This window comes from Solanum pennellii, chromosome 12, assembly GCF_001406875.1.
Source record: "Solanum pennellii chromosome 12, SPENNV200".
Classification (NCBI taxonomy): domain Eukaryota; kingdom Viridiplantae; phylum Streptophyta; class Magnoliopsida; order Solanales; family Solanaceae; genus Solanum; species Solanum pennellii.
The window spans coordinates 15,800,650-15,872,738 of record NC_028648.1 but is presented as its reverse complement, the minus strand read 5'-3'; the positions used below and the strand labels follow the sequence as shown (position 1 = coordinate 15,872,738).

Below are 72,089 nucleotides of genomic sequence, written 5' to 3'. Positions count from 1 at the left end.
TACGTATGATTTCCCATACACGGATCTTGGTTGGGTGTACAGGCCGTGCTATGCCTCCATTGAATGGGTATGGGTATCAGAATTCGGTAAAACCTCCCTAGACTATGAACCCATCAACTCCCATGACCTATGGGGATTGTATTGATCTACTAAACGTAGATAGCAACCGTAGTTCACCCAATTTGACAGTTTTGAGGACTACTTTTGGGGTCCCCCTCAAAGACCGCTTAGGTGGTCTTTGGGGGTCATATCTGGAAGCTTAAACACTATACAAGTACATCTAAATGAAGGTACCATTACTATCAGCTTTATCTCCAAACACTGATTAAAACCTCATGAAACATACTTAGGCACGAAAGCACGTTCTCAAGGCTAACTTCCAAACCTCTTGGACGTTCTTGGATGTTTTACCTCCAACCTCTCCCAAGAACTATATACTTACTCTAATAACTAATATTAGTAATTATATAACCTCATAATCTCATGACACACATGTTAGGATCTATTTTGACGTATTACATTTTTAGGTCCTTACAAATGAGATTTTGAGTCTTCATGGGATTCCTTTGTCCATCATATATGATAGAGGTGCTCAATTCACATATAATTTTTGTAGATATTTTGATAAAGGGTTGGGTACATAAGAAAATCTTTGCACTGTATTTCATCGCCAAATAGATGGTCAAGCGGAGATTACTATCAAAACTCTTGAAGACATGTTAAAAGCTTGTGTGATAGACTTCAAAAAGCATTGGGATGATCAATTGTCGTTGATTGATTTCTCCTAGAATAATAGCTAACATTTGAGTATTTCAATGGCTCCATCTAAAGACCTATATTGTAGGAGATTTAGGCCTCCAGTAGGGTGGTTTGAGGTTGGATAGTCTTCCCTCCACGAGATAATCTATGATGCCCTAGAGAAGGTTCAGGTGATAAGGGATAGGTTGAAAATAGCCTATAGTATACAAAAATCCTATGCCAATAATAGAACAAGATATCTTGAATTCGAAGTAGGTGATATGGTGTATTTGAAGATTTCACCTATGAAAGGGCTAATGAGATTTTGCAAAAAGGGGAAGTTAAGTCCCGATATGTTGGTTCTTATGAGGTCTTGGAAAGAGTCGGAGACGTTCCATATGAATTAAGATTAACTAGTGAACTAGCTTCGATACATCCGGTATTCCATGTTTCTATGCTTAAGAAGTGAATTGTTGATCTCATGTTCATACTTTCTATTTAAGTGGTTGGGGTGGACGAAGACCTCTCTTATAAAGAGGTTCTAGTGGATATCCTTGATAGACAAGTTAAGAAGTTTAGGAACAAAGAGGTGGCCTACATAAAGGTGTTATGTAGAAACCACCTAGTTGAAGGGGCAACACGGGAGGCCGATGCCGACATGAAGTCCTGTTATCCTCATTTGTTTCCTATCTAAGGTTAGTTGTTCCTATTAATAACAAAAATAATAAGTACATTTGAATTTGACTTGTCTTTCAAAAATATGCATAGTTATGGTAAAAGATATAGTGTAAAATGAGTTTTTATGGAAAATGCTCTTTTGCTTGATTTGCACTTATTTGTGTTTTTGGTGTACAGTTACCTTCAGGAAATAGTATTGAGAATGTTTATGTGTTTTAAGAAGTTTTGGCATAAGTGACTTGATAATAATGTTGAGCTCATGTTGATATTTAGAAGGAAATTCTTCATGTTGTGTTGTTGAGCTCCCATATGTGGTAAATATTGATTTGAGTTTCTATATGTAAATGTTATTTGAGTTTAAACTCATGTTTGTTTTGTATTTTTTTGGCTGGGTTGCTAGTCTGGAGTCTATTCTTTCTTTTCAAAGATATTTAGGGTCATTTGGGGACGAATGTTCCTACGGGGGGATAATGTAATACTCTGAAAGTCCAAGACCTAATAATAAATACTCGCATAAGTATCCATGTCTTGAAACAATAATTTAACACCAAAACTAATGTACATAAAAAACTGAGGAAGTTTTGGAGTCAAAACGTTAAGAAACGTCCATGACGTCAGCTGACCAAGGAAAAAGACGTTAGTGTGTCTTTGCATGTTTCATGGGGTTTTAAAAGTAGGAATTCAATGAAATTTGGAATGAAGGTGTTAAACCTGTGTTATAATAGGTTTATTATAAAAACGTCTGGGTACGACTCCCAAAGGACTATATGAATAGTCCTTGAGGAGGAACCTTCCAAACTAACCAAAAAGCTGTCAAGTGACAGTGGCAATCGACGAGTCAAACGACGGTGCGCCGCCTTGTTGACGGGTCATCGATGTCTCTATCATCCCACACTTAGCCATTTTCTAAAAATGGCAAAAAACAAAGTCTCTGAACTTATCAACTAACGTGCAGTACGGGAAGGGGGGCATGGATGCCATTGACTTACCTACTCACCGTCGGTCGAGGTCTCGTAGGTCAGGTCTATTAAGGGTTGTCCAAATTTAAGTAGGGTCATTTTATTAGTTATTTGGTTAGTTTGTTAATTAAGGTTTTAGGTAGTTCTAATTAACTTAATTAAGAAACTATATAAAGACCTACGCCTAATTAAAATAACCCACCACCTTCAATTCCCAAAACTGAAATTCTCTTCCTTCTCTTTACTTTATCTCTTGCAAAAGAAGACTCCATTGAAGACCAAGGTAAAAGTGTTTAAGGATTAAATATTTCTACTTATTTTCATCAATTTTCATGGATAATAAAGGTATGGGAACTTTTCACCTTTGGGATTCCTTTCCCCAAAGGGTTCTTTCAAATTTATTTCCGAGAAGTTGAGAAAAAAAGGATTTCATTATTAACCCAAAATTAATTTTCTAAAATGTATTGTTCTTGATTTATTTTGATTATAATTAATTAATTATGATCTACATTTGTGAATTAGGGTAGTTCTTGATTTTATACCTAGTTTTATGAAAGAGATCATGAATAGTCCCTATTTCCCTAAGCCTAGGTTATGAATTGATGTTTAATTGGTTCGTGATGATTCAATTGGATTAGTTCTAGTGTTAATTACTATATTGTTATGCTGTTAAGACTATTATTGGATTAATATGGTAGTTTGATTGTAAGACGATGAAGGCATGTGAAGGTGTAGTGGTAAGACCTATAATCTTGAATCCTTACTTCAATTGCGTTGTCTTATACTTGATGATGACATTTCAATTGAATTTTCGGTTGTGATTAGATTATATCGGTGGTGGTATGATTAGTATTATTGAAATTTCTTGATTATTAGATTGTGAGATTATGATTAAGGTGTAATGATAAAAGGTTGATTGTGAATCACTTATGTGTCTTACTATGACATGATGATGAAAATGTGTTAACCTCACATATGATGGTTGTTATGAAATGAATTTCTCATGCAATTCAAAATGAAATAATGATTATGATATACAAGGGGTTATTCCTCAATAACCTATACTAAGCTATTATAATAAATAAAGGCTTAAAGACATTTCAAAAAGGGACTTTAGGTTAGAACTGAGTGAACTAGTTATTAGAGAGTGTCCCTTCAAATGTGTGAAGGTAGGTTGACAATGGTTCTCATGAGATACAGATTGCAATGAAATGGTGCATAAAGAGGTTCTCAAGCATGTCTCCTAGTTCTTGAACTATGTTTCCCCCATAGGAATACTATCTAGCGGATCCACCTAGAATGCTACATTAATGTTTTGGTACTACCTTGGCAAGTAATCCACCTTCTTCGGTGTAGGGTTTGATGACATTTTGATTCCACATTTATCTCATGTGCTCTATGTCGGTTAAGGCAATTGTTCTTGAAAGTAAAAAGAATAAATAAAGTGAACTCTAACTAGGATGACTTAAGAGGTTTGATGTAGTCTAAGTACGGGTATGGGACTCTACCTATACATTGCGCTAAGTCATAGGAGAATGATCTTATATTCTTATAAAGTAAATGATATATGTATGTCAAATTTATATGTTGATGATCCTATATGATGTTTGTTTCACTTATAAACATGTTATTGGTCGATATGTCTATATATGATGATTAATACTCATGATTCTATGTTATATAAAGTTACACATTACTTGTGACCCTTTGGTTGGTCTACTTGGTTGAGTGGGGTTATGGGGCTTTACTTGGTCATTGCACTCGTAAGCTTTTTAATGGTTATTACTAGGTGTCCTGCATATGTTGAAATGTCATGAACTCTTATACATGCTTTGTTGTTATAACATGATGTTTGAGGTGCTTTGATTTCACAACCCGAAATCACCCCCAAGAAGTTAGGGAGAACCCTCAGATCATGATCGGGCGTACTAGACCCTTTGGGGTCTTGTACAATACCTTAATTATCATTCATTACATAAGACACTAAAAGTAATACGGAATTAAAACTTTACACGAATAAATTAATAATAGGAAATCTTTCATAAATAAATAAAGAATCTCACCGTCACAAGCCTACTTAAGACATAACATAATATCTTAAATACACAACCCTTTACATTAAAAGAAAATACATAATAAGTATTTAAATGAAGAAACAAAGAAAAGGACTATGCCCTCAAATATATGAGGACATACTTTTCCTTGAGAAAAACGTTCCCAAGCTTCACCTTCTAGTCTTCCAAATGCCTTCAACCTATACTTATACAATATAGAAAAGTATGGGTTAGTACAAAACAATGTACTATGTATGGAATATGCAAAAAAAATGTAAAAAGGGAAATTTTAATAAAATAATATTTCATGCAAAATGAGTAAAACATTCATGATTTAAGAGTTGAAATAGCAAAATTATCATCATTTAACGCATAATAAAAGAATCTAATAATTTTTGAATCATAGAACACATTATATTAACATCCAGAATTATTACAGTGAACAAATTACAGTGAATGGCATAGTCCAAGTCATGTGAACCCTTTTCCTTTGAAGTTTTCTTAACCAAGTTATCCTAAGACTACCAAAGGCAAGACAACAAGGGACCGTCCATACACCCCCTTTAAGGCACACCAAAGCGATCCTTAAGACGAACAACCATAGGCTTACCTCGTTTGGAAATCAAGTACACACTCTTTGTTAAACATGTTCCAAACATTCATTCATAAGGACTTCATGTAAGTACCCTTCCCCAATAGTACTTATAGTTCACAATATGTGCAATTTCAGAGTAGCATCCTATACTACCACTCCTACTTAGTTCTCCTAATGGATGCCCTTGGATTGAGAACTTTACAATAACTTAACAAAAATTACAGTGAATTATGTAAAACAGTATAGTGAACTAAAGAGTCTCCAAATATAGTGAACTTCCAAGTATTGCAATTGAGGAAGTGAGCTCATTTTCGTAGAAGTTTCCTAACTGAGGTTATCCTAAGACTCTCCAAGGTATGAAATGAAGGAAACGTCTAAACACCTCCATTAATACACACCAAGGAGATCCTTTAGACTACCCACCAAGAGCTTACTCCACTAGGGAGAACAATCGACCACTCAATCATAAGACATTGGAAGAAAAACCAACAACGCACCAAAGACTTCCCTTTCGGAATGCGTACTTAGTGCAATGAGTAGTTGGCGTCCCATACCACCACCTACCCTAAGTAGTACACTCTTTTATAAGGTTTGGCACCAAGACTTCCCTTTCAGAAGCACCTACTTAGTGCAATGGATAGATAGTGTGCCATACCACCGCTTACCCTAAGTAGTACGTTCTTTTAGAAGACTTACTTCACTCAATTTTTTTGTGGGCGTTAGTTTAACCGAGATAGACCATGAGAGCTAGACATGGAATCCAAATGTTAACCCCTATCGGATGAGGGATCCTCACATACCTAGAGTGATGTCATTCTCTTAGTTTTTACATGGATTTCCTAATAGCTACACCATTGTGGGCACATAGTTAAGGGATAAGGAGATTACTACTAAGTAACTCATTCTCTACTAACAACGAGTACACATCTTAAGAAGTACATTGGAGTACAACATTTCAACTCACGAAGTGTTACAACCTCTTCTTCATATCCTCTTGGCGCTAGGCATAATTTCCCACGGATTCTAAACATTATAAAGTATATGTTAAGGATAATCAGCGAACACCACATCTCAACTCACCAAGGGAATTCATCCTCCGACATATCTTAGAAATCTCTTATGATGTAGTGTGGTTTCTACTAAGCACTTCATATTAACTCATGAAGAGTGTTCACCCCAAAACTCCCCTTTTGGACTTAACTTTGCTTCGTTCGTTCATTCAAGTGTGAGTGTGTGTATACATGTAAGCACACCTTGCACATAAGCATCATTTCATTTACATTTAACCTCTATACGTGCTTAGACCTTCATTCATCACATCACACACTTTACATGCTTCACAAAATAATATGTCCTTTAGACATAATCCTTAGCATACTTCTCATAACAAGCTTCATAAAATAATTAACAAGAATAACTTCATTTAAGCATACTCTTTAGCCTCCTGCACATAATAGATTCATGAGGTACTTTAATAAGAATAACATTATTATCATCTTACTTCAAATAACAAGCCTTCATTTCTTCATTTACAGTAAACAAGTAATTTCACATTAAGACAATTCAAGTAAACACCGCCACTAAATAGGTGAACCATACCACTCAAGAGCATTTCCAAATTAAAGTTAAATAACATAACCAACTTACCCTTTAATAAATGCGTTCATCACCTATAATCACTTTAATCAATATTTCATCATAATAAAGCCCTTTGGGCAATAGCTAAACCACAATATTAACCACAAGAAACCAAAACACAAAGACTACCAATTAATGTTCATCTAACTCATTTCTTAAGCCAAAATTTGATGGAAATCTTTCACACGATTTCACTGATGTTTTAACCTTAAAACCATCAACTAAAATTAGAAAACATCATTATTATGTCATTCAAAACGTTTTCATGCAAGACCCATATTTAGAGTTTAAAATAGAAGAAATTAGGGTTGAAAACTCTCTTTGAAATCTTTTAGAAAGGGGCTCATTAAATGGAAGAGAGTTCATGGATTGATACCATGCTCACTTAGAAAAAACACCATGATTTTGATGAAGAGACTACAACCAACAACCCTCCTAGTTCCTTCTTAACTTCTAGCTTCCATGTTGACTTGAGATAGTCTTCTAAGGGAGAGGTGTTTTGAGTTTTAGGAAAAGAAGTCTAAAATTAGGTCTTAGGGTTTGAATACATTAATACACCTAATAAACCCTAGAAATATCATCCTAGTTTCCTAAAATACTTGGGGTGAATTTACACAAAACACCCCAAGATGGCAACAGGCGCGAGAACTTTTGCAAGCCCCCATCGACGCCTCTCAACGACGGACCATTGATACGTCGACGTCCCATTGATGAGGGATCGTGGTTTGGGTTTGCAACTCCCAAACCTTCAGGAATTAATGTTCAAACAACGTACTAGGTTGATGATCCATCTCCTTGTCTACTGGCCGTCGTGTGGCACTTAGGATGACACTGTTTTTAGTAGTTTTTGTCTTAGAGTTGGGGTCCTCTTCTAGGTCCTCTCGTGGTTCGTAAATGGAGTCGTACCCAAAATTTAAACCACTAAAAATATTCGTCAATGTCTTAGTAACCTCTCACATCAATTTTGATTAAAACGAACACATAAAACTCACTCAGACACATCAAGACAAACAAGTACTTTCTAAGGCACTCCTTTCGAACGTCATGGACGTTCTTCGACGTTTGACCTCCAAACTTAACCAAACTTCACACACTAATGTAACTCATTTTAACACAAAATTATATCAAAAATAACTAATCAAATATCAGACATTAAAAATTAAAGCATCAACTAAGAAGGAGTAAAAATTCACACTTTCACACACTTCGCAACATTAGCACTTCCACAAAACTTCACAAGTTCAAAATTCACCATTTTATTTCTTTTATGGATGAAATACATTATTCAACATTAAACATACTTAAATACAACATTTTTAGTCACATTGAAACTTTAATTCAAGACAATAATTTTCTTCAAAAATGAGAATTTCTAAAGTGAGCATTCACTGTAATGACTGTTCACCATGCTAATATTTTCAAAAATTCATTCTTTGAGCAATTCATCAAGTTGAGATGATAATATGAAGTATAATAACCATATAAACTAATATAATAGCATATTGAAACCATAATTCATGAAAATGCAATTTTCTCAAAAATTTGGATTTACTTACAGTGAATTCAAAACCTCACTGTGTCACATGTTTAAAATTTCAACAATGCACCTTTCAAGCAACTTTAACAACAAGGCATGACAATATTAGGGACAACACCACACTAAATTAATCCAAAGAGACTTGGTAAGCTTTACTAAGTGCATTGTGAGAGTAGCATCCCATACCACCACTCCCACTTAGTGACCCTTGAGGAATCTCTTGGACTAAGTACACTACATGCAATTTTACTCAACTAATGCTCCCCCACTTAGGGTAAAGTCATCTTCAAGGTCTCATACTTTAAATCACCATTATGCCTCTCACAAGGTAGGGACTCACACCTCCCACAACTCATGCACATAAAGACTAATAATCAAATCTACTAGTCAAGCATAATGCTCTCCTCTTAGGATTCAAGCTTAAACAAAATATCTTAATCACCACCTCATTCAACTCTTAGGCATCACTTAAATCAATATCATGGGACAACAATCCCTTATTAGGCATTCATACCACATTTCCTCCTCAGTGTAAACCTACACCACAACCTCAACTAAATCACAAGAACAACTATTCAAACATTAACCCCACAAGACGTTGACCTCAACTACTACAAAATCAACACATTCTTACAACATTCCTCAAATTTACACCTTAAAGAATTTCTACCATCATTGAACATAATCACAAGATAAATCATATGCTCTTAAAGGCAATTTTTTCAATCATTATAGTTCTTACCATTCATTGAACTACATCACTAGAATCTTTCTCATCACAACACTTCCAATATCATAAATCACACCTAGACATAAATGGCATCACATAATAATTTTAAAAAAATACCTTCATATCTACTCTTCTAGCCAAAAAACCGTCATAGCATCAAAACTCCCCTTTTGTCTCCCTCAAACATTGAAATATCTCCCCTTCCAAGCAATCACACTTAGAAGATCACTGGACAAGGGAAACTAAGAGAGAGAGGCCGTATGGAGTTAAGTTCTATGAAACAATTCAAGAGTAATGAAGTAAGTGAAACTCTATCGTTCCATATCCTCTTGCCCATGGATGTGTTCGGACTCATACCAATGACCAAGATACTACTAGACGTGGCTTGTGAGACTTTTAGACCCGAAACTATTTTCCATAACCTTGTGCTCTAATACCATGTCTGTCAAAACCAAAAAGCACCCCTAGAAGTTAGGGAGAACCCTCAGATTATGACCGGGCGTACTAGACCATTTGAGGTCTAGTGCAAGCCCTTAACTATCGTTAATTACATAAGACATGAGAATTACTGCGGAATAAAAAAAATTCACAAATAAATTAATAAAAGGAAATCTTTCATAAATACTTTGAGAATCTCATCTACAAAAGCCAATATAAGGCACGACGTAATATATTAAGGACCTGCCCCTTTACATTAAAAGAAAATACATAATAAGTCCTTAAATAAAGAAACAAAGAAAAGGACTATGCCCTCGAATATATGAGGACATACTTAGCCTTGACAGAAACTTTCTCAAGCTTCACCTTCTAGTCTTCCAATAGCCTTGAACCTATACTTATAAGGTATAGAAAAGTATAGGGTTAGTACAAAACAATGTACTAAGCAGAGAATATTCCAAAACATAAAAAGGGATATTTTTGTAAAATCACATTTCATGCCAAATAAGTAGAAAATAGAAATAGCTTAAGTAAAGATGGGGTGAGTCCCTTATAAGATCTTCCTTTCTTCTCTTTTCTTCTATTAGTTTCATGATTTAAGAGTCGAAATAGTATAATTATCATCACTTAACATATAATAAAAGAATCTCAAAATTTTTGAATCAAAGAACACATTATAGTAACATCAAGAATTATTAAAGTCAACACATTACAGTGAATGGCATAGTGCAAGTTATGTGAACCCTTTTCCTTTGAAGTTTTCCTAACAAAGTTGTCCTAAGACTCCCTAAAGAAAGAGAAGAAGGGAATGCCCATAAACCCCTTTCAAGGCACACGTAAGCGATCCTTAAGACGACATACCATAGGCTTAACTTGTATGGAAATCCATTCAACACTCTTGGTTAAACATGTGCCAAACATTCATTCTCATGGACTTCATGTGAGTAACGAGAGTAATTTTGGAGTTTGAACATTCAATATTAGAACTATGTTTTCCCTATGCTTTGGAAAAAGGATGTTTCAAACATTTGAGAAATTGCAGCTGTGTCTTTGAAATTATTCAACTTGGAGTATTGTAAGTACAAAGTTAATCTTACCTATTTAATGAAAACATACTTTGGTAACGAATTTTAAATTTTTATAATGTTTACCTAAAACCCCAACTTTTTGTATGTGATAACTGAATATGGGCTTATTAATTTATGGGTTTTGCTAATTTTTAGATTAAATAATGTCTAGAATTGAGTTTAATCATTAATTGTGATTAATTAAAAGAACTTTAGTTTGAAATGCAGTTGTACCTTCGTGTTTTTTATTTCTCATGAGAGAGGTTTTAAAAAAAATTGTTGATTTATGGTCAGAGGTTATTGGGTTGATAAGACTTCAACTCGAGAGAGTGAATCCTAAACTCACTCCAACTTATTCTGCTCGAGCAAATGAATAGACCAAGTGGTAGGTCGGTCTTATTTGCTTGCTTCTTAGTGTTTGAGAGAAATTACCTTGATTCAAGGTAAATTGTTTGAGAGAAAATTTATTCACTCTATTCCTCAGCTTACTCACTAACACTCAAGTGTTTTCTAACAGTCACAGTTACCCGTTTGTGTTTATTCGACTATAATAAAATCATATCCCAAGAACCCATCTACTTATTGTTATTTCTATGTTGATTGTGTTGTAGTTGATAATTGCAAACCAATAACACATTATTTCACATTTGTGTCCCCCTTTTAATTTGAGTTATGTTTTTATTGGATAATGTCTATTCCTATGACTTATTTGATCATATTCATACTGTTCAATTAATTCACAAAAACGTACCACTCTTTGTGGAATTTGATACAAACTCATTTAGTTATGTTATATACTTACTAGGGGTCGTTGGTACTTATAATTGGATGAAGTGTCTTTGATAAGTCTAATCAACCTGCAACATCTGAAATATGCATTTTTGTAGTTCTAGCATACGTGGTGTTACACCCATACACCAAATACATCATATGAAAATTAGAAAAATATAAGGGAAGTAAATGTGTCTCGGTCCTCAGAGCATTAGGATTAACAAACTCTTTGAATCCAGTATATTCATCAACTTGCCACAATTGTGAGAGGTGGAATTGGCCGACCCTACCTTAATGAGATAATGTAGGAACATGTATGTGTTATTACATAGAATGTACTATTTATGATGGAATATGCTTAAAAATGTATGTGATAGTATGACTCATTTAAGTAGGTAAGGCATGACAATCAATTTAACATTTAAATTCATAAAAAAGTTGCATCACATAAATCATAAGATATGTGAAATGCTTTTAAAGTAAGAGACATAAGAATATTTTAAAGAAACATATTCATTTTGTGGGATGTTTCCTCTAACTAATAAAAACATCATGAGAACTATACCATGAAGTACGGTACATGCCCTTACCAAAATAAGGGGATTTCAACATGACAAGGTAGAGTCCATGCACATCCTTTTTTTCTAACGTGGATCAACTATCCTTGTCATATAAGACAATCCTATGGGGGCACATAGTTTGGGACTAGGTTTCTACTAAAGACTACCTTATTAGAGACTCCACCTCAAAGCCTTCTCGAGGTTAATCAATATCACAACATAATAAATAGAAATAAATTATTTAGGGAAAAGGGTCAAAAGTACCCCTCAACTTTGTTTTATTTGTTTACTATGCCCTTGCTGTTAAAATGCTGTTAGTTTTACCCCTGCACTTACTAATTTCATCATATATACCTCTCATTTGACAGAAAGCTCCAAATTAATTTAAATCATCCTAATTAATTAATATATCCCAATTTTCTCTTTTAATGCTGAGCTGACCCGCTAAACAATATGCATTCATACCAAATTAAAAATCCCTAACGCACGACTAATCCCTCTAATCATAACCCAAATTTAGCTTCTACTTGAAGATTTGTTATCTTCATGATCTGATTTTTGCACATGCTAAACTTCTTGATTATCCCTAAAAATCCAAATTCTGCTCAAGTTACTTTGAGGATACACATAAATTTGTCGATATTTTCGTATCAAATGATGATTCTTAAGTCTCAGTCACTTTCTTAAGAAGTTTATTGTTTTTTTATTTAGATTGAAAGATTACAGTACAATTGTTCTTCAATTTTCTTCTTTTCTAGGACACTCTTTATGTGATCATGCGCTTTCTACCCTAAATGTCGGGTTAAAGCTTTTGGAATTTTCCTAGTGCTTTGAAGAAATTAGAAGTATGTACAATAAGTAGTTTTGGTGACTTGGGCTTTGGACTCAAATTCACTAGTAGAGAAATTCTCTGTGGTACAGAGCTAATTGGTTTATCAATATCGGATATGGAATATGAGTATGAAGAAGATCATATTGAACCACCTCAATTCTTCACCTCAATGAAAGCCATCTATAATTAGATTTGATAGTGAGTTATAGGAGGAGAGTTTGAAATTATTTAGCCCTAAAAATGTTATTTTGAGAATGGGGCAAGGGAAATGGGTTAAACAAGTTTGGTCATGAGATTATAGGAGTTGGAGAATCGGGTTCAAAATAGAAAATGAATTTTTTTCAATTCAAATAATTTGGGTCAATTCAGGGCTATCCGTCAAATCAGGGGTATTTATAATGAAATTAGTAACGGTAGGGGTAAAACTAAACTCATTTCATCGGCAAGGATATTGTCAACCAATTAAACAAATTTAAAGGGCATTTTTTGTCCTTTTCCCTAACAAAGACAATGATGAATTCCAATCACCAATATCAAAATGAATCAGCGAATAGCTCCTTAAGATACAATCCAAGTATAGGTTAGGAAACCTTTAAGCATTGTGAATACTTATGTGAAGAACATGTTTCGTAATCCTAATTGTATATGAATAAAATAAAACCTTGTACAAAAGAAACGATATTTTTTCTAAAAGAAACCTATAATCATAAACATTATTTTCATATGATATGCATGGCTTTTCAAATTTACAGTTCAATGGTTTAAGATTTCGTCACTAATAAATTGTATAAAAGTCATGAATAATGCATGAATTCATATGATTTCAACTCAATATCATGTAATGACTTAATTAATTCAGTAAATGATTAAAAAGAAAAAATTGACTATAAATATATTAGAACCCATGGAGAAATAAGAAGAACCCTAATTTTATAAGTTTAATCAAATTGAGGAAATGAAAATCTTTGGGACCCTAGGGAGGAACGGACTCTATGGGTGAATACTCAGGTACATTGATAGTCAATGAACAAAAAAATTGTTAATAGAAGACCTTGGATTGGAACCAATCTTCTTCTTATTACGTATATTGAGATAGAATTTGGATGAATGAATTTGGTTGGTTTTAGAGAATTAAGAGATTGACTGTAAAATGGGTTGATATAGGAATAACAGTCTCATGACCTAGGCGTACCTTGTAGATGTAATATGGTGTATAGAAGCCTAAAGGACTCCATATAGGCCACTTAGATTTCTCACAATGTTTTATAAACGAAAGCGGAAGTCTAAAAGACTTAAATCTTCATAGTCATCTAATATAATGGAATGAAATTTGGCCAAGCATATAGATAATGTCCAAACTAGAAAATACATGAAAGAAGGTGGAAACAATATTATCCGTTCTTCAGGCAGGAGGACTCACCAAAGCTAGGGAATAAATCAAATCACCCACTAGCCACAAATCTGAGCGCCCTGAATATCGAAGACTACCTTTGTTAAAAATATAGGGAAGCGTATGCTTAGTCAATATTGATGTACCAAGTATTATATCCATGCATAAACAATTAAAACATGCTAAAAATGGATATTTCATTTCATTACATGCAATTGACCAAGATAATCATGATATACAAGATTTATAAAACATAAATCACAAATCGTGGTCACTTAAAGCTTACTTCATTTTTAAAACTGTTGAACTCATATGTGGTACTTTTTGAAGACCTTAGTTCAATATTTCTTGTGGGGAATCAGTCTCAACCGACATAGATATCATGTGAGCCATAACATGATCCCAGTGTCTCCCACATCTAATAAGGTTGTCCTCCTTGACCAAGGTAAATACCATAAACTCTAGCTTTAGTGGATCCACTATTTAATCAACCTATGGGGCACATAATAAATGGAATGGCTACTAGAAATTCGGCCTCTACTAATGTGCAAGCTTCTATCTCATGAGATCGATTCTTGAAACCCTATGCCTACTAACGATAGAGTTTTAATCCCATCATCAATATCCACTCAACGTAAAGAAAAAATCGCACGGAATAGTAACTTCATACTTGACTTCATAAAGCATGAAAAGGTTCCCTTGTACAACCAAACCAAGCTAGTTTCATTAATATAGCTCTTGTATTTCCTTCAATTAGATGAGAAAAACTTCCAACCAAAGAATCCTTTATATGTGAGAAAACCTTTCACATCATGCCAATATGTGTTTTTGTGAATATCATTTCTCAAAAGAACAGCATCATTGGTATTTTACCCACAAAGTACCCTTTAAACAATTGCATAGATTTTATAAACATGCATAGGTCCATATTTCACTTCTTCATGTTTTAAAAAAACTTTCAATCATCATCTCTTAGAAAACATGGGTTTAATATGAATTTAATCATATATACATATAGCTTTCAATACATGCTTAGTTTCATAAAACTCTTCCTTGAAGATCAAACTACCACATAATATGATAGATAACTTGAAAAATTGGAGATTACATGGGTTCATGGGAAATCATCATAAAATCATTTTATTTAATAAATACATGTATAAGAGATCATAATTCAATAATTTTAATCAAGAATGAAAGGAATTCATGATAATTGATGTAAATCCTAACTCAATTGGGGAAATCCAACTTTTGAAATAGAGGAATTTGGGAACTCTATGAATGGAAACTATCATATCTTGATTCTTCTATATAACCTTCAATGGAGGAACTGAGACCTTGACTGGAAACACTAGGATGAATCTTCTTCTACTTTATGTTTCAAGAGAGGGAAATATTTAGAGAGGAGATTTGAATTTGTTTTATGAATATGGAGGAATGAAGTAAATGGGTTATTTGAGGATTTAAAAAGCTTTTATAGGGATCTTAAGTAAGGGTAAAACAAAGTAGTATAGGAACTAATTATTTAGAAAAAAACACAACTACCCCTGTAATTAAACTGCTAATAGTGATACACGACCTACTACCTACTGACCGTGGACTAACCAATGATTTACCCTACACACTAGTGTTTCTTTGTAACATCTCATATCTCAAATTAATGAAAATCCTAGTTTCAAAAATCTATTTCCAATACAAACGAAGCCAACCATGGACCGTAGGTAGAACCATAGAGCATAAGTGAGGCACCATCACTAAGGTCCAATGTTTTATTGTCTCAGATCCCATTCAGAGTAAACCTGTACGGTCTGTGGTTGGACCTATTGACCGTTGGTGAGGGTTAGAAACAAATTGGAGGAATTTGGTTGTTTGGTCAACTTCAAATGGTCATATGTTAGCACAAAATATATTGGGATGCCGATGAACTTTTGCATGAAAGATAATTAAATCATCTTTCCACCACCACTGAGTTTTCGAAAATCCCGTTCCCTAGTAAAATTTTATTCTTTTTTTAGTGAAGCCCAATCGGGCATAGCTTGAACTACGACTTCTACCGACAACCTGTTAGTCTTGAATTAGGTGGAACTCGTCTGTTTTAAGTATGTCATTTTGGTATTTAACGGTATGCGTTGGTCTTGTAAACTATACATTTGACGCCTAAACTATGTCCTTTTACTCAGTTCAATCCAAATAACTTAGTCAGACACACCTAGAACCCTCATTTACCTAAAATCATCCATACTTAAAGTAAAAAAAGAGGAAAAAGAGGTGGATATTTCCCATGAAGAATCAGAAGGTTTGCTTTAAGTGTCAACAACGAAATAAAAGAATTTCTTTGCAGATTTTGTGACCAGGTTTGTTGGATTTAACTAGTTGGTTCATTTTATTCACTAGGTTCCTAGAATTTAGTAACCCACTTTATTCTTTATAACATGTCTAGACCTAGGATTTCTGAAACCTTTGATATTTACGGTAATTTCATTGTCGTAATATCCTAAGTCGAAATAATATTTTTTCTTGGAAAGTTTTCTTAGTTACTTGGATAAAATAGAGAACCCTAGTTTTTGTAGATTCTCCTGGTTCTTTAATTATACTTGATTGATAAGTTAAATAGATAATCAAGCTTCGGGTTTCGAATATCACATTATAAATATAAAAAATTTGCATTTTCCATAAGCAGATTAGTATTTTGAGATATTTATATTATTAGTTGCATTTGTGTAATATACATATTAAGTTGGGAGTAGACTTACCCACCGGGTGGACTAGTATTGACTGTACCCTCAAAATCCTAAAACTACATGCCCCATACGGATTATATGTACAACCTCGTATCTTAAGTTAGACCTCAATTTAGATTTCCTAAAGATTCAATGCAACGCATAATTTCAACCCATGAGCCGTAAGGTAACGAATGAACCTTGCGGGTGGTCCATGGTTCGCATCTTCGACCTTTCCCAAAAAAAACCAAGAAATTTTTTGAAGTGCTGACACATGGCCGAACCGATGGTTCATAGGTAATATCACAGACCATGGCCTGTGTTAGTGGACCAACACCCCAACTCAGCGCCTTAGTCGCTACTGACGGGTTGACCAGTACGAACAGTCACTCGATCAAAGCTCCATCGGTCCATTTCACAGGTCACCACTACAACATTGAAGTTAAGGGTGTTTTGGTCTTTTCCTTATTTGTTTTACCTCTATAGTGCTTCATTTAACCCCTAAACGAAGTGGAAATTTTTTGTTTTAGCCTAGATACATAATACAAGTTACCTAACTAAAATCATTCTGCAAAATTAGAATCTTAGAGCGTACATAGAAGGAAGAGGAGACCGAACCCTAGTTCAAGTATGCAACAAGTTTCATCCGGTTCCATCCTTGAAATGGAAAGATTTCTCCATGGAAATTTTCACCAGGTATTTGGATTTCACTAGTGAGATTCTTTCACTCATTAGATTCCTAGTTTTCAATAAGAATCTTGATTACCTTAATGATTATCTAGAACAAGGGTTAGCTAAATGTTAGAATTTTTGTGTTTTAGCTTTTAGAATGATCCCAATAGTATTATCATGAATAGATTATCATTATTGCCCAATTTCCTACATAAACTTAAAACCCTAGGATCTAGTTCTTTTGGTTCATGAATTACACAAGTTATGTAAGTCAATTCAGTTACATATGCAAATGCCTCAGCTTTTGAATGCATTATTATCACTATATTCACGTTGCATTCTCAGTTTGCATGACATGTTTGATCTAGATAGTGTTACCACACTTCTATAATAACATGTTAATTGTTTAATCCAGTGTGAAGCTTAATACCGAGTGGACTAGGGTCAGTAAACCCCAAGTTATATACATTCCTCGTAGGATGTAAGTCCCCTCTGGGCAATTTTTTTAGTAATCACGCCAGCATGCCTCATACCCCTATTACAAGGTTTATTGGGTCCTCTCGATGGGGCATATACATTGAACCCCATATTTATATCATGTGGTTTTATGTTGGTTATTAGAATCTCTCTTATAGTTCAGTTAGATTTTATTGCATTGACCATGTTGTCATTATAGTTCAGTATTTAGTCTCAACATTTTATAAACATTGTCATTGCATTTAGTTTTGTTATAGAGAGAACTTTTAGTATCCTTATTATGTTCAGATCATGTTATTGCTTAGATGCTTTGATTCGTCTACATTATTTTTTAGTTTTACTTTATCACTCATGATAAGTACCTTTTAAATATTAAAGCGTACTCTGTGGTAATATTCTCATGATGTAGGTTAAGGTCTTAGGTAGATAGATGATAGAAAGATCCTTTCCCTATTTTCAGTTCAGCAGCACTAGTGGTTAGTCCTCATTCTTTGAGGACTAGTGACATGATTATCATGCTTGCTTCTAGTTTTTCTATATCTTTTTGGGGCATGTTCCAGTATTTCTAGTAAGTTTAGTTTCTACTTTCAGACTTAGTTAGTTTCAACTTTAGTTTTAGAGTTTGGCTTTTTTATTGTAATTCAAACTCTGTGTTTTCATATATTCAGATCTAGTATGTTGGTGTTCCCATTATTTCAGCTTACATAATGTTTTACGGTTCTGTTATGAATTATCTCACTTCAGTTTATTTAAGTAAGCTTATGATATGCTAGGGTTAGCTTGGGGTCACTTGTGATCCTACGTCAAGTGTGCACGTCCTGGGGATAGACTTAAGGTATGACATACTTGGTATCATAATAATAGGTTTAAGAATCCTAGGATGTCTTAAAAGTAGCACTATCTAGAGTATATTTCATGGGTATAAAGTGTACCACATATAATTCGAGGGAGGCTACAAATATTTTTAGGAAAACAATAATTTACTTGTTACTCTTATCATGCATAAGGTGTTATCTAATTAACTTTTTCTTACTCGTCGTTCTACGATATAGATCATGCCTCCTTGTAGAGCTAATACTAGGATTGCAAATGCAAAGAATGCTAACGTATCTCCTCCATTCTGCGATTACGAAGTTTCAAATGTTGAATTTTTGAATGATGTCCAGTTGTTGGCTCGGAGTGTGACCAACCAGAATTACCAACAAGCTCAAATTCAATCGAATACTAAAGTTGGGTCAGCTTCAACTAGAATTTGTGATTTTATTAATATAAACCTGCTTGAGATTTTAGGATCCCAGACTTGTGAAGATCCCAAAAACTTCATTGATGAGGTCAAGAAGATCTTTGTATTAACTGAGGTTACTGGGAATGATCGGGTCGAGTTGTGTTAATCTAAGCTTAAGGATGTTGCTCATATCTTGTACACTCAATTAAAAGAGAACAAGGGTACAAATGCAGTACCTACAACTTCTATTGCTTTAGTGAAACCATTTTTGAAAGGGTCTACCCAAGCTTAAGAGTTTATGAATTTGAGAGAGGATTCTATGACGGTCAAGAGTATGGACTCAAGTTTACCCAACTCTCAACATATTCCCCTCACATTGTTGCTAATTCATTCTCTCAAATGAATTAATTCATGCATGGGGTATCCGATCTTCTTAAAACAATGTGTAGAAATGTCATGTTACTTGAGGAAGTTAATATCTATAGGCCATAACTCATGCTCAGTAGGATGAAGAAATTAAAATTAGGGAAAATTTATGAGTCCACGATATGGATGTATTTAGGACTCTATTTCGAAAGGTTTAGTGTCCTCAAATATATATTTTGTCTTTAAAATATATAAAACCTTGGTTTCTGGAATTTCGAAATTGGATACAAGGTGTGGACACTATATAGGAAAAAGGAAAAAACAGCTAAAAATGAAAAAATGAAGATTTAAGGATCGTCGAACCTATTTGGCATGTCACAAAAAATAACAATCCTTGCCTTTAGTTCTAGGAGATGTGGCCTTAAGGATAAGGTCAAATTGGCTGAGAAAATGAGCATTCGACATGTCACCGAGTACTTCGCAAGGACGTACTATGTCGCTCAATGATCCAAAACGTCAAGATGGTTTAGGCCAGCACAAGATTACAATGAAGCTACAAAAGCGTGGATTGTCGAGTTCATCAGCGATCCCAACTAACTACACCAAGTGGTCCTTTGTAGCATAATGGTTTGTAGTTGTTAAATAATCATTAGTATTCTTTACTTAGTAATCAAGTATGTATGAATGTATGGAATATTTAGATCATTTTTGAGTCTTAAACAATTTTAAGTTATTAAGTTCCAAGTTAAAAGAGAATTTTGAAAAATTTGAAAATTCAAACGGTTTCATCTCAAATAATTTGGGCTTGGGTCTCTACGATTCCTCATTTTTTTCTTGTATCAAGACTAAAATCTTTATACCCTTTTCAATGCCAACTCATTTTGTATCTTTTCTTTCTTTTCTTTATGTCAATCTAAAACCCCTAATCTTAGGTGTGTGATTCTTTAAATGTGGGTTAGATCATCTTTTTGATATTTCATGTTGATGATGTATTTGTTTTTTACGTGGGATTTATCTGTAACAACCCTAAAAATGAATAAGTTAATGTCAAGAATTCTTGCGATTAGTTCGAAAGGATTGATACGCGTAGAACCAGACCTCAGAACCCTTACTACGGCTAATCCAACTAAGTTGGGGAGTTATTTGATCTTGGAGAGGTTGGAAAAAACCATATAGGGCTCTCGAAAATGCAGATTTAATCGAAGGAGTCTTTACCAGACATAAAAAGGAGAAAATCTTATGTTTGGAGGGTCTAGAGGAATAATGGTATTTTACCAGACTAAGGGTAATACTGTAATAATCCTAAATATATAAATAATTAATTATTTAATAAGATGGAGGGGTAATTTTGGGAAAGAGAGCCAAAATTGAGCTCTTGAAGTGAAGTCTTGCTCCACCTGGGTTCGAACCTAGGTGTAAGAAATGATTGAAATTGTTTATATTTAAATTGGTAAATTAATTTAATTAATTAATATTTATTAGCTGTTTAAGAAAAAGGAAAATGGCATTTTTATTATTAATTATTAAAGTATAAAGGAGAGTCCTAAATTGACTATGTCATTATCTAAGCCTAAAAACCTTCACAGGTATCACTCTCTCATGATCTCTCTCTCACGTTTAACCATCTCTTTCACATTTTTCTCTGCCTAAACAACTAGATGAACAGAAATTATATTGAGAGTTCTTCACACATGAAAAACTCACATGAAATTTTAAGAAAAATAAAGTAACAAAAAAAACGTTAAGGCAAAGAGAAGTTGTCCGTCGAGTGGTGTGGACGTTGAGGAAGCTTGGACTGATTTTGGAGAGGGTTTTTAGCAGCAAGTGAAACATTTGAACATCAACTAAGGTACGGGTTTCTTCTCTCTTGGTCCTTTTCCCAAAAGACCCCTTAAGATTCAAGATATTTATTCCGAAAACTAGGATTTTTCCCCGTTGCATGTCCCTGTCACTAGATCCCATTGAATCATAGGATGGGTATGATTGATGGTACAAAGTAGGGATGAAATGCATATTCGTGATGTTTATATTTAAGTATTCATGTTCTAAATTTTGTGAATATTAATTATGTTGTTCGAAATCATGTGAAAAAGTGATGTGTGTGTGCAACATGTGGTACTCAAGTTAGTCACTTTTGGAGATGTGTAATGGCATGTTAATCCTTTTTTATGTGCTAAAGTTGTCCACAATGTGATGTTTATATGGGGTGTGAGTTTACTAACTTTTAGTGAAAAGGCTTGACTAATGTAACTACCAAACTACACCTAAAATAACACTAGATGTTTTGTTAAATGCCCCAAGGAAACTAACATGAAAAGGTGATGAAAGGAAGCTAAAGTTGGGATTATACTTCAAGCTTGGAGTACTCTAGTTTCGGTTAAAAATAAGGCTAAGTATCTGGCTTTTTAAAATGAAAATTAAATAGGTGAGGTCAAAGGGGATTGAAGCCAAGACCTCACATATGAAGGATGCTAAAAACGCAAAGGGGGGAAAATGGCTTAAGGGGGGAATCGAACCCGGGTGGCTACAGTGATTCGCGAAAACAAATGAAAATGGGGCTGCGAGGAATCGAAGTCGGCTACTGGCTTGGTAAGGAGAGAACAAATAATTTAATATATAAATGGGAGGCATGGCAATCGAACCCACCACCTCCTGGCAGCGAGTGAAAGAAGAGAAAAAATAAAGGAAAATGTGACGCGTGGGTATCGAACCCACGACCTCAAGGATGGAAAGGAGAAGGCGAATTAAAAAAGAAAAATGAGGTGAGGTTGTGGGGGCTCGATTTCATAACCTCACTACCAAACCCCTAGTCTAGGAAGTTTTAATTAAAATTTTAAATAATTAAGCTGTGGAGGTTCGAACCCACAACTTCTCAATGCCCAGTGAAAAAATAATAATAAAGAACAAAATGAAAGTGGTGTGGGGGTTTGATCTCACAACCTCTTGGTTTGGGAGAAAAAGGGAAATGAGATGTTAATGAAAAATGAAAAGGGGTTGTGGGAATTTGAACCGACAACCCTTCGGCCAAAATAAGTGGAAAACCAAGTAGAAAATTAAAGATACAATGTTGATGTTGGGGTTCAATCTAGATTCCCAATGTCATGGTGATTAAAAATAAAATCAATGAAAATTGTAAATACTATCCAAGTGATTCGAACTTGGGTTTCCTTGCCAAAACTTCCGTATTGATACATAAGTCATACGTGAACAAAATATCCAAGAACAACGCCACCTACTAAAATCAAAATCAAGATCATGGTATATATACAAGATACATAAGTCTTGTACTACATAATCTTAGGAATATATAAATCACTTAACGAACTATGAATGAAGCCTCATGGCTTGAGTGTATAGACTCATAAGTCTAGCATACGTTTAAAAGGAGTGAACCTAAGATGTACGTAATAAAATAATGTACCCCTAGAAGGGTTAAGTACAAGTGTAAAACGCATTGAATGGCAAAGTGCATTGGCATACGATGAAATGATTACTATGTAATGAAATGATGGAACCCTAGAAGGGTCAAGTAAAAGTGTGAAACAGACAAATAGTCATGTGCATGGACTTATGATGAAATGAACATTCGTTTAAACAAGGGTGAGTAATTATGAAGAGAAAATGTGCTAATGTTAATGAATGTGGTGAGAACATGATATGAGGCTAATGTAAAATATGAGAACAATATAAAATGAGCCTAAGTAAATGTTACCAAAACGTACTCACCTATGAGAGTGTAAGTTAATGAAGAGACCAATCTCTATGAACACTCTAATGGAGATATTGAGCTTAACACACTAAATACAAATGAAGAGATGAAAAATCATCTAATGAGGTATGATGTCCCCATACTAGAAGCCAACTTCCGTGATGTATTAGTTGAATGAAATGGAGCTTCATACTGAGCACCGATAAACTAGATATGAGTAGTGATGACTTCTTTCGGGAAGTGAGGAGGTTCACGTAACTCTCATGAGATGAGACTGTCCGGCATGCCGGGTATGGGTCTCCTTATATATCCTAGTCTTAAAACCTATACGGCCAATATAGGGATCTGGCAGAGTTCAGTTCCCACGTACGCTAGCATGTTTTGGGTCACTTTGTTCGGTGATTCCACCTTTTTTCGGTGTGGGGTTTCATGACACTGGATTTCATGATGCTCAAATTTTATGTGCTGTGTGCAAATGTGAAACGTATGATGATATATGCTTTTCTCATGTCATAACTTTCCTATTCCAAATCTTGAAAGGTCACTGACTTTCCTACTCCAAATTTGGGGAGCTCATTGACATTCCTGATTCAAATTTGGGAACATTCCTAATCTATATTTGGCAAGTCCACTGACTTGACTTCCAAAAATTATGTTGTTAGGAAAGAGATATTATTTCTCATGCATGTCCTTGGTGTGTTCTTGAATATACCCATACTTAGTACAAGTGTGTTCTAACCCTATGCAAACTCTACTATTTTAGGTGCACGAACAAGTGGACGATAGAGATACCGGATCATCGCTGCAGTCATCCGGAATTGGTAGGTACTCATGCTTTCGCGAATGCTGTTGTTTTATATTCTAGCTTAGTTTTAGAGGTGAGATAGAGGAGCATGTTCCACTATAGTTTCTTTCTTGTTTTTTTATTCGGACTTTGTATTGGTGCCATTTTGGCAATTATACACTTAATAGGAATTGAACTATTTCTTTCAATTGCTTATCGCATAATTTTAGATGATTGATGGTGAACAATTACGTATTAATGAGAATGTTTTTATAAATATGTTAAGAAACAAAAAGTTTAAAATTTTCTTGTAAAATTAACCTATGTAAAGTAAGAATGACGTAAGTAGGTTTGTCTCTGACCTCTGTGAGGTCAACGACGACGGTCTCGTCTAGGGTATAGATTCCAGTCGTGACATTCTCTTAGTAGTTTTGTATGAAATTATTGGGTTTGAAGTTGCAGATATAATTTCAGCTCTGTGTTTTCTTCATTCTTTAGAGAGAGGTCATAAAAACAATAAAAATTAGTTTATGGGTCGACCTGAAGTTCAGCTCGGGAGAGTGAACCTTAGTCCTTTTTCACACACTCAACTTGCAAGAGTAAATTAAATCTAAGGGGTATCTCAAGCTTCAATTAACAATGGGGGATTTAGAAATCTAAATTTATTGCTAACAAAAGTAAAAATAATAAGATAAACTAATGGGAGACGAATTTCTTGCGATGACATACGAATACGAGATAGACTAAACTCTTGGCTATATGGTGTTAAAGAAATTTTTATTCACCATCAAACTCATGGAATGTTAAAAATGTGATATTGGACTACTTCTATAGAAGTCTTGGTCTGGAAAACAAGAATGACTCACCAACTATTCCCATGAGATATTTAACTACTTCCCTATGTTATAGCAACACAGCGCATCGATAATTTGGCTAGACATAATGATGCGACTTAGAAAAATCACATTTTTACCACACTGTTGATCTAGCTGGATCTAGTGACCAGAAAAATCATGGAATTTGGAACAACAAATAAAGACAAATACCGGGATACCTCGCCTCATAAGGGTGGAAAACAAGCTGAGACACTCTCACTCATTCTCCAAATTGTTGAGGGTCATGAAAAGGTGTTGAATACGATAAGAAAAAGTGTCTCAAAGATAAATGAGATAATTTCTTCCCAATTAATATAAATACAAGTACTAGAGATATAAATGGGTCATATGATGTCATATCTCCACACCACATATAAAGATTAAAAAGGAAAGATGTACCCCGATTATAAATAAGGCACTTCTTGGGAGTCAACCCAACCCATCATCTCTTTCAAATAATATGATAGAATAATTGTTTGTTGATTATATATTTTAAGATGAGAGAAGTGTTGAAAGTACATATTAGGGAGTTGGAAATTCAGTTTGCGAATCGCGAAGATGATTTGCCATCTCCCTATTGTCCTCCATTCAGACATCAACATCAAAGAGGTCTTGTAAAACATAGTAAGGTAAGTGATATATCTATAAATCATTGAATCATTCAGCGACAGAGACTACCATCACAAAATGTATGTGAACATGCGATTTACAATTGTCAAAAGTCTCAGAATTTGAAATTCTTCTATTTTCCTCACAATTCAACATCACAAACTCACACAAAGGTAGTATATGTCCTTATTTTTGCCTTTTATAAGTATTTTGGTAGTTGATTTGTGCTCGGAGTTGGATTACATTACCGTCTAGCTTTTCAATCGCATTTTTATCGGCATATATGGTTGGTTTTTAAATCTATAACTTACATTAAAAATTTGTGTATTATTTTGCTATAATTTTAGTATGTTGAAGTGTTTTAGGAATATATAATAGGAATATATTGTCTTAATGCCGATGTTAAGTGGAAAATCTCTTCTATATTGCTTTGATTATCAAATGCTCATTATGCCTGATTAAGGGAATTATATTTTATTGGGTTATCTTCTTGTTAGTAAGATGGATCAGTTGAAGTCGAAGTAGCTCATGTTTGTGCTAAATGACATATATTTGTTAGGATAGAGTGGGTGACATCTTTCTTAAGTTAAATTGTCGTCTAATGGAAAACTCTTGCTAAAACATGAGAACTCTGTGTATTTTCTGGTGATGGGTGCTATGTGCCTAATCCAAATATTACTATTTCATGATTTTATATTGTTTTGAGGGGTTGCGGGGTTTAAATCGAGAAGACAGGTTGGAGATAGACAAGTTCAGCCACTAGGCGATCAAGATCAAGCTCACCAAACTACTCGGTGATTCCCCTAGTAATCCTATATTACATTTAATTTCATACTCTATGTGTTATTGGTTTGTATAACTTTTGGTGAGAATCCTTTAGTCACCTAAAGTACTCGGCGACTCAACAATAATACACTCATCACCCTTTGTTTACACTCATGTACCCTTTGTGAACTATAACTTTCGGTGAACCATACCTAATTCATCGTTTATTCACCGAAAGGTCTTTCCATCATAAACTAGCTATATATCTTAAGATACTCCCTTTGGTGAGCCCAATATAGCTCGCCAAAGAGTATCGAGGAGTTAGTTTGTAATAGATTTTCGGAGTGTTTGATTGATTTTATCCTAATTTCTCCATATAGTTTGAATATATGGCTAAATCAAAATTTTCAGGAAGAAGATCGTCACCCCAATGGAAAACAAGATGGATTATAATAAATGAGAATGTTGTTTCATCGAGAAGAAGAGTTTTCAACCTTTCAAAAATTTATGGGAAGGGTATAGGCAATTACAAGACTCTTGACTTATGAGACGCAAGCATAGGCATTGATGGCTTATACAAAAATGACCCTTACAAAACTTAAACTGACATTTTAAGTTTTCATAGGGATGATCTCTCAATAGCACACAGTGCTGAGCAGCAAACTAAAAAGCTAAATGATCTATCCATTATAAAAAATTATCAATCTACCACTACTAGTCTTCTAGTACAAGGGAAGCCAATAGTGTTGTCACCTCCAGTAAGAGGTCCTCCGACAAAGTAAAATAGAATATTTAAGGCTGAGGGGCTAAAACCAACACTTGAGGAAGATTATTAGCCCATATATATAGCATTATTGATAGGTGCATAGAGATAATGGTTTTCTCGAAGAACAACAAGTTCAAAATCTTCATAAAACCCCGTGGTTTATATGTTCAAAACTAGATAAAAGAGTTTTATAGTGCATTGGTACCTCATAGGAAGAGGCTACTAGCATCTTTTAAAGCTATTGACTATATTATTGTCAGAGGAAAGAAGGTAGATTGTGACAGTGTTGCTATCAACAAAGTCTTGGGAAGGAACACTACGATCATAGATCACTGCCAGACCTTGATCAAAACAGAGAACTGCATATTATGACATGTTTTTAAGCCCTGCTAATCTCAGATTATAATCTGAAGTGGTTAAAGGATGGAGCTCCAATTGAAAACAAATATCTTAACGTAGATTCCACATACTCCTTATGGTTTATAAACCACACAATCATGCCCATGAATCGATCCTTTGCTTTTCTACAGCAACATGTATAGGGTGCATCATTGAGAAAACTAGCATTAATTTTTGGATGATCTTTTTTTAGAGATCCATTCGCATGCAAAGTAGAGACGAAACTCTTTCCGTTTGTTAATATTGATCACTTAGCTATTCAAAAAAGATGGGGTACCTAGAGATGCAAAGAACTATATGGATGTTATTCCCACCTCATCCACCGATATCTAGAATATTTAAGAGGAGTATCTAAATGATCAGGAAGAGAAGAGGAAAAAAGAAGTTGTAGCGACTAGATCCATACTTGTAGAGACATCATTGCACACTCTTGCCCAAGGCCTTTAGGTACATCTGTATTAACTGGCACTACTGCTGACATTCCAATTTGTTCTACTCTTTCACCGTCTCCCGACCTATTTTGTTGCTACTATGTACTAGTCGCAACTCACCCTTGCTTCCCTTCTTGGGATGTGATAACTGGCTATTTTTGTTGATCATCGGACTGCCAGTCTAGAGGCCTCTATCGCAGGCATGATTCTGACTACCTAAGTTGATGCAGTGAAACCTTCAAACATTACCATTAATACCCTAGCAGTCAATATCGAGGTGTGTGAGCACAATAAAGAGGCCATAAAAGAGGTGATGTCTTAAAAAGTTGCCATTGAAGAGAGAAGAAAAGATGTTGACTATTTGAAGTCCACCAATATATACATTGTCTTTGGAACAGTGGAGATTCTACATGTGCCCAAAATGCCTTAGACTACCACCAAACCTGAGGATAGACCAAAGAAGGCAGCCGAACATGACTTAGAAGTAGAAATTGATGAAGAGATGTTTGAGGAGACCGAGGAAGCTATGGATAAGGATCTGACTACGACTGAGGAAATAATGATATACATTGTGGTGTAGTCATTCCCTCGCAAAGGCACCTATTGCTATCACTACTAGAGAAGTCACTTTTGAGGTTACTCTAGGCATTGATGCCCATCTAAGAGCACTACACATGGCACTGAGGTGCCAATTGATGGAGACACTACATAGACATATTATTTCCTTACCTCGCTCACTATCTTTCTTTAGCTTACATTCTGGATAATTTAATTATTTTCATTTGACGACAAATTGCTTTTCGTTCGTTCTTGATTGAGGCTCACCTTTTGTTTAATGATAGATAACTAGTGTTTTCTATATATATTTGTGTTGTTATGCCTTAAATTGTGTTTTATATTGATTTTGTCAGATGTGTAATATTATGGCTCCACTTTTTGTTTAAATTGCAACTACTTTGACTCGTTTGAAAAAAAATTCTTTCTACCACCTCTTTCATGTACTTGATTATGGATGTCATTAAGAAGATTTGAGTCCCGATTTTATCAATATTGATGACTTAAATATTTCTTACAATCGAACAAACACTAATGTAAGGCTACAACGAGGCCAAATGAAGTTCCATAGACAATATGCGTTCTCGTTGAATCTCGTTGTGATTAGCCGATTTCTAAATTTAGTTTCTTGCAATAAACATTGTACCCCTGCAAAAGTATAGAGTATCTTTCTACTTTAGTGAAAATGACTTGTGTGGTGACCTTACTGTAAACCATTGATGGTGATACCTAGAATTTCCCCGTTTGTCAGATCGACTACGTGATGTGAATTCATACTATGATCTTAGGCACCGTTGTAAGATGGTGAACCAATTTGACATAAACCTATTTTTTGGCTTATCTTGTGAGTGTGGGAATGGTGTTTTAATACCCCTTGAACCTGACCTTTCTTTTGATGAAACATGTAGAAAATATTACCTTTCTTAATCCTCTAGCCATAGTCCTCTTTATTTGTGGTTGATTGAATAGACAACTAATGTCTTTTGTATTAGAATGCAAAAATAGTCTCAATTAACCCATGGTGTTGAGAAAAATGGAACCCCTCCATATAAAAAGGAGAGAGAAATAGGAAAAGAGAAATAGAGAAAGTCTTGGAATAAAGTTTTGTAAATAGAAAGAGAAATGAGGTTTTCCGAACAACCATGGAAAGTGAATAACTAGATGACGAAGGAGCATAAAAGAAAATGAGTAAGGAAGGAAATATGATGTGCTATGAGCACCATATCTCATATGGATAAAATTGACTAAGACTAAATGACCATAATTATGAATTCAAAGCATTTACAATCCTAAATATATATTTTGATCTTGAGTGAGCTGAAACAAAAGTTGATTGGAAAATACGGGCAAACCTATAGGTTAATTCATGCATTCTGTTAATCTTTGTGGGTGTGAGCAATGAAATCTATTCTAAAGCTTTAAATTGTGTACCATAGTGTGTGAATATGGAATAATTCTAAATGTGAGTTCATTTGGTCACTTTGGTTAAGACTGAACTTGTATTTGAAGCAACTATTGTGAGCTGGAAAATCTTTGATAATGATGTGTCACAACTTTATTCTTTGAATGCTCATTTGATCCTTGCATGAGTATGTTGAGTTTTATGTGCATTCATTATTGATACTTCTGTAGCATTGTTTGGGATATCCTTTTTGAAATACTGAACTTAATTTTTACTTAAGGAGAAGCAAAAGTTTAAGTTGGGGTGATGATGAGTCAACAATTTGGACTCATTTAAGGGATCTGTTTTGATATGTTTAGTATCCTGAAATGCACGTTTTGTCTAAAATTGATTAAAACCATAAGTTTCAGGTATTTTGAAATTAGAAACAAGGCATGCGCACTATATAGAAAAAAAGGAACAAAATCAAGAGAAAGAATGAATAAATGATGATTTGAGGATCACCGAACCCATTTGCGTGTTTCCAAAAGATCCAAACCTCACATTTTGTTCTAGTACGAAGATATCTGAAGGAAAGAATCAAATCAGCAAAGAAAAAGATCATTCAAAGTGTCTTATAGCAATTCCGTGAAGTAGTACATGTCTCACAATGATTTAAATGACATATATGTTATAGGTCGGCACAGACAACAATGAAACCACTAAAGGGCGAATCGCTAGTTGATAAGCTATCCCGACTAACTCTGTTGTGTGATTCTTTATAGTACATTTTTTTGAAAACTATATATATACTAATTAGCATTTTTAACATAGCAGTAAAGTTCTTATGATTGGATCAAATAATTAGAGGATTTTTTAGTTTTAAAATTTTTTATGGTTTGAGTGCATTGTTTGAAGAGCGTTTTGACAAAGTTGAAGATTCAAAGGGTATCATCGCTAAGAATATGGGTTGGGTCTCTCGGATTCTTCACTTTTTATTTTTATCAAGACGAAACTACATATAGTCATGTGAATGCAACTCATTTTTGCATATTTTCCTTGTTTTTTTAAATTCTAGCTAAAAACCCCTACTCATGGGGTATAATTTTGTGAATATGGGATAGATTAACAGTTGGGTTTTGCTTGTCGATGATGTATGTGTTGTTTAACTATGATTTCGCTTCATAGTTGTGTACGAAGTTAATGTTTTTTTAGGTTAAATACAATTTCACCTCTATGTTTTTGGCATGCTGGAGAGAGAGGTCGTAAAAACAAGAATACTTAGTTTATTGTCGATGGTATTAGTTTGACATGAGTTTCAACTTGAGAGATTGAATCCATGTACTTTTTCACCATATATCTAGAGAATGAGTTGGTTAAGGCGAAATATGTGCTTAATGCGACAAATGGGTGTATGAAAAGAACCCATTTGATTCGGGGTAAGTTCCTCATGAGAGAATATACCCAACTATAATTTATCCTAGTCACATATTTTCAATAAATTAATTGTACAAAGCCTGTGTCCAATAGTTTAGTCTATCCTATATTTATATAACATCCCAAGAATCCTTTCTCCAATTAGTCTCTCTTATTATTTTTACTGTTTTTAGCTATAAAGTATAGATTGCTAAACCCCCATTTTTAATTGACGCTTGTGTCACCCCTTATATTTAGTATGTTTGTATTCGATAATATTTTTTTTCTATTAATGCTTGTAATTGAGTGGGGGTATTCTACCGTAATTTCATTTTATTTTTATGTTAATTAGACTTCACTTATGTTGTGATTTGTATGGTCTACTTATGGTGGTAGTACTATGTGAATTAATGTGGCCTTGTCGTTATTTCTTTATGCAATATGATGATCATGTCCTTGTTGGAACTATTTGAAGTGTGATGATGATTTCTGTAGTTTATATTATGTTAAATAAGAGCATATCTATATATATGTGAAGTAATGTGAATGTATGTGTTAATTCTATGTATGTTAGGAGATCATGTAGACTATGACTATATGCTTGTATGTGTAGTATTAGGGTTGATACATGTTTCTTCCTACCTTAATATATGAGTCTCTAATGGTTATATTGATGATGATACGGTAGTGTAAAGGATGAGTTAATGATGATAATGGGTTTTCCTAAAGGAATTCAGAATGACATGTAATATGTGTTGAAGTGAAGTATGTTGTTTCTTGTCTTGGTTGACTTGTGTCCCTTAGTTGATGCATGTATGAATATGAATATAAGATTTCTTGATTTAGAATGCTAATGCCTCTTAGTCTTGAATGTATGAATTACATGTTACCTTGATTGATTTTAAGTTGGTCTTTTAGGTGAAACCTTGAACCTAGTGGTAAGGTTATGAATGTTGTAGTCAAAAATCATAATGGTATCCTTCAAGTAAAGGAATGATAGACATAAGGTTAATTGGATGGAACGGCATCATATTGATCCTTAGGAAAGTCATAATGAGCTTAATTTCTCCATTGTGAGGTAGCCCTAGTGGACCTTTCTTTGGTTGGGTAAATGCAATTAAGTTATGAGCTTGATATGGAACCCTTTTATGTGAACCTTAAGTGTAAATTACTGTATGAGAACGAAGTCTAGCACCGAGTGGGTATAGGAAAGTAAGTAATTATAGTTAAAGAATGAGATTAGATTATAAAGCATGCCCTTCATATTCCTTAACAATGTGCCTACATGGTATGTGTCTAAGTTCTACCAATGGCAAGTAAATCACCCTCATCAGAGTAGGTTAGAACTCTGAATTACATGCTTTGCTACCATGATCTATGTCGTTTATTTACTATTCTCATCATATGAGATACCTACTAGAATTAGAGAAGTTCTATGCAGTTTAGGTGGTGGTATGGGACGCTATCTAGACATTGCACAATAGGATTTTAAGGTGTTAGTGAGAGTCCTTACGTTTTGTCCAAGACCATTACTTGAATGTCCTTTATATGATGAATGTCTCTTAATGAACTAATTTCTTGAGTTAAGAAAGTATGTTTAAATGAATAAGTAATTATCTAGGGTGATTAAGGGTTGTCTAGTTAAGGTGTGAAGGGGGCATATGAATGTTCACTTCTTATCTTACCTAGATAAGTTTTAAGAATGACTCTAGTTAGGGAAGTTGGTTGTTTTTGTGGACATGATCCAAACTTAGGTATTTTTAAGGATTACTTATTTAAACTTGAAGTTGTCAATCATGGACGTTATATTCTTGATTTACTTAAGTAGGTCTTTTGATAACCTTTGTAGGGGAGAGTGTCATATTATATGTACACTAATGTATTCAGTGAGAATGATTATGTGTTAGGTAGTCTATAGAATCTCTTAAGCGTGTGTGTAAGGTATTTTATGGGTGGCCGCTTCACAACTTACTCAGGTGAATGTTAGAATCACCTTTGGTAGGAGTATCTCATGTTCATGCAATTGATATATTTGTAAGTTTGTGTATCTCATGATAGGTGGTCTTGAGGATCATCTAGGTGTGCCTAGAGATGATGTATGGGTGGTCTCTTTTTGTCTTACTTATGTGAGTATTAAGATAGATTTTAGTGAGGGGATTATATTGTAGAAGGTGTTTGAAGCAAAGTTGAAAAACTTCACTGTAATAATGAAGAAGTTCACTGTACAGTGAAGTAGTTCACTAGAAATTGTTCCTAAAAATGTAACTATTTGCTTAAATGATTTCTTATGTGTTTCTAAGCTGTAAAATGTTGTTCTCATGATTATAGTATGATGTTATAATTGAAATTCATGAAAATCATGTTATTTACTAAATATCTCTTTTTCATGGTCATTGCATGACTTCTATAATTAGTGCATCGTGTGTGCTAACCCCTTCTTTTTCCTGTTTGACTAAAGTGTATGCAATTTGAAGTCTTGATGTGCCATGGAGGATAGATAGGTTTCTAAGGATTGAAGATGAAGTATTGGTGAGTCCTCATCGGTTAGAGGACGATATCCACATGTGTTCCTTTATGTCTTCGTATTTATTTTATTTTTTTGCATGGACTTAAGTCCAAAGTATTGTAAACTCTAATGTTTAGATTGTTTCTTGAGATGTAATAAAGTTTTAATGTTTTAAATGAAACTCTTCCGATTGTGTAATTATTATGAAATGAGTTCTTAGTGTGTGAAGAAAGTTTTTAATTCTTACTCATTTTAGTATGTTTATTATGCAATGAATTGTACGGGTAGCTTCGATGAGACTTCTTGAAGTCTCATTTTCAGTGTGACGACACAAGGATGCTTTAACTTCTACGGTGTACTTGTAGGTCGTGACAGCGAAAACCTGAGGATCTTGGTGAATATTTGGCCAATAGTACCCACACTGCAAAATCTAGTGGGCAGTCCGGATACCACTATGATGCCCACCCATAGGTGAGGAGTGGCATGTCTCCAAAACACTTAGCATCTCCACTTCCAACACGCAACGGTAAATAAGCCCATCAGTACAAGTCCGATATTAGTAAGGATTATTCCAAAAGAACTTTTTCATATCATGCATGAACTTCTTCCTCTGATTGAAGGACAAGTCTGATGGGACTATATAACTAGCCATAGAATATGCCAAATCGGTGAATCTTCGAATCAAATCATTCGATCCGCCCAATAAATGCTCATCAGGAAGGTATCATCGATTTCAGCCTTCTCACCCCACTCTCGCATGACTTCATCCTTCAATCTGGACAACTGATCGGCAACTTGATTTTCAGTCCCTTGTGCAATAGTAGCAACCATCAAGGATCTTTTGTTCATTCACAGTGTATTTCTTTTGTTCTTCATTTAGGGCCTAACTTGCATAGTAGTTGGATGAAGGATTTTATCCCTTCATTGTCCCAATACCACACCAAGAGCAACCCCACTAGCATCACACATCAACTCAAATGGCTTACTCCAATCTGGGGAAAATATTATGGGCGTAGTCACAAATTTATCCTTCAACTCTCCAAACGCCTTCAAAGAAGATTCATCCAAATAGAATTTACATTCCTTCTCATGTAATTTGCACGGAGGATGTGCTAATTTTGAGAAATCTTTCATAAACCTCCGGCGGAAGCCCGCATGTCCCAGAAAACTTCTCACACCTTTTACAGAGATAAGTGGAGGAGGTCTCACTATAACTTTAACAATCGCTCAATCAAACTCTAGCCTCTTCTCCGAGATGTGATGGCCCAGTACTATACCTTCTTTCACCATAAAGTGATAGTTTTCAAAATTTAGCACTAGATTGCAATCTTCACTTCTTTTGAGAGTCTCGGCCAAGTGACTCAAACACCTATCAAAGGAGTCGCCAACCTCTAAAAATTCATTCATAAACACCTTAATAGTGTCCTCCTCCATATTGGAGAATAGAGACATCATACATCTCTGGAAAGTGGTCGGTGCAATACATAACCAAAAAGGCATCCTCTTGAATGATAACGTCCCATAAGGGCAAGTAAAGGTGGTCTTCTCTTGATCCTCCGGGGTAATAGAGATTTGATTGTAACCCGAATAGCCATCAAGAAAACAATACCATCCGTTTCCTGCGAGTCTATCTAACATCTGGTCCATGAAGGGCATCGGGAAATGGTCCTTCTCTGTCCACGCATTCAGTTTTCGGTAATCCATACAAACTCTTCATCCAGTGAGGGGCCTCGTTGGAACAAGCTTGTTCCTCTCATTGGGCACTACTGTGATTACCCCCTTTTTGGGCACACACTCAATATGGCATACCCAACTACTATCTGCAATAGGATATATGAATCCCGCATCCAACCACTTAGTAATATCTTTCTTCACTACTTCTTGCATAGGTGGATTCAACCGCCTCTCATGCTCAATACTTTGATTGTGATCGAGCATGAGTTTGATTTTGTGTGAACAAATACCAGGAGGGATCCCAATAATTTCCCCAATAGTCCAACTAATGGCTCGTTTGAACATCTTTAACACTTTTACCAAACAATCTACTTGGTGCACATTCAAATCTGATGCAATGATTACCGAAAAAGTGTCGTCTCTTCCCAAGAATACATATATGAGATGAGGTGGTAGAGACTTAAGCTCTAGTTTTGGACCCTACTTAATAGATAGTCTCGCGGGTGGAGACTCGTAATTCTTCATGTCTAACTTTAATTTCTTTGTTTTTGAACGATATTCACCTCATTCAAGTGCCGCAACAAAATACCCATACTCTTCAATACCATCACTCTCAAACTTCATTATCACTGCCACTAGTGCCTCAACACAAAGGCACTCCTCGATTTGTACCTCAGACGTACTCTCAACCCTGTAGGATATAGAAGATACCGTTTTGAGCTCACCATTGCGCTTTATGGACCTACAAACGTTTAAAGTTGCTTCTTCATTGTTTAACCTAAACTTCATCTGCCATTTTTCCATAGCAACCAAGGCGGGACCACTAGCAAGGAACAACCTCCCAATGATAATAGGCACCTCCAAATCCACCTCAAATTTATGAATCACAAAATCAGTCGGAAATATAAACGACTCCACCTTCATGAGCACATCATGGAGTATCCTAATGATCCTCTTCCCTATTCGATCGGCCATCATAAACCACAATTCAGTGGGCTTTGAGTGACCTAAACACAATTTCTTATAAATGGAGAGAGGCATGAGATTTATGCTTGCACTGAGATCACATAGTGATTTAGCAAAGTATAATAAGTCGATGGTACATGGAATAGTCAAAGCGCTCAGACCTTTTTTCTTCTACACAAGAGACCTTGTAGCAATAGCACTATAATGCTGCATTCGGTCATCATCCTCAAAACTTACTAGTCTGTTCTTTGTAACCATATCCTTCATAAACTAGGTATAACTGGGTATTTACTCCAAAGTTTCTATCAAAGGGACATTGACGGAATGTTGTTTCAACATAGTGTAAAACGCCGGTATTTACCATCCTTTATTTTCTTCAACAATCTTTGAGGGAATGGTGGTGGTGTTCTAGGAATGGGGATCACTTGTTGGGGTACCTCTTCTTCTTTCACCATTTTTTCCCACCAATTCACCACTAGTTTCCACTACCTCTTGATCATTTCTCTTCGTATATTCTACCACAGATTGCATAGGTGTATCAATAGTTTGCTTACCTCCCCGAGTAGTGACTGTCATGCAATGACCATCATTTTTAGGATTTTGAATGGTATTTCAATTAAAACTGCCCGGTTGTTTTGGGTTCACAGTAGTGGACAATTGGGCAATTTATAACTCAAGATACTTAATCGAGACCGCATGTGCATCAACCTTTTGCCCAATAGTAACCAAATTATCTCTCAATTCCTTGGCCTGCTCATCACTAGAATCAAACCTTCTCATCATCTTCTGCAATATATCTTCAACTCGCGCCATACTACCTCCACCATCCCTAAGAGCAACTTCACAATTTTGAGGTAGAATCATAGGGCCCACTTATATCATTTCTGCTACCGTAGTTACCCCTATTTAAGTTGTTTTCGCGGTTGTAATTTCCATCTCTAACGTACTGGCCCTCTCTATTGTAATTGCCGTAGTTCCGACCTTGATGCCAATTGTCCCGATTAGAGCGTTGGGCGTTCGTCCCTCGTCTGATCATTCAGTGCATAAGTATCCTCTTCATAATAGTATTAATCCGCTGGCGGTGGTTGTTTTGTCAAGTAATGTCACACCCGGAGAGCATCCCCAGATGTGACCGGCAGTGTCGTCCTCTCTGAGCACTCACACAAGCCCTTAGCATTCATCATAAAATGTGATCATTAAAAAAATGCGAAAAATTAAAATTTTTATATTCTACTTGAAGTATACTTAGACTTCATACTTATTATTCATAGACCATACCATATTCGAAGAAATGGACTCACGTATATAAAACCATCTAAAAGTGAAAATTTTGACTTAGCCTATACATAATCACTATGCCATATATGCAAAGAATCCAAAGGAAAATGATGGAAATAGGATATTCCTAATATCTACTAAAGTCTTGATAAGCTGGAATATAATTCGTAGCGTCTCAAACATGAGGACTTACACAGACATGAACAAAGAGTTCCATTCTTCCTCAAATCGACCTCCTTAAACAGCAATGGACAGAACCTACAGTTGTAGTAATATAAATTAATGGGGTTAGTATGCCACGTGTACTAAGTATGGGTATATGCACATATTATGTAAAGACTTTCATGGGAAAGGACCATTTATCATATATTTAGAAAACATGTTAAGTCATATGAATGTCTTCAATGCACATACCATATAATATACACAATTTATGGATTCCATAAACATAAATCTTGATAGTATGCAAAGACATATTATTATAGAGTCATATTAACTTTTTATATTCAATAGATCACGTAACATAACAAAACACTTACCAATGATCCCATTCCCAACCTACAAGTTCAATGGTCATTTGAAGCCCCATATACCCACACAACCAAGTAGATAAGATAGGATAGAGTAAAGCTTTGCTTCATATAACTTTTAACATAAGTAGTCATCACTTCATTTAACAATATAACCCAATAACATTTTCATCACAAAGACCAACATCATATAAGAGTAACATCATGTATGATAAACATCACACATTTCATGTTACCATATTACATAAGAAAAATCTCCTAGGATTTCCCTTAGAGTCAACTTGTGAAATGTCTACGTAGAGTCCCATACCCCTACCTCTACTAAGTAGACTCCTCAAGTCACCCTCGTCAACGTTCATTTACTAGTCTTAAATTTTACATGATGGAACATTCACCTTAACCGACATAGACCATGTGAGCTAAACATGGAATCTAGTGTCATAAAACCCTAACCGAAGGAAGGTGGTCTAGCTGCCAAAGTAGAACCTAGCATGACATAACTTTCTAGGTGGATCCACTAGCTAGTATCATATGGTGGAAACATAGTTCAAGAACTAGGAGATGTATTAGATACTCATAGTTCCACATTAAATGGTAACCTAAATCTCATGAGAGTCACTGTGGACCTACCTTCAAACTAGGGAAGGGACACCCCTCATATCTAGTTCATCGGTGCTTAGCGTAAGTCCGTTTCTTGAATAACCTTTAAGTTGTATTTTTATCATAAACTTATCATAGGTCATAGGATATTAACTCCTTTTATAAGCATGATCAAGGGCTCTTTAGGATCAAATGAGAATTTCCTTTCATCGCAACCCCTCGTATGTGAGATTAACGCAACATAGTCATCTTGTGTAAATCGTACAAGACAATTATCATAACTTGCATTATCGTGTTCTTTTCATGATCTCACAAATAACATGTTCATATCCCATCATATCCATATAGCAACATCATACATAATATCACAACATATCATAATAATTTATAGGCTAACATAAGTATTGTATAGTAATCACAACATTAGAAGACTTACCTCTAGATTAGAAGAACCTTATTAAAGAACTTACGTTCATCTTAAAACATTCATAACCATAACATAGTGAAATACTCAATATCATAATTAAAAACAACTTTTTAAATCATATAGAAGATAAATGCATAATATATGGTAAAGGATAAGGGTCATTTAAGAGTTCATTCTACTCATAGTTCCAATCCCAACGTTTTCATATTGTCAAATAGTAAAAACAATCATATGAAACCATCAAAAAAATATGAACATGGTTCACACGAAATTCAAAAATAAATAACAACATACTAATCAAATCGTGTGGAATAGACCATAGAAAAAACCCTAGTATTTGAAGTGCTTGAAAACATGTCGTTGATAGGACTTCTTGGGAAAAGGAATCCCAAGAGTGAAAAACCCATACATTATAGATGATGAATCCACGAAAATTGGATGAAAAACTTGAGGTCTTGGTCTTCTTCCTTAATCTCTTCTTGTTCTTCAATGGAGTTTGGAGAAAAGAAAGCGTTCTTGAGAGAATGAAAGGAATTTTGTTTGATCTGGTTTGGGAAGTGTAAAAGTGGTCTAATACTGATATAATATAAATATATAGTCGTCCTATGAATTACCCAAAAGAGCCTCCACATAAATGTCTGTTTTTAAGAAGTTAAATTACCAAAAATACGACTTTAATGATTCTAGGAAGTAGCTGCGTGTCGCGGGGAAAAATCACGTCATTTTTATTGAATTTTGAGTTTAGGCAGTGAGCTGAGTGTAAGACTCGTGTCGCGAGGTTGCCTCTCAAATCTTGAGGCAGAACACCTCGCATCAGGCGCGCGTGGCACGCCATGCCTCCACTTCTGTCTGCTCGCAGGCTACAAGGCAGCTTGCCCACCCATGTTTGGGTCCTTCCAAAGGAACCTTAGGGTGGTCTTTGGGGTGTTGTTAATTGACGTTTGGACCCTTTGGATTACATGCTACCTATCAAATATAACTTTATAAGTTTTGGACTTCATTTGATACTTCGAAACCTTCAATAAACATAGGGATGTCAACTAGTTGAAATTAGATTTTGGATGTCAAGGTCGTTCTTAGTCATTTTGGCTCTAACCTTTTCCAAATGAGTTTATTACATTAATATAGGTATGGAAATATAATTTTAAACATTATTTAATGGATTAAGGTCTTGTCTAAGTCAGGGCATTTCCGGAGTGTTACAAGTAATTCACCGCATTTACCTTCTCTTCACCTCTAATGACATGTTGCAATGCCAACCCAAGCTCAGTTCTCATTTGAGCCATAACTTCACAAATCTCATTTGTGGCCGGATTTTTTGTAGCTTGCACTGAAAAGGTGTTTATCCCAGCATCCGAATTTCTAGTACTCCAAGGCATTGTTGCGATAGATTTTCTCCTACTTCTCTGCGATCTCCGCATATGTGAAGTCACCATAAGAACCACAAGCAATATTATCAAGCACTGCCTTATTATTATCATCTTGTGTTTGATAGAAGTAGTCTTTTAATGAATTATCATCAATGCGGTGGTTTGGGATTCCTTTCACGTAAGCAGTAAATATGTTGCAAGAGCTACTTACCGACTCCCCAGGTAGTGCCACAATGTTGTTCACTCTATTTTTATGGTTGAGATTTTTCGAAATCAAAAGTACCGTGCTAGGAACACATCCCTCAACTGATCGCAAGTATAGATAGAATTATAAGGCAACTCAGTAAACCATATTGCGGACTCTCCGGTCAATAAAATAGGGAACATTCTTAACCCAATGAAGTTCATGTCTACTAATGGCCTTCCCACACAACTCTTGCACACCGACCTCAATTTTTCTATTTGAGCATGGGGATCCTCAGATTATAGCCCTAAAAACAAACTCCACGCGGTGAGAATCTCGTTAAGACTACTAGTTACCTCGAAAGTGTGCCATTGCAGTAGATGAGGTAGGACAAGAGCCCCATCAGAATTAGTTATATTGGTGTTGCCCCTATAGAACTCTTGATGACGTGGGATGGTAGGTTGCATCCTCAAATAATCATCTGCCAGATTATCCGCAACCACTTGATTGTGAGCATCCACTAGTGGTGGGAGCTGGCAATTGATCCCATCACCTAGATTAGTTGTGTTTTGCGGATTATTTATTCTTCAAAGTGTATGGTTCACTTCAGCATCGAATGGAAGTATTGGTTCTCCTCAATATGTAGGACCTTACATAATCTTTAATAGGGTTGGTAAAGTGTCATATGAGTCATAGATTACAGTAAAACATGTAACAGTGCATCTAGTGTTCTCCATTTAGCTTTTGAAGAAGTGTGTGGGTGATCCACCTTCTATTGTACCCTTAGAAACTTTGGTTGTGAAGAATAGTCTCACTTATGAATAGGTGCAAGTTGAAATACTTATTAAAAAATTTGAAGGTTGAGCAAAGAACAAGTTTCTTTAGTCAAGGTTTTGTGGAGGAGACAGTTTGTCGAGTGAGCTACTTGGGAAGCAGAATCGGCCATGAAGGCCAAATATCCTCACCTTTTTCCTTCCAATTCCATTCAACCTTGAGGTAATAGTTTCTATTCAGTTTTTCAGTCGTTCATTCGTAATTAAGTCTTAGTATTACGTCCTTTAGCTTTTACTTGCATTTTCAGCGTATCTACATATTCTTTGATCCTATTTCTGTCTTAAATCAGCTCCCAGTGCTTAGCTATAATGTCTGCAGCTCTATCCCATCATTCAACTAGTTTAGTCTTTATTCGAGGATAAATGTTCCATACGGGGAGATAAAGTAACACCCCTTATCCGAAATCTGATAACAATGCAATTATCAAGAAGTTGCAAGTGCATCCCATAGTTTCCACGCACTGACTGTAGCGTGATCCACGGCCCGTGCTGGTGGTTGTCGTTCACATATGCAACCTTCCTCAAACCCACCAAAAAATTTTGAAGTATTGAACCATGACCGGACACGGACCGTAGGTGAGGTCATACATGGTGGCCCATGTCCGTTAATCAACATACAAATTCAGCCCCACAATCGCGACTGATGGTTCGCCAGAATGGACTGTCAGTTCATCGACAGTCCGTCGGTCCCATCCGTTGATGACTTAGACAACTATTAAGTCGTGATTCTTTTGGTCTTTTCCTTATGTGTTGGAACCCTTAATTGCATCGTTAAACACCTCGACTACGTTGTGTTGATTAGTTTTAGCCTAGAAACATACCTATAACTTATCTAAGTCATATCATACATCCAAACATAGAAATCTAGAGCGTATAGAGAAGAAAGAGGTTCCCAAACCTTAGTTCAAGAATTCAACAAGTTTCTTCGAGCTCCAACCCTGAAATCGAGTGATATAAACATGGAATTTATTACCCGATTTCATGCATAAACTCTGAACCCTGTTTATATAGTTCTTATAGTTCTTGAATTATACATGCTAGGTCAGTTAATTAGGAAACATAAAAAGATGACTCTACCAGTTATCACTATATTTATGTTGCATCTCCTTTTTAATTTCATTTTTGAGTTATCTAGTGTTATAGATATCACATCCGGGGAGAACCCTATAGATATAACCGGCGTCGTCATCCTCGGAGAGGACTAAGACTAGCCTCTTAGAATTTATAATTACATTCATAGGTTAAAAATGCAGAAAATTTAAAAGTTTTCCTTTTATATTACTTCATGTGGTTAACATAGACCTCTCGTAGAGAGTTTATTTAGACCCTTTGTATAAGAAGATTACATAGTCTTCTACTTTAATGGAACATATATATAAGATACACAATAGTCATAAAGGGATGTCTCATATTAAACCATCTAAACGGAATAGAAAAATATGGGCATAGCCCTTACAAAAATATATAACCACTTAGGTCTTACAAAATTTTCTTGAAACAACAAGAGTGAAATGATTGTCTTTAGACTATAACAATAAAACACAGCTACAGTGAGAAAAAGCATCATTTTCGAAACATGAGGGCACACAGACACTTTGATTAATGATCCAAGCCTTCTTGAAAATTGGGACGAACCCTTCTTTCATGACTAGGGAGCACCCTCTTGAAGTAAAATGGCGTACTTGACCTATCAGAGGTCTTACACAAGCCCATAGTTATCATTCATCACATCGACAAAGCAAATTTAGCAGAAAATTGTAAAACTTTTCATAGCACCTCATTTGTTAGAAACTTTATGTCTTATACATATAAAATATAAGTAATAATACATAGATAGACTCTAAGATATTTGCCATATAAGACTCAAAAACATTAGAACACGCTAGGGACACGACCCTTAAGACATAATACAAAACTATATAATATTCAAAGACTTTACAATAAATAAACATTAGGACATCCTTGGACTTATGGATTCCTTTCCTTGAGCTCGGGAAACACCTATAAAGCTCTTCATTATTCAAGACATACTTTAAGAATCCATAACCTACATTTTTTATAAAAAGTAGAGAAGAATGGGATTAGCACAAGAATGTACTAAGTATGGCAACCATGCAAAAACAAGCATTTAAAAGGGACATTTTTCTTGAAAATCATATTTCATTCCTTTTTGAGTAAATCCTTATGAAACCATTAAACAATAGCATCATTTTCATACTTAATAGAAACACAACAAAAGGCAAAACATCATAAAAAGAACATATTTAATTTAAGTCAATTTGAGGACAGTTTACAGTGAGATCATTACTCTTTACAGTGAATTATTTCTTTTAATTCATTAGTCTCCAAACTAATCCATTAGGGATTCTTTGTGCAATGCATCACCTTAGGACCACAAGGAAAATCATAAATATAATCTACATAAGACAACACATACCATTATAGAAGTATAATACGACATAGACATAGTTAACTCAAGACCTTCATCATATAGTCAAAAAGATCAACATCATGCATAAAGACTCATATCATGCACATCTTCATAACAAGTAGACAAATACTACAATATCATGCATAAGGAACACATACATATTGGGATGTATTAGATCACCTTCCTAGAACTTCCTAAGGATCTACTTGTGCAATGTCTAGATGGGTTTATTACTTCCACCTATCCTAAGTAACCTCCCATAAGTCATTCTATTTAGGGTCCTAGTCATTTAACTTCCATTGTCTATTTTACTTTACAGAAACTATAACCTTAACCGACATAGACCATGTGATTCTAAGCATGGAATCCGATGTCATAGAACCCCACACTGATAGGAGGATGTCTACCGGCCAAGGTAGAACTAAATGTGACATATCTTTCTAGGTGGATAGACTAGCTAGTATTCTATTGTGGCAACATAGTTATGGAACTTGTACTTATCCACTAATTAAAACTATATTTATGCCCATTGAGGCATTGTGGCTATACACCTCATGAGATTTATGGTGTCCTGCCTTCCTTCCGTGGGATGTGACACACACTCATATTCAAGTTCACTCGGTGCTAAGCTAAGTTCCCTTCATTGAAAACCATTATTATATTTTTACTTTATAGATCATAGGTTTAGGAGAGTAATCCTCTCATATGCTAAACTCATAGGTCATAGATTGAAGTTCATCAATCTAAATCATGTAAAGAATCCATTCACATGAACATAGCATATGTAAAGCATCATCTAGTTTACGTACACATGAATACACCATTCAAGGCCCCTATATTGACTAGATCCTCATACATGTGTGTGTGTATACATATATGTGAGAAAACCTTTCACATTACACATTAAGTCACACAAGTTCATATACATATTTATATATATAGAAACCAAAATTAGAACTATCCTATAAAGGTACACATGTGCAATGCATAGGCAAAGGCCTATACCCTTGCCCATACTAGTACACCTATCAAGTCATCCTAGTAAGGAATACATAACATACTTCACATACATATACTTTACATGCATAGTAGTAGACATTAGTGAATATAAGAACAACCTTTCATTTAGACACCATGACCTATACTACTTGTAACATGCATGCGAGTGAGTGTGTGTGTACATTGGTCAATATGATCACATAATGTCTATAAACAACATATCGAGGCATCCACCCTCTTAGACCATAATATACCTTACAGCAAAAACCACCTAACACACAATAGCTTAGGAGACAAGACATTATCATATTACACTTAAGACTCCTAACTTGTGCTATTTATGCATTCACATAGGGGTACATAGGTAAGGGATTATTAATCTTCATTAATCATCAATGGAAGCACATACACTTTACCCTAACAAGGATATACACATTATTACACAATGGCCATACAACATAAATCACAATTAATATAGGAAAGTAGGCATAACATTTAAATAGTATCATTATAAGCTCATGCTCATATGTTCATCAATTTGCCTTCATGGAAATGGTCAACACATACATATATTGACAATAAAGTAAATACCACCACCATGAGTGTACCATACCACACAATACCATGCAAGGCTTCATTAACATTTCTATAAAGAAATAGAGAAGTAGAATAGTAGAGGGAATAAGCATTCTTTCCAATTTCTCACCGTTTGATCATTATTGATCTGTATGCCTTATTCACCAATAAAACATATATATGGAAGTATATAAATTTACTTTAAACATATAATAAACAATGCACAAGTCGCTACAAGATTATACTATAACATAACACAACACATCAACAAAGTAGGAAAGTAGAATAACATAGATAATTAGCTAATTTCCCTTGCATTGATTTTATATGATATTTGATGCATATAATAAGTATAAGGAAGTATTTAAACCTTAATTTAACCATATTTAAATCATAATTACATACCTTGAAGTTTAAGGTTACATCATAGGCATTTAGGCTAATCGATTTTGCTAGAGTATAGAAGACTTTACCAATACTATGAACTCTCTAAGGCTTTGATTATCATCCATATTTTATCAACAATCCACTCATTAGTCAGTAGCTAATTAGGTAACAAATCAAGACGAAATCATGCTTCATCTAATCAAAATTCTAGATCCATCACACACTTAGCTTTTTGACTTCATAGCCTAAAGGAATCTAGATCAATTCATCCAAGCCTTTCTTACTTTGATAATTACTGATTTATAACTAAAAAATTCATCTATTATATCACCCTAAAACAGTATCTACATCAGTTCATACATAATCACAACTCTACACAACCGATCTCATAATCGACTTCAACGCAACGTACATAAACATGGGCTATTCATGTTCAAATCTTCGTACATTGATACTCATGGATCCTTCAACATCAATTAAACATAAATACATGTAAATAACAGCATATAAAATCACATTAACATAATAAAATCATAATTCAATCGATAGCAATTCAAGATCACAAAGCCCATGCAAGGCTAAATCATTTTTGTGAAGGAGCATCGGTTCATCATGCAATTGGAGTAAAATTCACATTAAAACCAATATATTAACTTCAATTAAACACGTTTCAATCGTTCAAAACCTTTTTGGAAAGAACCCATGGCAGATTGAAGAAGAAGGACTTTAGTCATATTTTTCTCTTTTGAAATCTTTGAGAATGACTCTATAGATGAAAAGATAACTAGAGATGAAGATCGATATACCTTTGTCTAGTTGAGAATCTATAAAACATGATTATTCATCCATAGAAAAACCAGCTCCAAGCAGTTGTTGAGCTTCACCAACAATTGAGGTTTGAAGGGAAATATTTTTGGAGGGAAAGGTTTCAATCGCGTGAGAGGATTCTAGAATGGGGTGATCACGTTTTTGATGACTTAAATACACCAAAAATTACATAAATAAACCAATAATAATCAGGTTAGGACATGGGGTGAATTTCCCATTCACCCCCTTAATGAAACAGACGCAAGCTGCCAGTTGCAGGCCAGCATCGACGATGGCAATGACCGGGCGTCGAGACCATCACGGGTCGTTCCTTGACCCCGTCTCCTGACACTTAGCGAAAATTGTCTTAATACCTGACCAAGGCATGTAATCCTTGACGACACTTGTTCGGCGGGCCGTTAGTGTACCAACCATCCGTCGTTGGGTACGTCAATGGACACTGCCCAGGCAGTGTGTTTGGCAGCTTTAGGAGTAGGGTTGTACTCTACAGGTAATGCTATACTCCAATCTTCCTCCCAGCTTCCTTTCTATTCTCACTCTCATCCAACTAATTAATGCAATTGGAGTAGAATCGCGGTCCTTGTTTTGGGGCCTCTTGTGGGGCCCTTTAGAAGTTGTACCCAAACATTTCCAATGTGATTACGAACCTTAACAAGTTATACACCTTCAACATAACTTTCATCAAAAACAATCACCTATAATACGTCTAAAGAGTCAAAGCCCCATCATGACACACGTTGAACATCTTAAGGGTTATCTTTTGAACGCCTTGGACGTTCTTGTTTTTTTGACCTCCAAACTTATGAAAACTTCATATACTATAATTTAAAATAATTATAAACCATTTAAATACTTGTTATACTCATTTCATACAATTTAAGCATTAATAGACACATGGGCACATAAGCGACTAGTCGTCGAACGTTTTGGTCGTCCACATTTTTGAACCTTAGAACATAATGAAACACCCATAAACACATATATCCACACAATAGGCATTTAGGTGACTTAGTCGTCGAACGTCTTAGTCATCCCTTGACGTTCGACTTCCAATACCTCTAATAGTTTAGCTACAGCCTATATACTATATTTTAAGCATATTTAGTACATTAGAACTTTAAGAAAAACATGTTAATCTCTAGAAACCTTATCTCATTTTCGGGATCTTACAATATCCCTCACTTTGGAACATTCGTCCTCGAATGACACTCAGAGATCTTTAATCACAACAAGGACTTCAATGCATATTAGAGCAGTTCATCATATTAATAACACCATCAAATTATTTTAGAACTCAATGCAAACAAGAAAGAAAAACAATTACTCACTCACACTTTAATGCATCAAACACAAAGCTTCTTCTCATGTTCACAGGAGAACATCCTTCTCCTTATCATAATAGTATCATTACATCTTAAATCATTACAAGAAAATCTTTAAAAGCTACTCATAGGAAAATCATAACCCATACTCAGTGTTACATAACCACTCATACTTCAATGCACATAAACTTGAGTTAGCTAAATCACAAAGATCTTCATTAGTTAGACCTAGTGCCATAAAGGTCATACTCAATCATACCATACTTAGTGGTGTCCATGGAGGAATGTCCTTCTCCTCAACACACTTACATGTATCATGAGTTTTACACAAGAGGAACTACAAGGTCAATTTCCTCTGAAAATTAGAAATTCTCAACTTGTAACCAAGACATGCTACTCATGATTCCTTCCTAGTGAAATCTATATGGTATGTCACACCAAGTACATCACAACAAATTGGAAGCCATTTCATGAAAATTCAATCACTAACATAGTACTCACCTTTACGGTAAGCATAATTAAGAAGAATTACACAATTCATAGGCACACACAGGAGCACTTAGCTAAACATACTTTCACCTTTCAAGAATGGGCCTAAAATTTGGGATGCCAAATCATAAACGTCATATAATTTTCAAGAGACTCAACATAATTCATTTGAAAGAGACTCAACTTTTCATTTTAAGGCTAAACAATTTGCCTTACAAGTGAATATTACCAAGTTCCTTGTATTATCTCATGAAGTAAAATGCATAACTAGCATATCAAGATGTAATTCAACATGAGAATACATGGACTTTATCAAAAATTTCTTTCATGCTCTTTGGAAAATTCACAATGTCTCCAAGATGATGTCAATCAATTCATACCAAACATATAAGGTCATGAAATTCATACTTTATGCAAGACTCTTATTAATGAACAAGCTTACTAAAATTTCAATAGATTCAAGCTAAAGTAAGAAAATAAGGTCAATGGTAGAAAATAACTACAACCTTACCATTCAATCACTATCCTCCACTTAGGATAAACCAATTAAGAGCAACTTAACCCAACCTATAGAGTATCTTAACTTCACAACCTTCATTTTCATCACTTAAAGTGATTACTACTTCAGAGGGAATTTTTCATTAATTCAATTTAGTAACCCTAAGGCATTATAAACCTTATAATTTTAGGCAAATCATCCTCAACCATCAATTTTGATCATACTATTCAATTCACATAAGGTCTTCCTACAATGAAATAGACACTAAGGTCATACATTATTTGAGGAAAAAAACAAGGAGGTTCATAACACAATAAGATGTTTAGAAATAACTCTACAACTCATCATGTCATAAGACTCACATTCTTTATTTCCAAATGATATAACTCCTTTTCACATTAATTAGCATCTTCATATACATCAATTCTATACATATTTCAACAACATCAAACCAAAGGACAATTTAGTTTGTTCTCTAAACATGTTAAAATAAGTTGCCTAGTCTTTGTAGTGATCATGCTTCCAAATATGCAGAAATGCAACATTTAGACATTTGATTGAGTAAGCCTGGAAATATAAGATACAAACCTTTACCAACTCATCCTTCATAAACATACATACTATCTTTACAACTAGGATAAAGTATCTACAAGGGACTCCAATTTACACTAGAAATTATCAAGTATCTATATATAAAAAAGGAGACAATGCACACTTTCAATCACATACATTCATAGGATAACATGCTTTTATAGGTAGTTATTAAACATTCAAAGTTCAAATACTAGTATTTGGCTACCATCATACAAAGCCATATAGGAGTACAACAATCTAAGAAAATTCACTTTCACCACCATAACTTCTAGAATGATTTACCTATATCATGACATACATTATTCGACATATCTTAATTATTTCACATAGATTTCATATATTGCCATAATTGGCACCACATCATCAAATAAGAGATATTTCATACATAGTAAGGTAAGATAACCAATCATAATCCCATAGAGTTAACATGTGCAATGATCAAGTAAAGCCCCATAACCCTACTTAGACATGTAACCTAACAGGAACTAGAATTAGAACCATACTCCACTCATCTATTACCTTCATGCATGCATAACTCCTTATCTTTAGCACACTAGGCTATTTACATGTTTAAAAGCATAGAAATCATCACATAAGGACATTTACATTTATCATCATACACATACATAATACTAAAATCCTAAGGTCTCCATCAAGGAAAACTAGTGAAAGACATAGGTAGAGGCTCATACCCCTACCTAAGTCTAGTTAACCCTTCAAGTCGCAGTAGTTAATTTATACATAATCAAATAAGGACATGTCTCCCCTTCACACATACTCATTCAAACCATAAAACAAAGATAAGCATTTTAAACTCACCTTTACTCCCTAAAGCATTGAACAATCTCATCCAAGAGACCACATCTAAAAGACCACCGGACAAGAAAACATATAAGATATCTTATATATTTAAGTTCTATCGAACGACATGTGAATGATGAAGAAGGGAAACTCTATCATCCTCTAGCCTCTCGTACAATTTGATGTGTCGCGACTCACTACCAATGATACAAGACTCTACTAAACGTGGCAATATGAGACCTCGTGGACCCTAAACCACTTTTAAAAACCTTGTACTCTGATACCATGTTTGTCAACCCCAGGGATCACCCCCTAGAAGTAACATGGCATACTTGACCTCTCGGAGGTCTTATACAAGCCCATAGTGATCATTCATCGCATCGACATAGTAAATTTTGCGGAAAATTTAAAACTTTTTATTGCGTCTCATATAATAGAAACTTTACTTCAAATATATATTAAATACGCTAGGGACACGACTCTTAAGACATAATGCAAAACTATGGATTATTTAAAGACTTTACAACAAAAACACATTAGGACATCCTTGGACTTAAGGACTGCTTTCCTTGATCTTGGGAATCACCTATCAAGCTCTTCATCATTCAGTACATACTTTAAGCATCCATAACCTACACTTTGTAAAAAAAGTACAGAAGAATGGGATTAGCACAAGAATGTCCTAGTATGGCAACCATGCAAAAACATTCATTTAAAAGGGACATTTTTCTTAAAATTCCTATTTCATGCCTTTTTGAGTAAATCCTTATCAAACCTTTAAACAATAGCATATACATCATTTTCATACTTCATAGAACCGCAACAAAAGGCCAAACATCATTGAAAAGCACATATATAATTTAAGTCCAATTTAAGGTCACTTTATATTGAGCTCATTCCTCTTTACAGTGAACTATGTCTTTTAATTCATTACACTCCCAAGAAGTCATTCAGGGATACTTAGTGCAATGTATCACCTTAGGACCACAAGGAAAATCGTACATATCATCTACATAAGACAACACATACCATCATAGAAGTATAATAGCACATAGACATAGTTAAGTCAAGACCTTCATCATCTAGTCAACAAGATCAACATCATGCATAAAGACTTATATCATGCACATCTGCATAACAAGTAGACAAATACTACAATGTCATGTATAGGGAACACATATATAGTGACATTCATTAGAACACCTTCCTAGAACTTCCTAAGGAGATACTTGTGCAATGACAGGATGGTTTCATTACGTCCACCTATCCTATGTAACCTCCCATAAGTCATGCTATTTAGGGTCCAGTTCATTTAACTTTCATTGTCCATTTTACTTTAGGGAAACTATAACCTTAACCGACATAGACTATGTGATGCTAAACATGGAATCCGGTGTTATAGAACACAACATCGAAAGGAGGTGGTCTACCGGCCAAAGTAGAAATAAATGTGACATGGCTTTCTAGGTGGATCCACTAGCTAGTGTCCTATGGTGGAAACATATTTATGGAACTTGGAGGTATATGTGAAAACCTTCTTTATGCCAACATTAGGCATTGTAGTTATTCACTTATGGAAACCCTATTTATGTCCATTGAGGCATTGTGGTTATCCATCTCATGAGATTTATGATGACCTACCTTCCTACCATGGGAATGGACACACACTCATATTCACGTTTACTCGGTGTTAAGCTAATTTCCCTTCATAGAAAACCTTTATTATATTTTTACTATATAAATCATAGGTTTAGGAGAGTCATCCCCTCTTATGCTCAACTCATAGATCTTAGATGGAAGTTCATCAAGCTAAATCATGTAAAGAATCCATTTACATGAACATAGCATATGTAAAGAATTATCTAGTTTAGGGAACACATGAATACACCATTCAAGACCCCTCTCTTTACTAGATCCTCATACATGTGTGTGTGTATACATATTTTTGAGCAAACCTTTGACATAACATATGAAGTCACACAAGTTCATACATACATATGCATACATATAGAAAAAAAAACTAGAACTATCCTATCAAGGTATACATGTGCAATACGTAGGCAAATTCCCATACCCTTGCCCATACTAATACACCGATAAAGTCATCATAGTAAGGAATAGATAACATACTTCACATACATATACGTTACATGGATAGTAGTAGACATTAGTGAATATGAGAACAAATTTTCATTTAGACACCATAACCTATACTACTTGTAACATGCATGCGAGTGAGTGTGTGTGTACATTGGTCAACACGATCACATAATGGCTATCAAAAACATATCGAGGCAACAACCCTCTTAGACCATAATATACCTTCAAGCGTAGACCACAGAAAACACAATAGCGTAGGACACAAGACAATTTCATATTACACTTAAGGCCCCTAACTTGTGCTATTCATACATTTCAATAGGGGTACATATGTCACAATCGGGGAGCACCTCCTAGAAGTAACCTGGTGTACTTGACCTCTCGGAGGTCTTATACGATACCATAGTTATCATTTATCACATAATATAGTAAATTTAGCGGACAATTTAAAACTTTTCATAGCACCTCATATGCTAGAAACTTTACTTGATATACATATATAAAATAAGTCACAATACATATATAAACTCTAATTCTCTTTTCCATCTAAGATTCAACAACATGAGAATACATTTGGGACAGGACCCTTCAGACGTACAAAACCATACAATGTTAAAAGACTTTACAATAAATGCATATTAGGACATCCTTGGACATAGGGATTCCTTTCCTTGCACTTGGGAATCACCTGTCAAGCTCTTCATCATTCAAAACATCCTTTAAGCATCCATAACCTACACTTTGTGTAAAAAAAAGAGGAGAATGGGATTAGCACAAGAATGTACTAAGTATGGCAACTATGCAAAAACATGCATTTAAAAGGGACATTTTCTTTGAAAGCATAATTCATGCCTTTTTGAGTAAATCATCATAAAACCTTTATCAATAGCATATATATAATTTTTATACTTCATAGAAACAGAGTCAAAGGCCAAACATCATAGAAAAGTACTTATAGAATTTAAGTCCAATTAGAGGTCACTTTACACTGAGTTCATTCTACTTAACAGTGAAACTCTCCCTTTTAATTCATTAGTCTCCAAAGTAATCCATTAAGGATACATGGTGTTATGTATCACCTTAGGATCACAAGGAAAATCATACATATCATCTACATAAGACAACACATACCATCATAGAAGTATAATACAACATAGACATAGATAAGACTCATATCATGCACATCTTTCTAACAATTAGACAAATATTACAGTGTCATGGATAAGGAACACATACCTAGTGACTTGCATTAGAACAACTTCCTAGACTTCCTAAGGATCTACTTGTGCAATGTCTAGATGGGTTCATTACTTCCACCTATCCTAAGTAACCTCCCTTATGTCATTCTATTTAGGGTTCTAGTCATTTGACTTCCATTTTCCATTTTACTTTAGGGAAACTATAGCCTTAACAAACATAGACTATGTGATTCTAAACATGGAATCGGGTGTCATAGAACCAACACCGAAAGAAGGTGGTCTACCGGCCAAAGTAGAACAAAATATGACATAGCTTTCTAGATGGATCCACTAGATAGTATCCAGTGGTAGAAACATAGTTATGGAACTTGGAGGTACATGTGAAAACCCTCTTTATGCCAAGATTAGGCATTGTAGTTATTCACTTATGGAAACACTATTTATTCCCATTGAGGCATTGTGGTTATCCACCTCATGAGATTTATGGTGACCTACCTTCCTACCATGGTAAGGTACATACCCTCATATTCAAGTTCATTCAATGCAAAGCTAAGTTCCCTTCATTAAGAACCTTTATTATATTTTTACTTTATAAATCATAGGTTTAGGAGAGTCATCCCCTCATATGCTTAACTCATAGGTCATATATGGAAGTTCATCAACCCAAATCATGTAAAGAATCCATTCACAAGAACATAGCATGTGTAAAGATCATCTAGTTTAGGGTACTCATGAATGCACCATTCAAGTCCATCTCTTGAATATATCTTCATACATTTGTGTGTTTATACATTTATGTGATAAAATCTTTTACATAACACATTAAGTCACTTAAGTTCATACATACAAATTCATACATATAGAAACAAAATCTAGAACTATCCTATTAAGGTATACATGTGCAATGCATAGGAAAAGTCTCATACCCTTGCCCATACTAGTACACCTATCAAGTAATCCTAGATAGGAATACATAAGATACTTCACATATATATACTTTACATGCATAGTAGTAGACACTAGTGAATATGAGAACAACCTTTCATTTAGGCACCATAACCTATACTACTTTTAATATGCATGTGAGTGAGTGTGTGTGTACATTGGTCAACATGATCACATAATGGATATCAAAAAAATATTGGGGCAACCACCCTCTTAGGCCATAATATACCTTCAAGCATAAACCACACAACACGCAACAACATAGGAGACAAGCCAACATCATAATACACTTAAGACTCCTAACTTGTGTTATTCATGCCTTTACATAGGGGTGTATAGGTAAGGGGTTATTAACCATTTTTTAACTTATAAATGACAGAACCTATACTTTACCCTAACATGGATATACACACTTACACATAGCCATACGACCTAAATCACTACTAGAATAGGAAAGTAGGCATAAGTTTCACATAATATCATTATAAGTACATGCTCATATATTCATAAATTTAATTTCATGGACATGGTCAAGACATATATAGATTTAAAATAAGGTAAACACCGCCACCATAAATGGACCATACCACACATTGCTATAGAAGGCTTCATCAACTTCAATACTGTACGGAAAGTAGAAGAGATAAGCATTCTTATCAATTTCTCAACCATTGATCATCATTGATCAATACACCGTGTTCATCAACAATTCATATATAGGGAAGTATCTAAATTTACTTTTATCATAGAAAAAACCATGTGCAAGTTTCTACAATATTATACTATAACATAATACAACACATCAACATACTAGAAACGTAGAATTACATAAATCATTTGCTGATTTTCCTTGCATTGATTTTAAATCATATTTCATACATATTATAACCATAAGGAAGTATCTAAAACTGCATTTAACCATATTGAATTTATAATTACATACCTTAAAGATTAAGGTTACAACATAGGCATTTAGGCTTATCGATTTGCTAGAAACATAGGCTATTCATTTTCAAATCTTCATACATTTATCCTCATGGATACTTCCATATCAATTCAACATAAAATGATGTAAACAGAAACAATCACTTCATAATAGAATGATAAATCAATCGATAGAAATTCAAGATCACAAAGCCCATGAAGGATAAATCGTGTTAGTGAAGGAGCATGGGTTCATCATACAATTGGAGTAAAATTCAAGTTAAAACCACTGTATTAACTTCAATTAATCATGATTCAATCATTCAAAATATTTTTTTTTAAAGAACCCATGTTATATTGAAGAAGAAGGACTTTGATCACATTTTTTCTCTTTTGAAATAATTGAGAATGGCTCTCTAGATGAAAACATAACAAGAGAAGAAGATAACCATACCTTTGTCTAGTTTAAAACCTCTAAAACTTGATGATTCACCCATAGAAAACCCTGCTCCAAAAAGTTCTTGAGATTCACAAACAATGGAGCTTTGAAGGGAAATATTTTTGGAGGGAAATGTTTCAATCGTGTGAGAGGATTCTTTAATGGCTTGATCACGTTTTTGATTTCTTATATACACAAAAAATTACTCAAATAAGCCAATAATAATCAGGTTAGTACGTGGGGTGAATTTTGCATTCACCCCTTAAATGAAACAGACGCAGGCTACCAGTTGCAGGCCACCTTCGACGATGGCAATGACGGTGCGTCGCGGCCATGACGGGCTTTGACTGGCATCCGTCGCCTGACACTTAGCAAATATTGGATTAAGACCTGTCCAAGGAATGCATCCATCGATGATACCTGCTCGACGGGCCGTTGGTGGACCAACGATCCGTCGTTGGGTCCGTCAATGGACACTACCTAGGCAGTGTTTTAGGCAGCTTTGGGTCCTTCTTTTGGGGCCTCTTGTTGGGCCCTTTAGAAGTCGTACCCGGACGATTCCAATGTGATTAAGAACCTTAACAATGTATACACCTTCAACATAAATTTCATCCAATACAAACACCTATAAGACGTCCAAACTGTCCAACCCCCATCATTACATACGATGAACGTCTTAGGGGCTATCTTCCGAACGCCTTGGACGTTCCTTGGCGTTTGACATCCAAAAATCACGAAACTTAATATAAGAACATTAAACATCATTTTAAACCATGTCAAGACTTATTAGACTTATTTCATACAGATTTAAGCATGGATGCATACATGAGGCACATAAGTGACTAATCATCAAACCTCTTGAACGTCCCTTGACGTTCGACTTCCAGATCACTTCAACTTTGCAGACTAACTCTATATCATATAATAATTCATTTTAGGATCTTAGAACCTTAAGAAGAATACGATAGACTCTACACACCCGATCTAATTTTGGGGTCTTACAATATCCCCCACTTGGGAAAATTTGTCCTCGAATGACACTTAGGGCTCTTTAATCACAACAAGGACTTCAATGCATCATAGAGCATTTCATAACATTAATATCATCAAGTAATTTTAGAACTCAATGCACACAAGCAAGCAAAACCTTTACTCACTCACTCTTTAATGCATCAAACACAAAGGCTCCTATCATGTTCATAGCAGGAACACCCTTCTCCTAGTCATAAGATGATCAATACAGCTTAATTCATTAAGAAATCAACTTTGCAACAATTCTTTAAGTCACACATAGGATGATTTCAACAACATATAAGAAGAATTTTAGGCATTCATACTTAAATTCACGTAGACTCGAGTTAATTGAATCAACAAAGATCTTCATTAGTTAGACGTAGTGCCATAAAGGTCATACTAAATCATATCATACTTAGTGGTGTCCATGGAGGAATGTCCTTCTCCTCAACACACTTACATGTATCATGAGTTTCAAACCTTAGCAAGTACAAGTTCAATTTCCTCTTAAAATGAGAAATTCTCAACTTTTAACCAAGACATGCTTATGATTCCTTCATAGTGAAGTCTAAATGGTAAGTCACACCAAGTACATCACAACAAATAGGAAGCCATTTCACGAAAATTCAGTCTCTAAAATAGTACTCACCTTTACGATAAGCATAATTTGAGAAGAATCAAAAAAATTATAGGCAGACACATGAGCACTTAGCTAAACATACTTTCACTTTTCAAGAATGACCCTACAATTATGCATTCTAAATCATAAAAGTCACATAGTTTTCAAGAGACTCATCATAATTCATTTGAAAGAGACTCATTCTTTTGTTATAAGGCTAAACATTACACCTCTCAAGTGACTAAAACAAGTTTCTTGTCTTACCTCATGAAGTCAACTTCACAATTAGCACATTAAAATGCAAGTCAACATGAGCAACATGGACTTTATAAAAAATTTCCTTTCATTCTCATTGAAAAATTCACCATGTCTCCAAGATGATATCAATCAATTTATACCAATCATATAAAGGTCATACAATTCACACTTTATGCAAGACTATATTCATGAACAAGCTTACTAAGAATTAATTATTTTCCAATTCAAGTAAGAATAGAAGGACAAGGTAGACAATTTCTACAACCTCGCTACTCAATCACCATCCACCACTTAGGGTAAACCCAATTAAGAGCAACTTAACCAACCTATAGAGGATCCTAACTACACAACCTTCATTTTCATCACTTAAAGTGATTACTACTTTAGAGGGAATTTTCATTATTTCAATTTAGCAAAACTAAGGCATTCTAAACTTTGTAATTTTAGGCAGATCATCCTCAACCATCAATTTTGATCATACTATTCAATTCACATAGGGTTTTCCTACAATGCAATAGACACTAATGTCATACATTATTTGAGGAAAACAACAAGGAGGTTCATAACACAATAAGAAGTTTAGGAATAACTCTACGACTCATCATGTCATAAGATTCTCATTATTTATTTGAAATAGAAAAACTCCTTTATAAAATTCATTATTAAGTCCATATACATCAATTCTATACACATTTCAGCAAACATCCAATCAAAGATCAGTTTAATTAATTTTTCAAAAATCATACAGTAAGCTAATTAGATTTACAGTGAGCATACTTTCAAATTTAAAAAATGCAACATTTAGGCAATTGATGAGAAAATCTTGACTATATGAGATACAAAACTTTACCAAAACAAGCATACTATCATCTTACCTAGGATCAAGTCTATACAAATGACTCCAATCCATACTAGGCAACTTATCAAGGACCACATGTATACAAAAGGACACAATGCACACTTTTAACCACATACATTCTTATGGTAGCATGCTTCCATAGGTAGTTATTAAACATTCCAAGTTCAAATCCTAGTATAAGGCTACCATCATGCAAAACCATTTAGAAACACATCATTTCAAAAGAACTCATATTATCCTTAATAACTTATAACATACTTCAACTATATCATGATACATATTTTTCAACATAACATGCTATTTCACATAGTTTTCATTTATAGCCATAGTTGGCATCACATCATGAAAACATGCCAAAAATCACCTTCCCACATACTCATTCAAATCATAACACCAACATAAGAATTTAAACTCACCTTTTCTCCCTCAAGCATAGAGATAATCTCATCCAAGCAGTCACATCTAAAAGACCAACGGACAAGAAAATATAAGAGAGAGACGTTATAGAGTTAAGTTTTATGGCACGATATGAGAATGATGAAGAAGGGAAACTGTATAGTCCTATAGCCTCTCGTTCTATTTGATGTGTCGCGACTCATCACCAATGATACAACACTCTACTACACGTGGCGATATGAGACTTCTTGGACCATAAACAACTTTAAAAAACCTTGTGCTCTGATACCACATTTGTCACGACATGGGAGCAACCCCCAGAAGTAATATGACGTACTTGACCTCTCTGAGGTCTTATACGAGCCCATAATTATCATTTATTTCATCGACATAGTAAATTTAGTAGAAAATTTAAAACGTTTCATAGCACCTCATATGCTAGAAACTTTACTTCATATACATATAAAATATAAGTCATAATACATACATAGACTCTAATTCTCTTTGACATCTTAGACTCAAAAGCATTCGAATACGTTAGGGACCTATCCCTTAAGACATAATGCAAAACTATTCAATATTTAAAGACTTTACAATAAATACACATTAGGATATCCTTGTACTTAAGGATTCCTTTCCTTGAGCTTGGGAATCACCTATAAAGATCTTCATCATTCAAGACATCCTTTAATCATCTATAACCTATACTTATTGTATTAAGTGGAGGAGAATGCGATTAGCAAAAGAATTTACTAAGTATTGCAACCGTGCAGAAACATGCATTTAAATGGACATTTTCTTTGAAATCATAATTTATGCCTTTTTGAGTAAATCATCATAAAACCTTTATCAATAGAATATATATAATTTTCATGCTTTATAGAAACGCAGTAAAAGGCCAAATATCATAGAAAAGTACTTATAGAATTTAAGTCCAATTTGAGGTCACTTTATAGTGAGCTCATTTTGCTTTACAGTGAAACTCTCCCTTTTGATTCTATAGTATCCCAAGTAGTCCTTTAATGATACTTGATACAATGTATCACCTTAGGATCACAATGAAAATCATATATATCATCTACATAAGAAAACACATACCATCATAGAAGTATAATACAACATAGACCTAGTTAAGTCAAGACCTTCATCATATAGTCAACAAGATCAACATCACGCATAAACACTCATATCATGCACATCTTTCTAACAAGTAGACAAATACTACAATGTCATGCATAAGGAACACATACATAGTGACATGCATTAGAAAACCTTCCTAGAACATCCTAAGGAGCTATTTGTGCAATGTTTAGATGGGTTCATTACTTCCGCCTATCCGAAGTAACCTCCCTTAAGTCATTCTATTTACGGTCATAGTCATTTGACTTCAAGTGTCCATTTTACTTTAGGGAAACTATAGTCTTAACCGGCATAAACCATGTGACGCTAAACATTGAATCCGGTGTCATAGAACCCAACACCGAAAGAAGGTGGTCTACTGGCCAAAGTAGAACCAAATGTGACATAGATTTGTAGGTGGATCCACTAGCTAGTATCCTATGGTTGCAACATAGTTATGGAACTTTGAGGTACAGGTGAATGCCCTCTTTATGCTAATATTAGGAATTGTAGTTACTCTCTTATTTAAACCCTATTTATACCCATTGAGGCACTGTGGTTATCCACCTCATGAGATTTATGGTGACCTACCTTCCTACCATGGGAAGGGACAGACACTCATATTCAATCTCACTCGGTGCTTAACTAAGTTCCCTTCATTCAAAACCTTTATTGTATTTTTAATTTATAAATCATATGTTTAAGAGGGTCATCCCTTCATATTCTTAACTCATAGGTCATAGATGGAAGTTCATCAACCCAAATCATGTAAAAAAATCATTCACATGAACATAGCATATGTAAAGCATCATTTAGTTTAGGGTACACATGAATACACCATTCAAGGACCCTCTCTTGACAATATCTTTATACATGGGTGTGTGTATACATATATGTGAGCAAACCTTTCACATAACACATTAATTCATACAAGTTCATACATACATATTCATACATATAGAAACCAAAACTAGAAGTATCCAATCAAGGTACGCATGTCTAATGCATTGGCAAAGTCCTATAACCTTGCCCATACTAGTACACCTATGAAGTCAACCTAGTAAAGAATACATATCATACTTCACATACATATACTTTACATCCATAGGAGTAAACATTAGTGAATATGAGAACAACCTTTACTTTAGGCACTATGACCTATACTGCTTGTAATATGCATGTGAGTGAGTGTGTGTGTACATTTGTCTACATGATCACATAATGTCTATCAAAACATATTGAGGTATCCACCCTCTTAGGACATAATATACCTTCAAGAGCCACACAACACATAATAGCAAAGGAGACAAGTTAACTTCATATTACACTTAAGACTCCTAAATTGTGCTATTCATGCATTTACTTAGGGGTACATAGGTATGGGGTTATTAACCATTTTTAACTCATCAATGGCAGAACCTAAAATTTACCTAATATGGATATAAACATGCTTACGCAATAGCCATACGACCTAAATCATAACTAGAATAGGAAAGTAGGCATAAGCTTCACATAGTATCATCATAAGTACATGCTCATATATTCATCAATTTGCCTTCATGGCCATGGTCAACACATATATAGATTGACAATAAAGTAAACACTTCCACAATAAGTGGACCAAACCACACAACGCCAGACAAGGCTTCATCAACTTCAATACTATACGGGAAGTAGAAAAGATAAGCATTCTTACCAATTTCTCACCCTTTGATCATCATTGATCAATACACCTTGTTAATTAACAATTAATATATAGGAAATTATCTAAATGTACTTTAATCATAGAAGAAACCATGTACAAGCCGCTATAACATTATACTATAACATAATACAACACATCAACATACTAGGAAAGTAGAATAACATAGATCATTATCTAATTTCCCTTGCATTGATTTTAGATCATATTTCATACATAATATAAGTCTAAGTCAGTATATAAACCTTCATTTCGCCTTATTGATATCATAAATACATACCCTCAATATTAAGGTTACAACATAGGCATTTAAGCTTATCGATTTTGCTAGAGTACAGAAGACTTCACCAATTCTATGAACTCTCTAAGGCTTTTATTATCATTCATATTTTATAATTAATACAATTATTAGTCAGTAGCTAATTATATAAGAAAAAAAGACGAAATCATGCTTCATCTAATCACTATTCGATATCCATTACACACTTAGCTATTTGACTTCATAGCTTATAGGAATCTAGATCAAGTCATGAAAGACTTACTTAATTTGATCATTAAGGATTTATACCTACAAAATTCATCCATTATATAACCCTAAAACAGTAGCTACAGCAGTTAATACATAATCAAAACTATACACAACCGATCTCACAATCGACTTCAAGGCAACATATAGAAATATAGGCTATTAATGTTCAAATCTTCATACATTGATCCTCATGGATTCTTAAACATAAAGTCATGTAAATAACGTCATATACAATCACTTCAACGTAATAGAAGCATAATTCAATCGATAGCAATTCAGATCACAAAGCCCATGCAAGGCTAAGTCGTTTGGGTGAAGGAGCATGGGTTCATCATGAAATTGAAGTAAACTTCACGTTAAAACAACTGTATTAACTTCAATTAATCATGATTCAATCGTTGAAAAACTTTTTGGAAAGAAACCATGGCAGATTGAAGAAGAAGGCTTTTCGTCATATTTTTCTATTTCGAAATCTTTTAGAATGGCTCTCTAGATGAAAAGATAACTAGAGATGAAGATCACCATACCTTTGTCTAGTTTAAAAATTCTAAACCTTTATAATTCATCCAAACAAAACCCAGCTCCAAGTATTTCTTTAGCGTCACCAGCAATAGAGGTTTGAAGGGAAACATTTTTGGAGGGAAAGGTTTCAGTCTTGTGAGAGGATACTAGAATGGGGTTATCACGTTTTTGATGACTTATATACACTCAAAATTACATAAATAAATCCATAATAATCAGTTTAGGACGTAGGGTGAATTTCCCATTCACCCCTTTAATGAAACAAACGCAGGCTGCCAGTTGCAGGCAACCTTTGACGATGGCAATGACGGGGCGTCGAGGCCATGATGGGCCGTGCCTGGCCTCCGTCGCCTGACACTAAGCCAAAATTGGCTTAATACCTGACCAATTCATGTTCCCCTCAACGAGACATTCTCGACGTGTCGTTGGTTGACCAACGATCCGTCGTTGGGTCCGTCGATGGACACTGCCCAGGCAGTGTCTTAGGCAACTTTGAGTCCTTATTTTGAGGCCTCCTGTGGGGCCCTTTAGAATTCGTTCCCGAATGTTTCAAACGTGATTACGAACCATAAAAAGTTATACACCTTCACCATAAACATCATCCAAAATATACACCTATAAGACGTCCAGACAGTCCAACCCCCATCATGACACACGTTGAACATCTTAAGGACTATCTTTTGAACGCCTTGGACGTTTTTTGTCGTTTCACCTCAAAACTTGTCGAAACATCATATAATTCATTTAAAATTATTATAAACCATTTAAATACATGTTAAACTCATTTAATACAATTTAAGAATGCATAGACACATGAGACACATAAGCGACTAGTCATTGAATGTTTTGGTCTTCCCTTGACATTCGACTTCCAAATCACTTTAAACATTATACACTGCCTATAAACAATAAAATAAGACATTTTAGAAGATTATTAATTAACGAAACACATAAAACCACATATTAGGCATCTAGGTGACTCAGTCGTCGAACGTCTTAGTCGTCCCATTAACGTTCGACTTCCAATACCTCTAATATTTTAGCTACTGGCTATGTACTATATTTTAAGCTTATTTAGGAATTTATAACTTTAAGTAAAACATGTTAGGCTCTAGACATCTTATTTCATTTTCAGGGTCTTACGGCTTCAACGATCGAAACCTAAAATGTTAGGGAAAGAGGGAGAAATAGGGGTTAGCAAATATCTTGTAGTAAGTATGGAAACATATGCACACAAAATATAGAAATCATTCTAAAAAGGTACATTTGTTCAAAAGCACGCAAAGTCACTTTGGAAAGCCTTGTGCACAATTAATAACCAATACAAGCCGATAAGCACATAATCCTTAAGCCCAGATTATGTACAAAACAGGACGAATATCATCAACTCTAGTCAAGTCAACATGCATATCAACATATTTGAGCACATAATCAAGACAACTCCGACATCAAGTTGTAACATTTACAAGCATGTATAAGAGTTCATAACATCAAAAACATATGCAACACCCTTCCTCATAAAACCACATAAAGTCCAAAAGAAAACCAAACAAGGACCACAAGCAATATCTAACTTTACATACAATAACATAAAGAGTAGCCATCATCACATTTAACAATACAGACCAACAACATGTTGATAAGTGAAAGCAATATCATATAGTATCATCAACATGTATGATGTACATATGAATATCATTTACATTATACGCACATAAGAACATAAGAACGTCCTTCTAACAAGGTTAACTAAGACAATGTGTTGGTAGAGTCCCATACCCCCACCTAGACTAACTCAAACCCCTCAAGTACTCCTAGTTAGAGTTCACTTTATTACTTCATTTTACTTTTGAGAACATCTTGCCTTAACCAACATAGACCACATGAGATAATGTGGAATCCGGTGTTATGGAACGGTACAGCGAAAGAAGGTGGAATACTTGCCAAGGTATTACAAAAACATGAACATAGCATCGATGTGGATACACAAGCTAGTATTCATATGGTGTCTACATAGTTCAAGAACTAGGATATTTAGTTGGGACCCTCTTTTTGCTCCATGCATTATAGGGTTCTAATATCATGAGTACAATACTGAACTACTTTCCCTATGTGTGAAGGGACACTTCTTACTACCATTTCACTCGGTGCTCGGCTAAAGTTCCTTTTGAAATGTCTTCCATCAATAATCGTAACTTAGTTTAGGTCATAGGAGACTACTCCTAATATAGTCATAGTCTTTAGCTCAATAGAAATTGCATGAAAACTTCCTATCATTAGAACCCTAACAATGTGAGATTAACACTTTAACATCATCAACATAAAGTAAGGCACATAGGTACTTCATAACAAACCTTATATAATTACACCATAACGTAATATAACAATATACATAATCAAGACAATTCAATTGTATCATCATATCAACACCTACTTTAATCAAGCATAATGTACACTTCAATTGAACTCCATCACCAATTACAAGCCACGATAATTGAAGTAAAAGTTTGAGATCACAAAGACATACTCAATCTCCTTCACAAGCCACCTTACAAGGTTTTACCATCAACCATACAATTCAACCCAACAATGGGTGTTGTATCGTAACACAATATTATTTAAAACAATAATGAAGTCAATTGCATCACGACAACTCAATTAAACACTAGTGCATAACCTAGGCTTAGGGACTTGGGTCAATTTTATGATCTACTTTATATACGAAGTTAAATCATCAAGAACTAGATACATCGTAATTTAAGCATTATATTCCAAAAAAACCATAAACAATACAATTTAGAAGACCAAATTTGTAATTAAAAGAAACCTACATGCAACTCATCTTTTTTAAATCAATTTAGGAAGAACCCTTTAGGAAAAGGAATCCCTAAGGTGAACAGTTCCCATACCTTGGTATTTCATGAAGATTGATGGAATAAATTTAAACTCTTTATTACCTAATGACCTTGACCTAGTTCTCCAATAGAGTTCGTCATTTTGGGACAGAGAAAGAAGAGAGAAGGAAGAGCAATTGTGCTTTGGGATTAGGATGTGTTGGGTTTATTTAATTAGACTTATGTTTTATATGGGTACTTAACCAAATTAATTTGACCTCTCTTAGACCCTAATTAACCAAAAAACATACTAACTAATTAAATGAGATAACTTAAAACTCAAGAAATTGCAGGTCTGACCTACGAGACTACGACCTACGTTCTGTAGGTCAGTCAATGACCATGCCCCCCCCCACCATACTGTCCACGGTGGTTTTTGTCAAAGACTAGCCAAATTGTATATTTTTCCAAATTGTCTAAGTATCCAACGACGGAGGCATCAATGTCCCGTCGTCTCACCTATGCCCTGTCGATGGCAAGCATACGTGGAAACTACCTGAACTGCCCCATTTGGCAGGTTTGGGTCAAAATTAAAAGGTCCTCCTCAAGGACCCTTTGGTTTGTCCATGGGGAGTCCTAGCTGGACGTTTAAACCCTAAACCATATCTAATATTTGTTAGACACCCTTAAAAAATTTCATCAAATTACGACTTCTAAAACCTCGTCAAGTATGCTAAGGCATACTAGTACCGTTTGCACTAGTCTCCGGACGTCATGGACGTTCCTTGACATTTTAACTCTAAAACTTCCCAAATGACTTTTATACACTATTATTGACCTTTAAAAATTGTTAAAAAATCTTTGATACACTTGTTAGACTCTAGATTAGGTTTTAGACTTTCAGAGTGTTACATTATCCCCCCGCCCTATCAACAACATTCGTCTCCGAATGAACTAAAATCTTTAGAATTAAAGGATAGACTCAATATTAGCAGCCCAACCAACAATATATACACTCAACACGAGTTACCACTTAGACATGACATTTAAACATAGCAATTCAAAACTTCAATTACTACACATAAGAACTCAAAACCACAACATGAGGAATTTTCCTTCTCACCGCAACATGGGCTCAATATATCATCAAAGAGTCAATGATCCAACAATTTGATCTATCAACATGCTAAACATCACTTAATAAAGGAAAAAAATATGACAAGTACAGAATAACTACAAAAACAAGAAAAAGACCATTTTTTCATAAATTTCATTTTAGCAAAAACCTTTTAACATAATATGCATATCCTTTAAAAACATGTAAATTAAAATCACTCATTATTTTCATTATCAATAGGAACAACTAACCTTAGTTATCAATGCTTCATGTAGGCCTCAGCCTCCCATATTGCTCCCTCTACTAGGTGGTTTCTCCATACAACTTTTACGCATGACACCTCTTTGTTCCTCGATTTCTTCACTTTTCGATCAAGAGTTTCACCCTGAACCTCTTTATAGGAGAGGTTCTCATCCACACTAAGACCTTCAAAAGGAAGAATGGCCTCAGGGTCACTAATGCACTTTTTAAGCATGGATACATTTACAGCCAGGTGAAACGAAGCTAGCTCACTAGGTAATCTCAACTCATAAGAAACTTTACAAAACCATTGAAAATTTTCATTGGGACCCACATGAAAAGGGCTTAACTTCACTTTCTTGCCATATTTCATCACCCCTTTCATGGGTGAAATTTTCAAATACACCTTATCACCTTCTTCAAATTCTAATTCCCTCCTCATATTGTCGGCATAAGATTCTGGGTAGAGGTTGTTTGCAATCGGTTTCATATGAAATGAACTTTCTCCTAGGTCTTATAGATCAATTTGGGATCAACAAGTGAGGATTTGCCAACTTCAAACCATCCCATCAATGATCTATATCTCCTACCATACAAAGCTTTGAAAAGAGCCATGGATATTGACAAATGGTAAATATTGTTATAAGTGAACTTAACCAAAGGCAAGTGCTAATCCCAACTTCTCTTGAAGTCAATGACACAAGTTCTATGAATATACTCAATACTTTGCATAGTATGCTCTGCTTATACATCTGTTTGGGGATAAAAAATGGTGCTTCACTTCACTTTTGTACCCAATCCTCTTTGGAACAACCTCCAAAATCTAGATGTGGATTGTGTTCCCCTATCCAATTTGATGGATAACGGAGTACCATGAAGAGTCACAATCACATCTATATATATATTTGCATAATCCTCCACCGAGTAAGTAGACTTAACAAGAATAAAATGAGCATATTCGGTCAATCTATTCACAACCATCCATATAGAGTCTTATTCCCTTCGAGTCCGAGGCAAACCCACTATAAATTCCATATTAATGTCTTCCCACTTTCAAAGTGGGAACTTTGAATTCCTGAAGTAAACCACTCATCTTTTAGTTCTCAGCTTTCATTTGTTGGCAATTTAGACACTTTGCCACAAATTCTACTATGTCCCTTTTAAGACATCCCACTAAAATAATACCCTAATTTCATGATACATCGTTGTAGAACCAACATTAATCGAATAAGAGAAACCAAGAGCTTTATCGAGAATTCAATTTCTCAAATCATCATCATTGGGTACACACAACCTACCTTGGTACCTCAAGAAACCATCACCCCCTTGGGAGAATGACTCATTTAGCTAACCAATAACCGATTATTTCAGCTCCATTAATAATGGGTCAAGGTTATGCTTATAATTCACCCCAACAACCAAAGATGATTTAGAGTTATGATGAACCATAAAACCATTATTTGGAGAATCTTCCGATCGAACACCCAACCGAGCCAACCTATGAACATCTTTCACTAGGTATCTTTTGGCTTTCTATACATGTGACACACTACCCATAGTCATATGACTTAGTCATCCGCAACCACATTGGATTTACAGGGGTGATAAAGCACACTCATGGCGTAATCTTTCAACAATTCTAACCACCTTCTTTGTCGGAGATTCAACTCCTTTTGGGTAAACACATATTAAAGACTCTTATGGTCGATATACACATCAACATGAATCCCATACTAATGATGCCTCCATATCTTCAAGGCAATCAACACGTCCGCTAACTTAAGATCATAAGTTGGGTAGTTCTTCTAATGAATCTTAAAATGCCTAGAGGCAAAGGCTATGACTTTCCCATGTTGCATGAGGACACAACCAAAACTGATTCAAGATGTATCAAAATATACGACAAAACCATTGGTACCCTCCGGTAAGGTCAATACCCAAGTGGAGGTAAGGCTATGTTTCAGCACATTGAAGCTTCATTCACAAGCCTCCGACCATTCAACCTTCACATTCTTTTGGGTAAAAGTGGTCAAAGGAGAATCAAAGGATGCAAAACCATCCATAAACCTCCTACTGTTCTCGACAAGACCCAAGAAACTTCTAATATTAGTTGGAGCCAAAGGTGTAGGCCAAATCTTGACTGCTTCCGTCTTTCTTGGATCCACCTCTGCACCTTCACTATACATGATAAGGCCAATAAAAGCCACCGACCTCAACAAAAACTCAAATTTGCTATACTTGGCAAAAAGTTGGTATTTCTTAAGGACTTGCAGAACGACCTTCAAATGGTCCATATGCTCACTTTCATTCTTCAAATATATAAAAACTTCATGTATGAAGACGATCACAAATGAATCTATGTAGTCTTATAACACCATAGTCATTAGGTCCATAAATGTCTCCGGGGCATTAGTCAACCCAAAAGACATCACCCTAAACTCATAGTGACCTTATCTTGTGTAAGGACCCTCAAAATAAATTTAGGTTATTAGAGACTCACATGTATTTAAAAATATTTAAAATATATCCAAAAAGTTCTTTATAGTACTCATACATCATTTTAAGTCATTCGGAGGTCAAACGTCCAAGAATGTCCGAGACGTTCGAAAGTTAGCACTTAAAACATGCTTTTGTGTCTTAGTGTGTTTTTATATGTTTTATGTGTTGTTTGATGTTTAAATTTATTTTAGAGGTTCCTTACATGTATACTACAGTATTTGAGGTTAAAAACTCCGAGAAAAGCTTCACAAGGATCAACCAAAGGGTCCATGAGGAGAACCTAACCTTGGGCCAACAAGCTGTGCAACGGAGCAACTTTTGTTCCTTGGTAAAAGAGGTTTGCGTCGCGGACTTTGTCCACCATAGGTAAAAATTTTGGTCCGAATCATGGGTAAAATTCATATTAAACTTCCCCAGATGTAACTTTTAAAAAATCATGCGGGAACATTTCCGCGTCGCGAACTTGCTTCCCGATGAAGATTTCAAAAATGTAAGTTGAGTTTGACATATGTAAATGTCCAAATAATTGTGGGGGTGTTTGGGTAATAAAGGGAGACGGTTATAAATAATTTTTAAGACTTATTTAACCCCTTTCCCAAGTAACAACCCCACAACCAATATAAAAATCATAATCCCAAAAGCTCTCTTCTCTCCCAAATTCTCTCAAACCTCCATTGGACGGAAAAGTCAAATTCAAGCTAGGGTCTGGATCATCATGGTTTATTCTCAAATTTATCATGGGTCTTCAATCAATAAGGTATGGTGATCCTTCATCCTTTGCTATACATTCATCTAAGGAGTTCACTGAAGGATTTTCAAAAGTGATTCAAAGAGCAAAATTCCTAATTTCAATCAACCTATTGGTTCATTGTCAAATTGATTTTATATGAATAATTTATAATCAATCAATGATTTTAAGATGTATTTAAATCCAATTCAATTAATAACCCGTGATCCCCTTATTTTCTCAAATTGGCCTATAATGTGGGTCTTGTGTTCTTGACTCTATGTTTATTTAATTATGATTCTAGCATGTTTAATTTCTTATAGCTACTTCCAATTATGTATATTGATGGTGAATTATTTTTAATTTATAAATGTGGATGAAGGTGTGAAGAGTTTGTAAGATTAACCTATGTTCTTCTACTTTCTGTAGCTTGTTATGTAGTGAATCCAATGTGATCACGATTCTAGGATGGTTATTTTGTGTATATTATGATATATTTAGCAACTTACCTATATTGGTATTGTTGATGAATTGTGATTATTGATCATTGATTATCAAAGTAATGGAGATTTGGTATGATTACTCTATTCATTTACCTTTAGATAGTATTGCTTGTAGAATTGGCCTTGTCGTGCATTGTGTGTTATGGTTCACTTTAGGGTGGCGGTGTTTACATCTTGTAAATTTATATATGTGTTGATCATTAACTTGAAGGCAAATTGATGTTGTGAAGTGTGGTTATGATAATCGTAGAATGTAAAGCTATATGCCTATCCTTCCCTTTTAGTTCATAACTGAGGGTGCATTGATAGCGTTATGATAATTGAATGAAGTTGTTAGGTTTAGGTTTAGTCTATGTTCTGCCATTGATAAAGTCCTAATGGTGATTGACCCCTACCTATGTACCCCTATTTGAATGTGTGATTAGTTAAGGTTAGGAATCTTGACTGTAATGTGATGTGTGGACTATGATTCAATGTGCATTATGCTCTTAAGATGGTTGCTTCCTCAATGTGTTGTTGATAGTCATTATGTGATCATGTTTGCCAATATACACACACTTACACCTCATGCATGCTTACATGTTGTATAAATTCACGGTGTCTTATGAGAGGGTATTCTTATATTAACTAGTGTCTACTACTATAAGTGTAAAGTATATGTCTATGAAGTATGTTATGTATCGCTTAACTAGGATGACTTGATAGGCGTACTAGTCTTGATTAGGGTGTGGAACCTTGTCTATGCATTGCATATGTGTTCCTTGATAGGATAGTTCCTTGGTTGGTTCTACACGTACATGAATATGAATGCATGATTAAGCTATAAACATGATTTATGCAATAACCAAACGAAGTATACACATGTGTGGTCTAAGGGTGTTTATATGAAAGGTTTGCTCACATATATGTACACACACATCAAACATATTCATTATGTATATATGATAACCTAGTCAATAGAGGGGCTATTTAAAGGTGTTTTCAAGGGTATCGTAAACTAGATGGTGCTTCAATATGCTATGGCCATGCGAAAGCTCTTCTCACATAATTAAGGTTGATGAACTCGCATCTATGACCTATGAGCTAAGCATATGGGGATTCAATCTCCTAAAG

The 72,089-nt window shown here is 34.9% G+C and overlaps 1 protein-coding gene across 1 annotated transcript; it reads right to left on the bottom strand.

Annotated features, from left to right (window-relative positions):
- Nucleotides 1-35,881: 35,881 nt before the first annotated feature.
- On the bottom strand, nt 35,882-37,096 carry LOC107006123. The gene is made up of 2 exons (XM_015204758.1): nt 36,977-37,096; nt 35,882-36,454 (listed from the first exon to the last, which is right to left on the bottom strand). The coding sequence occupies exons 1-2, from the start codon at nt 37,094-37,096 to the stop codon at nt 35,882-35,884; spliced, it is 693 nt and encodes a 230-aa protein (XP_015060244.1).
- Between the last annotated feature and the right edge of the window lie 34,993 nt (nt 37,097-72,089).

Excerpts from the sequence above, each read along its gene's own strand:
- LOC107006123 (XM_015204758.1), bottom strand. The coding sequence starts at position 37,096 with ATGGCGCGAGTTGAAGATATATTGCAGAAGATGATGAGAAGGTTTGAT. Across the intron at positions 36,455-36,976 it reads AAAAGGTTGATGCACATGCG|AAGAAAAAAGGTCTGAGCGC; the intron begins GTCTCGATTAAG and ends TCTCTTGTGTAG.